The 65,902-nt window shown below is 37.6% G+C and overlaps 6 protein-coding genes and 1 non-coding gene across 8 annotated transcripts in view; all 7 read right to left on the bottom strand.

Annotated features, from left to right (window-relative positions):
- Window positions 1–2,342, bottom strand: part of LOC141380312 (duodenase-1-like) — a 5,350-nt gene extending 3,008 nt beyond the window's left edge. The window contains exons 1-2 of the mRNA XM_087304260.1: window positions 2,279–2,342; window positions 2,044–2,188 (exon numbers count right to left, since the gene is read on the bottom strand). Of these exons, the coding sequence (XP_087160386.1) occupies window positions 2,044–2,188; window positions 2,279–2,342 (209 nt within the window). The remainder of the gene's footprint in view (window positions 1–2,043; window positions 2,189–2,278) is intronic.
- A 3,173-nt stretch (window positions 2,343–5,515) lies between these two features.
- On the bottom strand, window positions 5,516–6,706 carry LOC108181086 (duodenase-1). Its single transcript, XR_015522515.1, has 3 exons — window positions 6,408–6,706; window positions 6,157–6,289; window positions 5,516–5,970 (listed from the first exon to the last, which is right to left on the bottom strand). It is a non-coding gene; the product is annotated as a duodenase-1 (transcript).
- Window positions 6,707–9,604: 2,898 nt separating this feature from the next.
- Window positions 9,605–16,794, bottom strand: si:dkey-78l4.10. The gene is made up of 6 exons (XM_087304252.1): window positions 16,439–16,794; window positions 16,072–16,287; window positions 14,544–14,688; window positions 14,322–14,460; window positions 10,133–10,381; window positions 9,605–10,046 (listed from the first exon to the last, which is right to left on the bottom strand). Exons 1-6 carry the CDS (start codon window positions 16,662–16,664, stop codon window positions 9,855–9,857), a joined length of 1,167 nt encoding a protein of 388 aa, XP_087160378.1. The 5' UTR covers window positions 16,665–16,794; the 3' UTR covers window positions 9,605–9,854.
- Window positions 16,795–17,429: 635 nt separating this feature from the next.
- On the bottom strand, window positions 17,430–21,998 carry si:dkey-78l4.8. 2 transcript variants are annotated; one of them, XR_015521908.1, is made up of 6 exons: window positions 21,895–21,998; window positions 21,652–21,796; window positions 21,403–21,544; window positions 18,578–18,856; window positions 18,083–18,494; window positions 17,430–18,021 (listed from the first exon to the last, which is right to left on the bottom strand). XR_015521908.1 is itself a non-coding variant. In XM_087304253.1 (5 exons), the coding sequence occupies exons 1-5, from the start codon at window positions 21,956–21,958 to the stop codon at window positions 18,336–18,338; spliced, it is 789 nt and encodes a 262-aa protein (XP_087160379.1). In that variant the 5' UTR covers window positions 21,959–21,998; the 3' UTR covers window positions 17,430–18,335. The 2 variants fall into 2 exon arrangements, 1 of the variants encoding a protein (XP_087160379.1); XM_087304253.1 differs by having other exon boundaries at window positions 17,430–18,494.
- Window positions 21,999–23,816: 1,818 nt separating this feature from the next.
- Window positions 23,817–27,224, bottom strand: si:dkey-78l4.7. Its single transcript, XM_087304254.1, has 5 exons — window positions 26,261–27,224; window positions 24,988–25,132; window positions 24,726–24,867; window positions 24,134–24,385; window positions 23,817–24,053 (listed from the first exon to the last, which is right to left on the bottom strand). The coding sequence occupies exons 1-5, from the start codon at window positions 26,319–26,321 to the stop codon at window positions 23,883–23,885; spliced, it is 771 nt and encodes a 256-aa protein (XP_087160380.1). The 5' UTR covers window positions 26,322–27,224; the 3' UTR covers window positions 23,817–23,882.
- A 13,151-nt stretch (window positions 27,225–40,375) lies between these two features.
- LOC110439063 (cathepsin G-like) lies at window positions 40,376–43,921 on the bottom strand. The gene is made up of 5 exons (XM_087304258.1): window positions 41,605–43,921; window positions 41,360–41,504; window positions 41,136–41,277; window positions 40,699–40,950; window positions 40,376–40,611 (listed from the first exon to the last, which is right to left on the bottom strand). Exons 1-5 carry the CDS (start codon window positions 41,666–41,668, stop codon window positions 40,456–40,458), a joined length of 759 nt encoding a protein of 252 aa, XP_087160384.1. The 5' UTR covers window positions 41,669–43,921; the 3' UTR covers window positions 40,376–40,455.
- A 1,702-nt stretch (window positions 43,922–45,623) lies between these two features.
- LOC110439065 (duodenase-1-like) lies at window positions 45,624–46,953 on the bottom strand. Its single transcript, XM_087304259.1, has 5 exons — window positions 46,866–46,953; window positions 46,628–46,772; window positions 46,385–46,523; window positions 45,947–46,198; window positions 45,624–45,862 (listed from the first exon to the last, which is right to left on the bottom strand). Exons 1-5 carry the CDS (start codon window positions 46,927–46,929, stop codon window positions 45,707–45,709), a joined length of 756 nt encoding a protein of 251 aa, XP_087160385.1. The 5' UTR covers window positions 46,930–46,953; the 3' UTR covers window positions 45,624–45,706.
- Between the last annotated feature and the right edge of the window lie 18,949 nt (window positions 46,954–65,902).

The raw sequence follows: 65,902 nt of genomic DNA, 5'->3' as shown, positions 1-65,902 counted from the left end.
AAAATCTGATTGGCTCTGACATTAGTTTCACCAGTGGGCAGGTACTTCAATCTGATTTGCTGGTCTCTCACGCGCGTATTCAGTCTCTCTGCGTTTGCTTGAGTTTTGTCCACACTGGCGCTTCATAATTTTCCTGCTTTTGCTCTCCAGAGATCCTCCTGATAAATTGATTATTCCAGAATGTTGATATGGTTTGTATATTGCTAAACTATTTAGTATAATACACGAAAAACTATGAGGTTAAGGTAAATTCTATAATAAATGCTAGTGTTTTTGAGAGTTAGGTATACTGCCTATGTTTAAGCCTAGTATTATTTACAAGTTGTTAATGAATGCTTCAGCATACTGTAGTCTTAAGAATAGTGAACTAATAAAATGAAATACAGAGTGTAGTTTTACTACAGTAAAGTGTGGTGAATTGTAGTATAATATACCCCATACTGTAAAAAAACTACAGCACTGGGTCATTTGTTTATATTACACTTGTGTTACCATAGCAACTATAATATTACCCCAACAGATTAATTAAAGTACTTTACTATAGTACTGTTCAAAACCCTGTCCATGCCAATAGATGTGTTCAGGGGCCCTGTGGAACAGCTTTTCCTCAAAATGAAGAGGATGACATGGAAAATGTCCTCCACAATCTCATCCATAATGTGGAAGACAGCAGAGACGTGTTCACTTTATTTTAGTTGCCATGAAAAATGGGATTGATAGTGAGATTTATTGAAAGAGTGAATAGTACAGTAGGCTATAATGCCAAATCAAGTTTTTCCTTATTTTTATCACAGTTACATTTCTGCTTGCGTTAGTTATATTTTTGTTTAAATGTTTTTTATTTGATTAGTATGGTGAACCTTTTGGATGTTTAATAAATGTTTATAAAACAAAATGCATTCTTTACATCCAACCTCTATTCTCTGTGTCTTTAAGTGTTTGAAACTGGAAATATCTCATCATAAAACATACAGCCAAAATGTTGTGGTTTATTAGATAAAAAATTGAATATGTAAGTCTATTTTAGTATTTTGGTTATTGTTAATAAATAGTGCCTCAATATAAATCATATCAAAAAGCACAAAAGGAAGAGGAAACACAAGACACAAATTCTATATATAATTTCTGAGAGCGCGCAGGAAAATGTGTGCGTGAGCAGTGCATATTTGAGAGCGAGAAAATTTGCGCGTGAGCAGCGTATATTTGAGAACTCGCAAGCAGTTTTGTCCACAGAGGAAATCGGTGCACGAGCATCACACAAGGTAGAGAGCAAAGCTCTTCAACGATATGTGAAGAAAACAACGTTATTGTTTGTATGAAGTAGCCTACTTCATTTAGAATATGTGCTACCATTTTACATTGCTGCAAGACAGATTTGCATCTCCATCTCTTTAGCACACACGAGATTCAATTGACAAAATACCAAGTTTACTCAATTTTACTTTGCAGCATACAGGAGTTGTTGGCACTGCTGCCTCATTGAGGTTGTTTATGTAGTTTTAGTTAATCACAAGTTGATCACTGAAGACATAACATAGCACAACTAAACTTAATGAACTAGACAGCAGTAGACCTGCAATTTCTGTGTGATGTGAAGCAAAATGGACCCTTTTTTTTTGGTGGAACTCATTCTTGTGCAATAGGCTGTGTAGACGAGACGCAGCACTGTTTAGCAATTTTTCAGAAAATTACATTTGTATCTTTATATATCTAAGCAATGTTCTTTCATTAAAAAAAAGGTTTGTTTAATAAATACAGATCTTACAGCCGTACATAATCTGTTTAAATTTTATTTTTCTGTTAAAAAGACTCGAAAAGACTCGAAAATCAAACTATAGGACTTTGGACTTGACTTGAGACTTGTTGCCTTTGACTTGGGACTTGACTCGGGACTTGCCTGTCTTGACTCGGGACTTGACTCGGGACTTGAGGGCAATGAATTGAGACTTACTTGTGACTTGCCAAACAATGACTTGGTCCCACCTCTGGCTCTGTCATTGAAAAGCTTTATGAATTTCAGTTCACATTAAACAAAACTCTTACTTTTTCCTGCAATGTGCAGCAGTCAAGACAAATTCTTCAGTAATGAGGAATCCACCACAGATATGTTTTTCATTCAATTGAATAGAAACCATGTAAGGTCTAGAGTGAGGTTTTGCCTCCTTGCCATTCACTATACCCACACGAGCTGAGAAAAAGTTAAATTACTACTTAATTAGCACATGCCAATCAAATATTTTCAGCATATCTGCATAATCTGTTGTATAGACAGTCTCACCAGTGAAGGTCAGGTGCGGCACCAGAGAAACAAGCAGGAGCAGAGAGATTATGATGATAGTCATGATAAAGGCAATCAGTGGGCTCCCAATTATAAAATTCTGTATAAATATACTCTAAAGATGGGAGGAGCCAGAGACATTGAGCTGCCGGTAAGTCTTGACTTGAGAAGTACAATGATGTTAAAGTTTTGATCTTGCAAATCTTAGTGGTTTCACAGTGAAGCCACAGATGGCTTTAATGATAAAAACGAAGCACGCAGGAAGGCATTGTTACACATCATAAAGTTATGTATCATAAACTGGTATATAATGAATAATACAAAAGTATCTGATCTACAAAAAGTGCTTTACAACCTAAAACTGACTAATAGCCACTATAATAACATGGGTGGTAAAACAGAATACAAAGAAAATTGTGGAATTGGATTTCTTGAACTGCAGCAAATACATAATATGTAAGGGATGTATTCATAGCGCAACCCTGTTTCATTTTATAGACTCTGACTGGGTTACATCTGCATTTGATCTTAAGTGACTTATCATTGGCCTACGATACAAGATATAAGTACAAAGTGAGCTTCATTTTGAACAATTGTGTCTAGCTGGTTTTGTTCTGTTTTGCCAATAAAGATAGTTCTAAAATAACAGCGGTACATTTATAGCATCTCACAGTATTTATTCAATGCATCAACAAAAACTTTCATTTAATTGTTTTCTAAATGGTATCAAGCATGTGACTGGAGCAATTTTGTGATGTGTGTATTTATACAAGAGTTCTGGAGTCTGGTTGGCTGATAGCTGTGAGATATTCCAGTAGCACTGTTCCAGCCTGTTCACTGGTGTGTACCACCACCTGTAGAGAGTACCAAATAGAGGTCTAAACTCACAGTTTGATAAAAAAAAAAAACTTCAGCTGTTGGACTGCATGATGTATTTTGAGACTTTTTTAGGCAATAATGTAATTATTCTGATTTCAAATGTGCTGTTTATTTGTAAAAATAGTGACACATGCCAAAAAACAAGAATAGGATCTGCTCTAAGTCCCTGTTTACGGGGCCAATCAAATGTCATGTCTAGAAAGCATGAGAGTGCCGCTTCCTCAGTTTTATTTGGGAATCTACATTTGAAATAATTAACTTGAGTGTGTAAAATATGCAGTATGTGAAAAGCTCATACGGCTTTGCTCTTAATTGGCTTGCATGGTTCAGGATCTGAAAAGCTACTTATCGATGAATTTGCTCTTCAGTGTTTGAACTCTCAATAATGACTTCAAACCCCACTGAACTGAGCTAAACTAAACTGAACTTAAACACTAAAAACTGAACTACCCTGATCCAGTTACTATGACCATTTATGTGAAGCTGCTTTGACACAATCTACATTGTAAAAGCGCTATACAAATAAAGCTGAATTTATTAGCTTTATTTAATGTTAGATCATTAATTGCTACTTTCTAACATACACCATGCCTACCAAGTAACAAAAGTCTAATCTAGGTGACCCGTACCATACTGAACCGATGTCAGTAAGGAGTTCAGTGACCAGACAAATTTTACCACCCATTTACTCCCATAGTATTTGTTTTTCCAACTCTGGCAGTAATTATGTACAGTTGAAGTCAAATTTATTAGCCCTCCTGTTTTTTTTTTTTTTTTTTTTTCCTTTTCAAATATTTCCCAAATGATTTTCTTTAATATGTTATCTTCTGGAGAAAGTCTTATTTGTTTTATTTTAGGTAGATTTTTTTTTTTCATTTTGAAAACCATTTTAAAGTCAAAATTATTAGCCCCTAATATGTATTTTTGATGGTCTACAGAACAAACCATCATTATACAATGTCTTACCTAATTACCCTAACTCACCTAACCTAATTACCCTACTTAAGCCTTCAAAAGCACTTTAAGCTAAATACTAGTGTCTTGAAAAAGATCTAGTAAAATATTATATACTGTCTGTCATCAAGGCAAATATAAAATAAATCAGTTATTAAAACTATTGTTTAGAAATTTAAAAAAAAAAATATTTCTATCAAACAGAAATTGTGGGAAATATATAAGGAGGGCTAATAATTCAGGAGGGCTAATAATTTTGACTTCAACTGTGTATCAGTGGTACTCAACCACTGGGCTGTGAACCAGTACCAGTCTATGGATCAATTGGTTTCTGGCTGTTCAAGAAATCATTAATCATTACTGTTTTATTTATAATCTGAGTCTGAACAAACTTTTTAATTTTGAAAAATCTTATATTTTGAAAAATGACCGTATTCTCTTGGTTACATCTCAGTCACTTGAGCACCAAAATTCATCCCACAAGCAGCAAAATGAGTAAGAAATGAATACGAATCCAATAATGAGTAAGAAACAGATGTCTTTGGGAAGGCACGAATAGAGTGTTTTTACGAATACTTGATTCGAGCAAATACTTGAAAAATTATTTGTATTCGGGAGCAAGAAAAACACCTGGCTATTTATCTAACTTAATTAATTGTGTGAAGAGAGCATCAATTGAATAAGATAATAAATATAAGCATAATATATATATATATATATATATATATATATATATATATATATATATATATATATATATATATATATATATATATAAAGGCAAACCAACGCCCTTGTATCAGGGATCTATGATTGTCAGTGGCTAATTTCTCATCTTCAAAAAAATTCAGATGTGTTCAAAAGGATAACATGTCTTTGGTGCTACCAATACATCATTCCTAATTGAGTATCTTGGTGACATATACCTCTAGGTATTGCTCTGCTGTTTTGTTTTTAAAGTAACAAAAGATTTAAGAAAAAATATATTTTAGCCCTATATTTTTCCTCACACATAGAATGAAAGTTTATTATATTACTTATGGGGCCAACGAGTGACCTGCCAATATATTTAAAACAAGCAATTGGCTGGGAGAATAAAAACACTTTGACTGATTGCTGTTTGCCATTTGATAATTTTATTGCAAGAATGTTTGTTAAAGAATTGAAGCAAAGCATTTATCCATTTTATTTTTCACAAAATTTCCTAAAATTTCTAATTACACTAAATCCACTGGCGATCTTCTGAAATCCTAGTATACACATTAGGATACTTGGATGAATTCCAGTGATCATGCATTTGGCTTTTGTTTATTGAACATTTCAAAACTCAAAAAAACAATTGTTAAGCACTTTTCAAAGCAAAATCATTTTATCTTTGCAATTATGGATTGGATCCATACGCGATATGCTGAAATCCTTGTATAAACTTCAGGTTGTTCAGGACTATTGCAAACCCTTGCATTACCAAAGGATGTGACACCAACTGCAGTGTTTCCACAAACCAAAGGACCTCCTGAATCCCCCTGTCAACAAACACAGATAAACACGTCAACAGTGAAACAAACTGGTTAATAAATAAACAATTCTGAATTATCTTGAGTTCATACTTTGCAGGATCCACCTTGCCCATAAACACAGATCATATGTTTGGCCACATATTTAGATCCCCATTTATCTTGGCAGTATTTGTCACTTTTTGTAGTCACGTTTGCTTCCATTAGACGGTCACTCAGTGGGCCTTTCATCCACAAATCTCCCCAGCCGGCAACACTACAGTCAGCACCTGCTTTAATATGTTCACCATCACTTGGCAATGATATCGGTTTAATCTTGTTGTTCAGTTAGACCTTTTTCTCTATCTGCAATTCAAAAACACAACTAATTATAGTAAGACTACTGGTGATTTTGAGGTCATTACAGAAGTACCAAAGGCCAATCAGAAATGATCTCATTTGAAATAGATTTTAACATGAAGTGGTTTGTACAATGGTTCCTGGTTGAATACATTTTGAACAACCAAAATTACAGGTATTACAGTTTGGTACCTTCAAAATCATAATGTTATTCCGATTAGTTCTATAGTCTGGATGCGGGATGTAGGACTTCACTCCGTAGCGTTTTAAAGTTCTGGTTTTACTTAAATCATGGGCACCAACCACAACTGTCTGCACTTCCTTTCTGTTGAAAAATCATATTATAATTGTGTATTTAGACCATTTAACACGCTGTATGGTTGCAGTTGCTCTGTCATTGAAAAGCTTTATGAATTTCAGTTCACATTAAACAAAACTCTTACTTTTTCCAGCAATGTGCAGCAGTCAAGACAAACTCTTCAGTAATGAGGAATCCACCACAGATATGTTTTTCATTCAATTGAATAGAAACCATGTAAGGTCTAGAGTGAGGTTTTGCCTCCTTGCCATTCACTATACCCACACGAGCTGAGAAAGAGTTAAATTACCACTTAATTAGCACATGCCAATCAAATATTTTCAGCATATCTGCATAATCTGTTGTATAGACAGTCTCACCAGTGAAGGTCAGGTGCGGCACCAGAGAAACCAGCAGGAGCAGAGAGATTATGATGATAGTCATGATAAAGACAATCAGTGGGCTCCCAATTATAAAATTCTGTATAAATATACTCTAAAGATGGGAGGAGCCAGAGACATTGAGCTGCCGGTAAGTCTTGACTTGAGAAGTACAATGATGTTAAAGTTTTGATCTTGCAAATCTTAGTGGTTTCACAGTGAAGCCACAGATGGCTTTAATGATAAAAACGAAGCACGCAGGAAGGCATTGTTACACATCATAAAGTTATGTATCATAAACTGGTATATAATGAATAATACAAAAGTATCTGATCTACAAAAAGTGCTTTACAACCTAAGACTGACTAATAGCCACTATAATAACATGGGTGGTAAAACAGAATACAAAGAAAATTGTGGAATTGGATTTCTTGAACTGCAGCAAATACATAATATGTAAGGGATGTATTCATAGCGCAACCCTGTTTCATTTTATAGACTCTGACTGGGTTACCTCTGCATTTGATCTTAAGTGACTTATCATTGGCCTACGATACAAGATATAAGTACAAAGTGAGCTTCATTTTGAACAATTGTGTCTAGCTGGTTTTGTTCTGTTTTGCCAATAAAGATAGTTCTAAAATAACAGCTGTACATTTATAGCATCTCCAGGGGCGGACTGGCCATCTGGCAATTCTGGCAAATGCCAGAAGGGCCGGACCAATTTTTAAATGTGGGCCGGTCAGTTTTTTTTATTTATTTATTTTAATTGTTTTTATGTGCAGGCAGCTTTTATCTCTTGCTAGATGTGATATTATGATGATGATAAATAAAAAACATAAATAATAAAAACAAATAAATAAATAAATAAAATAATAATAATAATAAATGTTAAGCATTTGGCCCAATCAGCGACGACTGCCTAATTTCAAGATGGGCTGACCCAATCTGAGGTTACCCGGATGTAATCAAAATCTGGCAAGAATGTCATATTATTTCACCATCTGTACACCAAAATAAATAGTGAATGTGCGTGTCCGTAGGTGGGGCTGTGTCGGTGTGGTAATGTGGGCTGATGTGGCTGCAGTGCCAGGGCTGAATTTTTGTCCCAGTCCGCCCCTGAGCATCTCACAGTATTTATTCAATGCATCAACAAAGACTTTAATTTAATTGGTTTCTAAATGGAATCAAGCATGTGACTGGAGCAATTTTGTGATGTGTGTATTTATACAAGAGTTCTGGAGTCTGGTTGGCTGATAGCTGTGAGATATTCCAGTAGCACTGTTCCAGCCTGTTCACTGGTGTGTACCACCACCTGTAGAGAGTGCCAAAAAACTTCAGCTGTTGGACTGCATGATGTATTTTGAGACTTTTTTAGGCAATAATGTAATTATTCTGATTTCAAATGTGCTGTTTATTTGTAAAAATAGTGACACATGCCAAAAAACAAGAATAGGATCTGCTCTAAGTCCCTGTTTACGGGGCCAATCAAATGTCATGTCTAGAAAGCATGAGAGTGCCGCTTCCTCAGTTTTATTTGGGAATCTACATTTGAAATAATTAACTTGAGTGTGTAAAATATGCAGTATGTGAAAAGCCCATACGGCTTTGCTCTTAATTGGCTTGCATGGTTCAGGATCTGAAAAGCTACTTATCGATGAATTTGCTCTTCAGTGTTTGAACTCTCAATAATGACTTCAAACCCCACTGAACTGAGCTAAACTAAACTGAACTTAAACACTAAAAACTGAACTACCCTGATCCAGTTACTATGACCATTTATGTGAAGCTGCTTTGACACAATCTACATTGTAAAAGCGCTATACAAATAAAGCTGAATTTAATTGAAATTGAACTAATGTTAGATCATTAATTGCTACTTTCTAACATACACCATGCCTACCAAGTAACAAAAGTCAAAAGTCTGTCAAACAGAAATTGGGGGAAATATATAAGGAGGGCTAATAATTCAGGAGGGCTAATAATTTTGACTTCAACTGTGTATCAGTGGTACTCAACCACTGGGCTGTTAACCAGTACCAGTCTACGGATCAATTGGTTTCTGGCTGTTCAAGAAATCATTAATCATTACTGTTTTATTTATAATCTGAGTCTGAACAAACTTTTTAATTTTGAAAAATCTTATATTTTGAAAAATGACCGTATTCTCTTGGTTACATCTCAGTCACTTGAGCACCAAAATTCAACCCACAAGCAGCAAAATGAGTAAGAAATGAATACGAATCCAATAATGAGTAAGAAACAGATGTCTTTGGAAAGTTTTTTTTTTTATTATTGCAAAGAGGAAAAGGTCCAGTGAAGGTTCTGCAAACTGCTAAGCAATAGATCCGCAACCACTTTGTCAACAAATCAGGTGAATACAGCATGTCTCTGCAAGAAGATCAACTGCTGGAAATCTCAAATGACAGTGGCTTTTAAGGGGCTGTTCGCATATTGCTTTTCTAGAGTTTGCGCAAGTTCGTTATTTCCAAAGGAGGTTCGCGGCTTGTGCTCAACAGGCATGACATGCTCACGCCTTCCAGACACACCCAGTTGAATGAATCCTGTGAGTCCACCACGAGTCAGGTTACAGGAACTAACAGATCAGCTTCGTACTTTGTATGAAATATACACAGTTCGGTAGATTATCTTAGACAAACACAGAACACCCACTGCAACCCCCAACGCCCCCAACATCCCTCCCTCTTAATTGTTGTACCATTGCTGTATATCACAATAAAGAAACTTGGATATGAGTTTAGCATGTGATACTTTAATGACACAATATGTAAGAGATAAAGTACATCCAGGTGGTTGTTATAACAGAATAAAGCCCACTGGCTTATCAGCAAAGAAGCACTGTTGAAGGTTTTACTCTGCGAAAACAACTGCCTCAACCGCCTAATCTATGCCATTTATTGCACAGATACTTGCCACAAAACAAAAAAAAGTTACACAAAACTTTGTTCTGAACCATAATACTTTATTAAATCTCAGATTAAAGGCAAAACTGAGAGAAACAAAAATGGCTGAATGGAGCATACACTTTTATTCAGTCAGCAGCACGACAGGCAAGCATATAAATATTGATATGAATGTATTCACTGATGGTCAAGATGATTGAAAGTACCCAGATGAGCCTATGTTATTCAATGGATGTTATCTCGGAATAACATACCTTGGACTGTCATGGCTGATCAATCAGAAGTATTCTAGAAAGCTCTGTAATAATTAAAGATGTTATCTAATTTCCCATTTTTAATTACGCTGTCAATCCATGGACGGTATGCTGAAATATTCGTATACACATTAGGATGTTTTGGTGAATTACAGAGATGAGGGTCACCAAAAGATGTGATGCCAACAGCAGTATCTCCACAAACCAAAGGACCTCCTGAATCATACTGTAAAGAAGCAAAGATCAAGACGTAACTAAAGTGCTCTATCAGTTCATAAACAAAGAAAACATTCAATTATCTCTTGTACGTACTCTGCAGGATCCACCATGTCCACGTGTGCACATCATCTGCGACACTGAGAAGTGCCGTCCCCATTTACTTTTACATTCCGTGTTACTTATTATATACACATTTGCCTCCATTAGACAATCGCTCAGTGTGCCATTAGTCAGTAATCCCCAACCAGCAACACTACAGAGAGTATTTGCATCGACATGTTCATTTTTCTTTGATATTGAGATCCATCCAACGGAACTGTTTTGTGTGACTCTTTCCTTTAGCTGTAAGTCAAGAACACAATCACTGTACATAAACATGCTTTATTTATTAATATTAGTCCCTCCAGTATTTCACAATTTTGCGATCGCTGAATTTATCTCAAAATCTAGCAAGCGCTGCAAAATTTTTGCAGATCTTGCATTTTTTCTAAAATGTTGCGGATTTCCTGCAAATTCTATATGCTATATATATATATATATATATATATATATATCTATATATATGCTTTCTATGATGTAATCATAACACAAATTCACCCAAAACAAAGCCATGTGGATGCAAACAACCCTTACTAAGTCGTGACTTTACACTTCATGAGGTGGCGGTATATCCCTAAAAAGTGGTCTGTAACTCAGCATAAAACCAGAAGAAGACAGCGCATGATAAATAGGAGTATGTTGACATCACATAATATTTGACATTATTAAGAAACTACTGTAGTATGCAGCTTAAAGTGACATTTATAGGCTTAACTAGGTTAATTGGCCAAGTTAGGATTATTAGACAAGTCATTGTTTAATGATGGTTTGTTCTGTAGATAATCAAACAATAAATATTGCTTAAGGGGATAATAATATTGAATTTACAGTGGTTTCTAGCCAAAATAAAACAAGTAAGTTTAATTTTAAATTTCTCCAGAAGAAAAAATTATCATTTTAACTTCAATGTAAAAACAACAATAATACTTTTATTTATTTATTTATTTATTGTATTTTTTATTTATTTTTTTATTTTTTTATCATGTAAACTTCATGTACGGAGACCCGGAAGGGATGTAATGATGGGGGGAAAAAATAGGCGGGAGAAAAGAAAAAACAGAGTGATAGGAAAACATAAAAAAAAAAAAAAATTTGTGGTCCCAAAGATATTTTGCATTATTTTGCAAAACTGTTTTTCCACAAACATTTCCTGTTCATTTCATTCATGTTAATCTTCCTGTTTTAGCTGAAATTCTCTGTATTTTACCATTTTATCCCACTATCATTCTATGATTAATTATTTTCCATTATTCGGATTTATTTTTAATCGAAAGCATGCTGAAATTAATCTAAAATGTCTGCATTCTCTATCTTTACATTAAAGCTGTGCGTCGATCATCGCCCTTCCTATGCAACCTCTGAATCAGCGAATGCATGTAAAGCGCTGACTGAGAGACACGCTCCGTATGATAAACTGATCCCAGATCAGCTTCTGTACACACCATTTAAACATGAGCGAAATCGCAGGACACTATGGGATTTGGGTGTATGTTTAAACAAACAAATACACTTAATAATATGTAAACATGTCCATCCTGGGAGGGGAAAAATTGGGAGGGTTGACATGTATGAAGTGAACAGAAAGTGTTGGGAGATAATGTAAAAAATCTTTGCGAGATAACGCTAAGCATCTTTATGAGATAACGCAAAACATCTTTACGAAATAATGCAAAACATCTTTACGAGATAACGCAAAACATCTTTACGAGATAACACAAAACATCTTTATGAGATAACGCAAAACATTTTAACAAGATAACGCAAAACATCTTTTCGAGATAACGTAAACCATCTTTGTGAGATAACGCAAAATATCATTACGAGATAACGCAAAACATATTTGCGAGATAATGCAAAATATCTTTACAAGATAACGCAAACATCTTTGCGAGTTAATGCAAATTATCTTTGAGATAACGCAAACATCTTTGCGAGATAACGCAAATTATCTTAACGAGATAACGCAAAACATCTTTGCGAGATAATGCAAAATATCATTACGAGATATCGCAAAACATCTTTGCGAGATAATACAAAATATCTTTTCAAGATAACGCAAACATCTTTGCGAGATAACGCAAAATATCTTTACGAGATAACACAAAACATCTTTACAAGGTAACGCGAAACATCTTTACGAAATAACGCAAAACATCTTTGCAAGATAACACAAAACATCTTTACGAAATAACTAGCGCTGTCAAAATTAACGCGTTAACGCATGTGATTAATTTTAAATAATTAACGTGTTAAAAAAATTAACGCAATTAACACAGTTCAGGTTTTTTTTACTTCCTGTACGTGTCTTAAACATGCAATAAATGTGGATAAGACCAAGGAAGAATTTTATGAAGGCAAGTTCCAGTATAAAACAATTAGTTGCATCACAAGTTATCCAGAGTTTCATGCAATTTCGGGTGTTTCATTTTTAACTTTCGACATCTGTTGTAAGTTGATACCGCATGGCGAACAGAAAGAAAATCCTTCGCATTTCGTGACTCGGTGTTCCTTTAAGGTAAGGTTCCTTTTAAGGCTACACGGTTGAATTTTAATATGAGTATTATCTTAATCATATTAAAATCGGAGTATTGGTGTCTTATGTAAATGTACTCAGAACGTCTGGTGAAGTCGCGAGCTGTCAAAGACAGGGCATTACTCTGCCTTTCAGCATGAGCCCTCTAAGTTTAGCGTGTTTCCTCATTAAACGCAACGAAAGCATATGCTTCGCGTTGTGTCAGAATCCTTGTGAAATACAGTAATACTTTAGGACGCTTAGTTTAGGACGCTTAGCAAATTTGATGAACGTGATCATGCGTGTTGAATCCGAGGGGAGTTGCTCCAGTATGGAAGGCCGTTGGGGCCAAAACATATGCAGCGCGTTGTGTGTCTGTCTGTGTGTGTTTCTGTGTCAGGCTCGTTGAGGGGTGTCAGGGGTGGAGTGAGCGACGTATCTGAGTAGGCGCGAGAGGGGTGTGCAATGTATTTAACGATTGGTTTGCAAGAAATTATCATTCATTTGCGGGCATTTGGGAGTCTGTGCATTTGCGGGATACTCCTAGTCTTAGCAACTGGATGAATGTAAAGGAGGATTAAGCAAAATTGTTTCTACTCTATAATTAATGTTCTCAACTCACAGCAATAAAACTTTACAATGAGTGCAACAGTTTGTATCCTATAGTTTATTATTATAATTTTTCATTTTCCATATCTGCAATTCCTGTATTTTGGCATTTTTTTGCAGTCCACTTAGAATCCAACATGGAAATCAATGTTTTCTTTATTGGCATTGGTTGTTTTGAAATTTAAACGTCATTAACATGCCTGTGTTTTAATTTCTGTAAAAAATATGGCTGTCAAGCCAGGATCTTGATGGTTTATTGTGGGTATGTTGTTTACATGAAGAAATCTGTGTTACAAGTTAAACAAAAATTCTATTAAACAATAATATTTTGAATTTAAATATTTTTTTCTTGCGTTTACATAAATTTTATTTAAATAACAGGCAAAATTACAAGTTTCAGTATTTTAAATGCGATTAATCGCGATTAATAGCGATTAATTTTTAAAAAAAGATCCGATTAATTAGTTATTAGATTAATAATTTTTTTTAATCAATTGACTAATATGTAACACAAATATCATAAACATATTTGCGATGGAACACAAAAACGTAAAAAAAAGTTTTCCTTTCACTCCATTTTTTTTCTTCACTTATTTTTTTCCCCACCATCATGTCCCTTCCAGGCCTCACATATTTATGAGAGACTACCTGTGCAATGATTCAGTGGATTTTGATCTTTGAGCTTTTCTGCACACACAGTTTTTATACTGCTACAAGATCTTTTCTAAACATACAGTATCCTTTAAATTAAAGCTACAAAACTTATATATGTGTTACATATATATGTTACACACATATATATATATATATATATATATATATATATATATATATATATATATGTGTGTGTGTGTGTGTGAAAATATTTTTATATAAAATTATATATAATTTTTACAGCAAATCAACACAAAATAAGGGTGCTAATATTGCCATAAATAAAAAAAGCTGTAGCAAAATCAGTCATGTAAAGATTCAAAATTTAAAAAAATTCCGCAAAATCCTGGAGGGACTTTAATAAAGTCAAAAATATATAATACTACAAGTACAATAACAGGTTGATACCTTAAAAACCATGATGTCATTCCAAATAAATTTTGAGTTATAGCTTGGATGGCGGATGTAAGACTCCACTTCTATGCGATCTGAAGCCATACTTTGTCTTAAGTCGTGAGCACCAACCACAACCGTCAGATTTTCTTCTCTGTTGTGATAGAAAGCCATTATGCTCATTTATATCATACCATACCACTCATGTAGCAAAGTTCCAACTAAACAGACTCTTACCCATTCCAGCAATGTGCAGCAGTCAAGACAAACTCTTCAGTAATGAGGAATCCACCGCAGATATGTTGACCATCCAGCTGAACAGAAACCATGTAAGGTCTGGAGTGAGGTTTTGCTACACTGCCGTTTACTATACCCACATGAGCTGGGAAAGAGAGAATTAACACATTAAATATTAATCGCAAATGTGAAAATCGTGTGTTGTATAGTCAGTCTCACCCATGAAGGTCAGGTGTGGCAGCAGAGAAACCAGCAAGAGCAGAAAGAAGGTGATGAGGGTCATGTTGAAGACAATCAGTGAGCTCGCAATGATAAAACGCTCTATATAATGACACAGGTGGAGGTGGAGACATTCAGCTTTATATCATTTCTTGCAGCTTGAGTAACGCAGTGATGAAAAGATACTGTTCCTGTTAATACTTCCGCTTTTGTATTCTGATAAATGATAAAAATGTAGCACGTTTGCACAGGCTTCAATATTTCCCACACAGCTGCTTATTATTAGCCACTAATTCATAATGTGATTCCAATAAGGCCAAACTTAACTAAAGCTTGTTACTTTGCGGGCTTCTGCAGCAAAACCTCAAAGTCATTGATCAAGCAATGACAAACTAGATTAAATTACTCTTCATTTTTAAAGTCATTTAATTTTTTAACGAACCACAGCCTGCCCTTTGATCTCTCCCTAACACGCACACACATACCCACAAACTTGCGTACGGAAACTTGTAATCAGTGTTGCCCACTTGTTTTCTCAATAAAATGGTTTCACTACTGAAAAATGACGCAACATTTCTTAGAAGCATGGCCAGATCCTATTGAAAGATAGCTGAGGGGTTCAACTGTCTAGTCAGTTGGATCTGGCCCAGAGCCTACCCAAATCTTTGGATTTATAACATATGTTAGCATTAATATTTTGGTATGTATATTGGTATTTTTGGCCTTGCACGAGGGCACCAATTAATGTAGAGATAATTGGATTTTTCAAATATTAACATCAATATTTTGATATTAATAGTAATATTGATATTTTAGCCTCGCACGAGGGCACCAGTTAATGTAGAAATAACAGATAAATAACTTCTTTTAAACGGGGCACCAGACAGCTTCTGCTGTCAAAAAAAAAGAAAAAAAAAAGAAAAAAGAAAAATACTAATGAAATATTGTTACTTAAAATATACAAATGAGGATTTTATTATCTGGCCAAATTTGTAGGATGAGATAATCTGACTTGTAGAGCCTTTTACTGTTTTATCAACACAAGGAAAACACAATTGTAATACATGTGTATTTATTAACAAAAGAGTAAACAAGGGTAACTACAATTACTAAATGTACAACAAATGAAGTGCATAGGCTAAGGTAAGGTAAGCCTTATTCTAAAATAACAATGAACTGAGGAGGTTTTTGTTAATAATGAAAATCAGTTATAAACATCTAATTAATTAGAATATTTGATACTAAAACACACTATGCCAAGGTCTTACTTAGAGGGTTGTGGGTTAGAGGATTAAAGTGGTATATTTACATTTCTGCTGTCGATGCGGTGGTTGAAGGAAGTTGGATCTTTGAGAAGAAGAAATCTGTAGACTCTGAAACATGCAGAACTGGAGATTTCTGGGGTGGTTGTTGTTTCTGCCGTTGATACGGTGGTTGAAAGAAGTTGGATCTTCTTGCAGGTTTGGAAGTATGGAACGAGCAGATTTAGCTCTCTTGAGCTCTGAGAAGAAGAAATCTGTAGACTCTGGAACACGCAGAACTGGAGATTTCTGGGGTGGTTGTTGTTTCTGCCGTTGATACGGTGGTTGAAAGAAGTTGGATCTTCTTGCAGGTTTGGAAGTATGGAACGAGCAGATTTAGCTCTCTTGAGCTCTGAGAAGAAGAAATCTGTAGACTCTGGAACACGCAGAACTGGAGATTTCTGGGGATGGTGGTTGTTTTTGCCGTTAATGCAGTGGTTGGAAGAAGTTGGATCTTGTTGCAGGCCTTGAAGCTTGAAACGAGCAGATTTAGTACTCTTGGGTTGGAGAAGAAGAAATCTGTAGATTCTAGAACAGTCAGAACTGGAGATTTCTGCAGGTGGTGGTTCTGATGCCAGGGACACGCCATCGTCTTTATCATTGAACGTAGAGTTCCTGGAAATCTGAGACAAGCAGATTTCTGGAGGTGGTAGTCTTGAACCTGTGGTTTCAGAAGCCTTGGAAAAAGCACTGTGAATCCACTGTGTCTTTGAGGAATTCGGATAGCCTTGTGTGTCAGGCCTTCCTTCACTTCTCTTCCTGTTACCACCACTCCTCTAGTTGCAACACCACTCTTTGTTACAACACCACTCTCCTCACTACAGCACTACTCTCTTCTCTTTTATATATATATATTTATATATTTGACATAAATTCCATGTAAATACAGTAATTAAATACAATGTTCTAGCTCAACTGTAATTTAGACTCAACATTGCATATCTTTGCGATGTCTCTATTGCAAATATGCACATTGCAATATTGATGATAAAACGATATATTTTGCAGCCCTAATCATTAAAAAAAACAGATATTATTAAAAATCTGAAGGATATTTTTAAAGTAGTCCTCTAAAAGCAAGTTTTGATTTAGTACGTTTTTTTTTTTTATGCATTATCAGGAGCAACAGGAATTAATTTTGCTTAAAAGAGTGCTTTTTAAGATGTAGCAGTTTTGTCCAAAGCGTGACAGATTTAAGAAAACGTGATTTCAATACACAAGCAATTAAATACAAAAAAAAAAAATAATAATGTTTTGAGGCATAACCACGACACAAGCTGAATAACTGATTGGAATATTATGTTAATGCCTGCTATTTGTTTGTTACAAGAGGTGAGACAAGAAAGAGAATATGTATCAATATAAATGCAGAAGCTGTGATTTAATCAAAAGCACAAAACAGACTTTTTACATTTACAAAGAAAATACTAAACATTTGCAAGACATCTGATGAACTTAAGACACAGATAAACATAATCAATGAAACAAATGAAAATAAACGATTGGCTACAACAAAGGAAAGCATAGGAAAAAAGGTGAAAGAAACTAATCAAAAAGCTTAAGTATTGTTTTCAGTACTTTGACATCGTGCACTGATCACTTTGGTCGAATGCAACTGCAGCAAACAATTTTGCTGTTAAGTGTCTAATAGTCATCTAAATGTAAACAGCTTGGCTTAAACATGGCTAAACTTGGGTCGGTGAAAATATAATGGACATCTAAGAATAGCTCAAGACTAGTTGTCAAATAGACTTTATATGTGTAGTCTTTCTTTTCTGTTTATCTGATGACTACACTGCAAAAAAAATGCTTTTCTTACTTAGATTTTTTTACTTGTTTCTAGTCCAAATATCTACAAATTCTTAAATCAAGAAGCAATTTTTTGACAAGCAAAACATATTGTCTTTTTTCATAAGAAATAATATCCCAAAATGAAGTGAGTTTTTCCCTAAATCAATCTAAATTGGCAAAATAATCTGCCAATGGGGTAAGCAGAAAAATATTGTTTACCCCATTGGCAGATTATTTTGCTTGATTTAGGAAAAACTCACTTAATTTTGGTATATTATTTTTTGCAGTGTACAGTCTAGTTTTGGCCTATTCTTAGACATCTATTAGATGTTCACTGACAGTCCAAATTAATCCTTGTTCTTGCCAAGATGACTATGATTAGACATCTATTCAACATCTTTTAAAAACAAAAAATGTGTGCTGGGAATGTATGTTTAGGTGAGAATTAAAGTAAAAACGTGTCTGTCTTTTTAAATTTAATCTACTTAAACTTTCGAATTATTTTCTTAATCCAGTCAAGATATGCTGAAATCTTAGTATACACATTAGGAAGCGAAGGTGAATTACAGGCATCAGGATTTCCAAAAGATGTGACACCAACAGCAGTGTTTCCACATACCAAAGGACCTCCTGAATCCCCCTGTTAAGAAACAGATCAATATGTCAGTAGTGAAATAAATAAATGCATTAACATAAACCCTGAGTCATATTTTTTATACGTACTTTGCAGGATCCACCAAGACCATGTGTACACATCATCTTTGAGACTGAGTATTGTACATCTGAATTTGGACCATGTTTGTTCCATAGTTTTTGGCACTTTTTGTTTTCCATTATTTCCACTTTTGCCTCCAGTAGATAATTACTGGTTGGACCATCAGTCTTCTTTGTTCCCCAGCCAGCAACACTACAGCTAGTGCCTGCATTGATCACTTTTTTGTCTTTTTTCTGTGGTATTGATATCAAACTAATATTTTTGCTTAGTTTGACTTTTTGCTCTAGCTGTAATAAAAAATAAAAAAAAATTATAATTAAAGGGGTCACAAACTGACTAATCTAAATTACTTTTATCATTTCACAAATAGGATTGTATTATCTGCACGTTTCAGAACTCCAAACTTTAGTCAAAAAACTTTAGTGAAGACAATCCGATCAAGATGAAAGGTTGTAGAATATGCTTTTTTAACAAAAATGTGTCTAAACTCTGCAGATCAACATCTGATTCTACATCACTGACAGTTTAGCTCCGTCCACCAATACACGCATGTAGCAGAACAACTAGAGGCAAACTCAGGGCTAAAGAGAAACTGAAAACAAAAAGGTCACAATAAACAGCCAGGGGTGTGTTTCCAAAAAACCATTGTTAGCTAACTAAAGTCGCAAGTTCCTTCGTTACAAACATATGTCGTTTTACTTGGCGTTTCCCAATTCCATCATTCCAATAAACAGTCTCAAACTACGTTTCAAACTTGTACGCTTGCAACTACACCTCTAGAGCTGTAGTTAGAAGCATAGTTCCTGGTTGTGTTCTATTCCCCGATATATCCCCTATTCCCATTTTCATTTAGAACATTCTAACATTTAAACTTGGAATGTTTAAATAAATAAAGTTTTATTCCCTGAAAAAATGACAAAGCACAGTATTGTTAGGGTGTTCTGTGTTTGTCCAAGATATTTATCGCTCGCGGAATTCATTGTTTTTTTTTTTTTAATTATTAACTTCATTGAACAAAGTAATGTCCTTAATCAGACAACAGACAAGCATCATAAACAAATTGTAATAAAAAGATACATAAAACACAAGGTGTTCTATTAAATCACAGAGCATTACATCATTCTTTTTCTTCATTTGCTTAAGCGATAGATAAAGACATACATAGTTCCTTGTAAAATACATACAATTCGGAGAAAATTATTAAGAACCTATTCTTATGTAAAAAGACCTTCTCAAAAATAATAATTGAGTTAATTGCTAAATCGTGTGTTTCATCTTTCAAAAATAAACCAAATAGTACATTTTCTTTTATTAAAGCATGTAAATCTTCAAACTCAGAAAATTTTCAGAGAATTCTGCGCAAGCTGCAAAGCTCCATTGGAAACAACGAATTTGCGTAAACTCTAGAAAAGACGCGATATGCGCAACCCATAAAAGGCCGCCGTCATTTGCGATCTAAGTTGGTCTTCTTGCACAACCATGGTGGATTCACCTGATTGTTGACAAATGAGTTGCGGATCCGTTCCTTGGCAATCCTTCACTGGGCCTTTTGCCCTTAGCAAAAAAACTTTCCAAAGATGTTTGTTATTCATTTTGCTGTTTGTAGGTTAAATTTGGATGCTCAGGTGACCGACATGTAACGGAGAGGATATGGTCATTTTTCTAAATAAAAGACTTAAAAAATTTTTTTTCAGAGGATATGGTCATTTTTCTAAATAAAAGACTTTAAAAAAATTTGTTCAGAATCAGATAATAAATAAAAGAAAAATAATGAATGATTTTTTGTGCGGCTCTGTACTAATTTATCCACGGCCCTGGTGGTTGAGGAACACTGCTGTATATGACATGGGCCCTTTGGTTAGAACATTTCTGACACTTTGAATGTGTCAAATTGTAAAAGTAGGCTTAAAAAATAATAAATAAATGAACAATATCTGAATAATAATAAAAATATTATTATTATTATTAAGTAGTTTTTTTTTCATTTCTTAATAAGTAGCCTACTGTAAATTAGGCCTACAACCATTAACAATTTATATGATTTATTTATGAGATTATAATATGTGTTAGCTAAGTGATTTTATTTGGAATATTCGTAAAGAAAACATATATATAGGGCCTACATGTGTCGTTTACATATATTTCAATTAATATTGAAAACAGGTGCATGTTTTATCAAAGCTAATACTGGACTTTTTTATTGCAAGTGCATGTAAAACAATAATTTCCACAAAACATTGTGGAGTTTTTCTCTAAAGAAGTCCACCCCATTTAGAGCATAGTTATGGGCGTTTTACAATATAACTGACATGATTCAAACTATGGATCTGCGAAAGAGAAGCTATGGGTTTTGGGAAATACTCCTCACCACATCGTTCTATTCTCAGATGATATATCGTACTATGATAGTTCAGCCACGAGTTATGTAGTAGTTTGAGAAACACACCCCAGATCAACTCTATGCTGTGTGAGGCAAATGGTGGTTACACCAGATAAATATTGGTTTTTTGAACTCTCATCTGAGCTCCCCAATACATTAAAGATGTTCATTTTAGAGTGGCCTTTTATTGTGGCCAGCCTAAGTCATATGTGCAATAATCATCCTGTCTAATCTTTATACGCCTGTGACACCTGTTTGGTGGATTAATTATCTCTGCAAAGGAGAAGTGCTCACTCTCACATTTCAGACAAATGTGTGAACAATATTTGAAAGAAATATGCATACAGTGGCAACCCCGGATAAATAAAGCGAAAATGAATGAATGAATATGCATACATTAAAGTAGCTCATAAAAATGAGAGTGTTTCTATATTTTGTGTATAATACATTTACCTTCAAAAGCATGATGTCATTCTTGAGAGTTGTATTTTTATACTGCTTAGGTGTGTGGTAGGACATCACATTGATGCGGACAGAACCCGTTTCATTCTTTTTCAGATCATGTGCACCAACCACAACTGTCAGCTTTTCATTTCTGATGAAACAAAATTTTAGTACTATGATAAAGTAGTTATTTCATTAAAAAAAAAAAAACACCTCCAACCAGACAGTACATAAATATTAATGAACCAAAAGCCTTACTTTTCCCAGCAATGTGCAGCAGTCAACACAAACTGTTCAGTAATGAGAAACCCACCACAGATATGGTTACTGTTTTTCTGAATAGAAACCATGTAAGGTCTGGAGTGAGGTTTTGCTCTATTGCCGTTCACTATTCTCACATGTGCTAAGAAAAAGAGACAGGGAGATAGTGTTAATGCTGTTTTTCAGTGCATGCTAAAGACATATTGTCTAGAAAATAATCTGTTGTATAGGCAAGCTCACCAGTGAAGGTCAGGTGTGGCACCAGAGAAACCAGCAGGAGCAGAGATATGATGATGATGGTCATGATGAAGACTTTCAGTGAGCTGTTGCTTGTAAAACTGTAGAAATATATTGTAAAAGTGGGTGGAGACAATGTGATTTTTTTCTTGTTCTTCTTGTGGTAAAGGTGTTACTTTTATTCTCGATCCTTGCTGTCCCATTTTCATATGGTTAATTTTTTTAGCAAGCGTTGTCGATCTTTTAGACGCTGTAGACCTCCATATATGATTGTCTTTGTATGGAGCATCCTAAATAGTAAAAGGTATCTGCATGTTTGTTGTAAAACAGACATGAAAATATATATATATATTATAAATGGGAACATAAATGTAAATGGGGTGAAAACTTGGAAATTACCTGGTTTGTTGCTAAGTTTCAATATTAATTTAGTTGTTGTTGTTTGTTTGCTTAGCTCTGCTTTGTATTGTGATCGCATCACCACCTTGATTATGCATTATTGTTCTATAATTTAGCAGCTTATCATTCAGTAATTCCTCTCATATTACATGTATAAATTATAAGCTTCTGTCTGACATCTGGCAAAATTAAGTTATTCCTATATTGCTGTTCTGTACAAAAAAAAAAAAAAAAAAAAAAAAAAAAATATATATATATATATATATATATATATATATATATATATATATATATATATATATATATATTTACGTTAATTTGTTTGTTTAGTTGATCCATGTATCATTAAACAATAGTTTTCAAAACCCACTCAGATAGAATTTTATGGAATCAAGCAGCCTGGTTTAGAAAGATGTTGACCTCTGGTGGTGGGTTTAGAAAATTGCAGAGGTGGTAAACTTCCGAATGATGTTTATGTAAATAATATGTAATCACGAAACCAGGAACTATAATGGACTATATGCACAGCTTGCGTTTTTCTGCCAATGATGAACGTCCGGTGAAAGCTTTTTGTAATTATTTTCAATTTCAATCAGGTTCCTACAGCATCAATGTTGTAATGTAATTCAAATATAATCATATATATATATATATATATATATATATATATATATATATATATATATATATATATATATATATATAAGCATTCGTTTGGTTGTTATAACTTAAAAATAGACAAAAGATCGTTTAAACACAGGTGCAGCCATTAGCAGCAGGCTAGCATACAAAATTCCATTGAAAATACTGGGGTAAAATTAATTTCCATATTTTAAAGACATTACTTAGAAAAATATAAATTAATGCAGTGCTTCTTCTTTGGTCTGATGCCCACTTTCTATTATATCTCAGCCAGGCAGTATTTTATTTTTATTTTTTAAGAAATCAGGTTTTATGTGGGGATTTTGTATGGGATTATTGACCAGAAGCCTTGTGGCTGGCTGACTGAAATTAAAAGTCTGTGTGCATATACTGCATTGCACTTCAGATATATAAGACACTTTGTAAACAGATTCAAGATTTGAGAAAAACTAAAACCTATCTTTGTTGATCATAAACGTCACTGACTTAAGTTTTTAATCGATAAGGGGCTGTCACTTTAAACACTTTCCGAATGCACAAGATCAGAATTTTGCACACTTATTTTTTGTCTAGATTTTGACAAACCTTTTCAACTCCTAAGGAAGTCAGTTGTTTGGTTTTCAGCATTTCATAAAATGTTTTGTTTGTGTTTAACAGAAGGAAGAAACATTGAAGCAAGTAAAGTGTCAAATATTTTAGGACCATTTTTTTTTAAGGAAACACAATATAAATTGTAATGTTTACATGCTAATGAACATGTGGTTGTTGTTATTAAGAATTGATTTGGCGTTTGTATTATTGTGGAGGGAGTCATTTTGGTTACTTGATTCTTTTTTTGTATACAAGTATTTTGTAGAGCTGGAAAAAAGTGCAGACCTGGCATATCGATGCTTGATAAAAGATTGCTTTATTCAACATTTAAGAGCTCAAAAACAAAAGCTTATACTTTTTCAAAGCAAATTACGCCCTTTGTTTCCAATTATGGAATCGATCCATGGAAGAAACTCTGAAATCTTCATATAAACCTCAGGTCGTTTACGACTATTGCAGACTCTTGCATCACCAAAGGATGTGACACCAACTGCAGTGTCTTCACAAACCAAAGGACCTCCTGAATCCCCCTGTAAAGAAGCAAATCGACACATAAATTAAGTACTGCTTCTCTCTATGTTGTCTCAAATTAGAAATCAATTTTACGTACACCGCAGCTTCCTCCATGGCCATAGACGCAGATCATCTGTGAAGGTAAGTATATTTTCTTCCATTTATTTTCACATTCTGTGTTGTTCATGATCTTCACACCTGCTTCCATGAGCTGTGTGCTCACTTTCCCTTTAAAGCTCAGTTTTCCCCATCCAGCGACTGCACAAGCTGAATCTGGCTTGATGTCTCTTTCTTGCTTCGACATGGAAATGATCTTGACGTTCTTGTTTAGTTGGACTTTTTTCACTAGCTGTAATACAAAAATAAACCTGTCATTAAAATACAGATTGACTCTTACTGAAAGCGATTGTTCAACCAAAAAACTAATTTACTAGCTCTTTCTTTTGTAGAACACAAAAGATGATATTTAGAAAAATGCTGGAAACTAACCATTGACTTCCATAGTATTTGCTTTTCCTACTCAGGAAGTCAATGGTTATTTTGAAGATAGCTGAAGTTTCAAACTATCTTTATTTGTGTCCAACAGAAGGAACCACTAGAAGGTGAGTAACTTTTCATTTTAGAGAAAACTATACCTTTAATTTGACAAGAAAAAAAGATTAATGAATTGTTTGACAAGAGTGGATTACCTTTAAAAGCATAACATCATTACGCCAAGGTTTAACAGTGAAGTCTGGATGCAAGTGGTAAGACTTGACTTTCATACGGACCAACTTTTCCGACCTATTTCTTAAGTTGTGTGCACCAACCACAGCAGTTAATATCTCATTTCTAAAACACAAATATTTTTATAAGTGTTAAAATCAATACATCATCTATTTTATATATGATTCTTTGACATGATGATTTTTGATGTTATGCATTGCAGTTCAGACTAAATTAAAGTCATACCCCATTCGGCAATGTGCAGCGGTCAAGACAAACTTTTCAGAAATGAGGAATCCACCACAGACATGTTGAAAGCCCTTCTGAAGAGAAACCATGTAAGGTCTGGAATGAGGTTTTGCTTCTGTGCCGTTCACTATGCCCACATGAGCTAGGAACAAAATAGTTTTATCAGTCAACTTAGTAACCACATACAAATAAAATATTGAGCATGTTTACATGGACATCAACATTCCGATTTTAATATGATTAAGACAATACTCTGATTAAGAATCTACCATGTAAACAGCAATTTTTGATTACCGTACTTCAACTTAAATCATAATCAAACTAAACAGAAATCGAATTAAGACGTGGAGTATTCCTGTTTTAGTTGTACTATTGACGTGCAGTACAGACATGTAAACACCTTAATCTCTTGTACTGTTTTGTTGGACTTTTAATCCCATTTGGCGACAGGATATTCCATACGCACCTGGCTGTTTGACACTATTCTCTGCATCTACCGCAAGGACCACAGACACCTGCATTGTGAAATGTGGAAGTTTTTTTTTTCTTTCTATTCAGCGTGTGGTATCAAATTCCATTAAAACAACACTCTTCCACCAGTGCTTACTTCATACTCACATCCAATACCGCAGTTTATCACGGGGCATAAATGAAATGTTACTGAATGAAAGTGAAACTGCAAAGCTGCATTTGAGGTCAAAAATTTAAAATTTAACATCTGAAATGACATGAAACTCAGACACTTCCGATAGCCTGGTGACTGGCTACAGTTTTGTAGTACTTTTCACTTCGTTTTGGGGCAGGATAACACACAGGAGACGTTAATGACAAAAAAATTGAGAATGGCTTCAAGCAAGATAGCACAACTTTGGTGCAAGGGGGAAGCGGTGATTACTCTCATCTAGAACTTCCGGTTTTGTTTTGGGGAGCCTGATTGAAAAGTTAAGGAATTAAATGGTGGATGTTGCTTGAGAATTTGAATCTACCGTTGCCTGTTTGCATGATTAGAGAAATTAACTGCAGTTAGAACTTGTCGCAAAATTAAGAAATGAAATGCCCAAAATCACATATGGTACCATGAGGAACACAAACTGTTTAAAACGGCAACTAGGGTTTAATGTTGATGTAATGATGTTACTTGAACTATGTACTATAACATCAAATAAAATGGGAACATATGTAAATAACTTAATCATATTATTGTCTTATTCAAATTAAGGTTAGTAGTTACTGATGTATATGTAAACACAATCAATGAGTAAAATCTCACCACTGAAGGTCAGGTGTGGCACCAGAGAAACCAGCAGGAGCAGAGAGATGATGATGGCCATGATAAAGACTATCAGTGGGCTCTCAATGACAACACTGTATATATATCAAAAAGGGTGGAGAAGTTGAGCTTCCTTTACGTTGTTTTTTCTCAACTTTTTTGGTGTCAGAAACACTGATTGTATAAATATATTCCATGCGTCATTTATTAAACAGCTCAAATCACACAGTACAAAACACCTATGCATGAGAATTAGACTATTGTGTTAGTGTCAGAATCAGGCTAGAAATAGTCAAGCGGTTGAGCCTTCAATTAAGAGTTGATAGAATGTAGTTTATGAAAAATAAAGCAAGTAACAAATCAACAGATCAATGAAATTTTCAAACAAAATAGATACAATTACAGTATATAGACAGGAAGGAAAATTTCACAGTAGCTGTTCAGGATACGGCCTGGTCCGGGAATGTGGAAACCTTGGTATCATCTCTTCACAGGCCTTGGATCACTTCAGTGGCACTGCATAATCTCTGGGGGCCTCGGGATGAGTATTCCCAAGTGAAAATAGAGAATAAAGAGAAGAATTAGCATTGCTGCTGTTCTTAGTGTATATAAATGAGATGCAAAAACCTGCATGGAGCACATTCATGCATCATAATACTATGTGATGCATTGAGTGTATGCTTTACTAAAAAGATACATCTTTAATCTAGTTTTGAACTAAGAGAGTGTGTCTGAGCCTCGGACATTATCAGGAAGGCTATTCCAGAGTGTAGGAGCCATAAATGAGAAGGTGCAACCTCCTTAACTTGACTTTGCTATTCTAGGTACTACCAGAAGCCCTGAATTTTGAGATCTTTAAGAGCGAGTTGGATTGTAGCGAGACAGAAGGTTGGTTAGATAAACAGGAGCTAGATTATTTAGAGCTTTATAGGTGAGAAGTAATATTTTAAATTCAATACGAAACTTAACAGGCAGCCAGTGTAAGGAGGATACAATTGGGGTGATATGATCATATTTTCTAGACCTGGTAAGAACTCTGGCAGCTGCATTTTGTACTAGCTGAAGTTTGTTAATAGAGAATGTTGGGCAGCCAGCAAACACAGCATTACATTAATCCAGCCTAGAAGTCATAAAAGCATGAATTAGTGTTTCTGCATCTGAGATGGATTGCATACTTCAAAACTTGGCGATATTTCTCAGATGAAAGAAGGCAGATTTTGTGACATGGGAGATATGATTTTCAAAAGTGAAATTGCTGTCTAATATGACACCCCGCAGATCTTTTATAGTAGAGCTAATGCTAACTTTGTATCCCTCTAAGTGCAGGTTGAGTTGTGAAATCTGCTTTGTACAGAATCCCACATAATCTAAAGAGAATTAGTTGGCATGTAGATGCAATACGGCGACGCAGTGGCGCAGTAGGTAGTGCTGTCGCCTCACAGCAAGAAGGTCGCTGGGTCAAGTCTTGGCATTTCTGTTTGTAGTTCGCATGTTCTCCCTGCATTCGTGTGGGTTTCCTCCGGGGGTTCCGGTTTCCCCCACAGTCCAAAGACATGCGGTACAGCTGAATTGGGTGGGCTAAATTGTCCGTAGTGTACAGTATGTGTGTGTGAATGAGTGTGTGTGGATGTTTTTCAGAGATGGGTTGTGACAGGAACGGCATCCGCTGTGTAAAAAAATGTGCTGGATAAGTTGGTGGTTCATTCCGTTGTGGCGACCCCCGATAAAAAAAAGGGACTAAGTCGAAAAGAAAATGAATGAATGAATGTAGATGCAATGTAACTGAAATTAAACGAACAGAACCTCAAAATGAAGCGTGACCAGAACTTTTGCTTACACATATTAGTTAGTTACATATTAGTTATTAGGGGTTCCTCAGGGTTAATGTCTTGGCCTGGTTTTGTTTTCCTTATAAACATGCATGGTTCAGGATTGGTTGAGCTACGCATCGATGAATTTGCTCTTCAGTGTTTGAACTCTCAGTAATGATTTTAAATCACACTGAACTGAGCTGAACTTAAACACTAAAAACTGAACTACACTGTTCCAGTTACTATGACCATTTATGTGAAGCTGCTTTGACACAATCTACATTGTAAAAGCGCTATACAAATAAAGCTGAATTCAATTGAATTGAATAGAATATGTGCTCCTCCTAAAATTATATTGTCAAAATCATAATGTGGCATTTCACCCCACCAAAACTGCAGGGCCCATGCTGGCTTTTTTTGTGGGCTCAGTGAGCTAAGACTAGCCCACACCAAATCTAAAAGATTCAGTGTGGGCTCAGTACGGGTTTTATGTAGTAGCCCACATTAGTGAACAGCCCATATTAATCCCATGAAGTCCACACGGTTTTTCATGTCAGTCTATTTTATTTCTCTTAACGTTTTAGTATAACAGTATGAAGACCTGTCATCTGACAGGAAGCAGGAAACAATACAATGTGTAGCATGACTCATTAACACAAGAGGTCTACTAACAGCTTCCTAACTTCTCTGCATTGTGGACTGCATTCAAGTTTGTGTATTATTATTGTTTTGGATTGTGATCGTGGACTATCGGAAAACTTTTAAAGAACACCTTTTTTATTGTACTCTTAATGCATGGCACTTTGAACTGTATGCTTGCAACAGAGTTTTTTTGTTTTGTTTTGTGAGAATGTATGTGAATAACATTTCCTAATACAGTTATTTTTGTGTCATTCTTTTAACACTTACAAACTCTCTCACAACTAAAATCTGAACTACTTGAACTTTGTAACCTGCTATTGAGGCTGAATGTTACATGGCTTGTGTATTATTGCAGACTGCAGGGCCCTTGGGTCAGATGACTAGCTGTTTCGCTGGAGGAGGTGTTTGATATAAAGTGTGATTCCTCAGTGCTCATCACATATTTCACAGGAAGTGTGTATATGTGTAGGTCTGTGCATGTGCTTCTCTTGTTGGAGCTAGCCTGCACCCAACTGCCTAGCAGAGCTGATTGTGCTTTTATATGAAGTGCTCTGAACATGCTGTGAATTAATAAATGATATTTTGTTAAAGTTTTCTGTAAATTGTATATATTTTATGTCTCCGTGCTCATTATGGTAGCGAACCTGTGTGCCCGTTTCCTTTAATTTCCCATTTTAGGGTGTGACTTGGTCTGTAGATCACATCTGTTTAAGGCAGGGGTGTCCAAACTGGATCCAGTGTCCTAAGTTTAGCTCCAATTTGCTTCAACACACCTGTTTCTAGTATATGAAGCAAGTGCTTGATTATCTAGTGTAGATGTGTTTGATTAGGGTTCTAGCTAAAGACTGTTTATCAATTCCAAGAATGCAGAGAACGGACTTGCGTCCTTGTGAAGACCGGTCTTGCCAGGGTACCTCAGAAAAACGAACTGGCGAGACTGCGAGAACACAGAACGCTATGAGAAATGAAATGTTGTGTTCCTCCCGGTGATCACATGACCTTCCCATATTTTTAATGGAAAATTATTTAAACATTTCAGCATTCATACAACGATTTACTGTTTTCCTTACAAATATACTTACAAATACTTACAAATATACTTTCCACAATACAAATAAAACACATTTTAATATGAATCTCAGCAAATAAACACCCTTAATATGTTTATGCCTTTATTAAGATCTTCATATTTTTGTTTACTTTGACCGTCTCATTTAGGGAAACTCCTGAGAGGAATAACTTATATATCTGAACTTAAATAATAAGCAGGTATAGAAAGCTGCACTTGCAGCGCTTCTCAACACCTTTATTCAGATGCAATGACATCTAAGACTTCTTGGGAAATTTTTGCACTCAAGTCTGCATCCACGCATCCTCCATTCTTGAGTTTTGTAATTGAACTTTGACAGTTATGATGACGTTACACAAGAACACAAGGATGCAAGAATGCTGAAGAACACATATTGAGAAACAGCCAATCTCTCCAGGACACCGGCCCTCCAGGACCGAGTTTGTACAGCCCTGGTTTATTGAAAAGGGTGTATTCTTAGCACTGGGCGTGTAAAGCATTTTAGTAAATGTGTTAAATATGCTATAGAAATTTGTTGTTGTGTTGCAAAAGCAGACAAGTTTCACAACTTCACAACAGATGTTTTCAATCCATGTCAAACCATGTGAACCTGTTAGAACTACAGTTAGGCTGGTGAACAAAAAAATGCTCAAGATTTCAATAAGTACTCAATATTTGAAGGCTTATGAATGTTCCGTAATACAGCTTGGTGTGCTGCATCTGAATATTAAATTCTCCCTTACAATTTACAGTAGTATATAAACAGTATGTGTACTGAGTTGTATGTCCAAATTTACAGTATTCTAAAAAGTTGAAGTAGAAGTACTAGGATGGCCTACTATTTCTGCCCGAATTATTTAGTGTACATCAGACGAACATTTTACTGTGCTCTTTGCTCTTGGTGCTGTTGGCTTCCACACTGCAAAGTTTCTAAACGGACCAAAAGAGCTAAAACAAGTCAGTCCTCACATTGTTTCACGGTTTATTTTGCAGAGTCCCGCTCAGCTGTCAGGGGGGTTGGTGGTTTGACAAAGTGCGCACGATGTGTCTAAAGAGCGAGGAGGGATGCGGTGGGGAGGGGTGAGAATGGTGCGCGACGTATTTGAGAACCGGGAGGGAGACGCGTGATTTCCGGGAGATTATCACTCGTTTGCTGGCATTCTGGAGTCTGCTGCATTCGTGGGAGACTCCTGAAACTTCCGGGAGACTTCCGATGTCTGTTAAATAAGCTCCCTCCCTACTCATAATTCTCTCTTCATATAGCCATATAAAACACTGTGATATAACCGGGCTCAGATCGTATCGCTTTCTCACTACAATCGATCCGCTCCAGAGTTTATTTTAATCGAGCCAAGACCACCTCATTCAAGCGATCTCAGAGCAATTGTTTTGGCGTGGATCCAAGCGCGATTGGTGGTTTCACATATGCCTAACTGGGTAAACCAGACAGGTTCTGAAACAAGAGTCTAGGTGTGAAAGCAGCTTGACTTCAACTGTACGTTTATTAAAGTATGGTGGCTCAGTGGTTAACATTGTTGCCTTACAGCAAGAGTATGCTGATTCGAGATTTGTGTGGAGTTTGCATTTTCTCCTGTTTGTGTGGGTTTCCTCCACAGTCTAAAGACATACGGTAAGTATAGAAGTCCTTTTGCAAATGTTGTATTTTTGATTAAATCTGTATTCCAAGGTTATTATAGTTAACGAAAACAAAAGAAAAAACAAAAACTAAACATTTAAATAATTGTCGTTAACTAAAATAAAAATAAAAACGAGTTTTTAAAAAAACTTGAACTAACTGAAACTGTATTGTGTACATACAAAACTAACTGAAACTAACTAACATTATAGCAAAACCTCCCTCGTTTTCATATTTGTAAATGTATGTAATACATAATCTTACTGTAAGCCATTTAGAAGTAATTATAATTCGTTGTATTATCGTTGTATCCGTGACGTCACCCATAGGTTTCTGAAGAACCCAAAAGAAGCTACCAGCAGTCGTGGCCAACCGTCGATATCCCCCCCAACAGGGGGATACCAAACAAGGGCAAAGAGTCGGAGCCTGAGCAGAGCTACAGACAGCTGCTAGCATTTTCTATGGAAGAAACCCTAATACTTCATTACCTGCGACTAGTTTGTGTTCTGACCACATGTGCTTGGCTGTATACTATATAAATAAAGTGCTTAGACTTTTAAAAACGCTGTTGTAATACATAATGAGCCACTAAACATTAGCCGCATTTCCATTATCGGGCCAGTGCGAGCCAGGGCTTTAATCGGGCCGGGGCGGGCCAATAGCCCGGGAGGTTGAGAAATGAGGCGGAAATCATGTCGCGTTTCCACTGTCAGGCTAAATGCTCACAGCGGGTCACGCAAACACCGCCCACAGAACGTCCCCCAATTAAACGTCACACAACCCGCCCACTCCAGCGGGAATGAGGCAGATAAAGCACACCAGAATCATCACGAAACGAAACCATTAAAATGAAGACAACCGAAACAAACAAATGACACGTTACTGTACAGCAGTACATGGAATGTCTATACGCACAGACCTGTGTATTTCCATTCATTACATTTGTTTACTCGCCGACCGACTGTTGGCATTGTGCATTGCTCTCGCCACTAACGGACCCATCACAGAGAGCGCATCCGTCCATAGTATAAAGCCACAGAAATTCTCCTTTATAACTCGATATAGCACGTCTTATTAAGTGTTTCCGGCACAAGAAGAGCGAGTAGCCTAATAAAATATAGCCATATTTGTTGCGCAAGCAGCTATTTACTGAAGCTCTTCAATTAAAGTTTAATTTATACATTTAACCACATCATATAAAAACAAACAGTTGTTTGAGAATATAGAACACATTTTGTGTGTGGGCTTTCCCCCAACGCGTTTAAAGCAGCGAGTGCTGCGCAGGACTGAGTGACAGAATAAAAGGTATAGGCTAGATTCTGCATTCACTCACCCAAATATTGCTCTGTTTGCGCGATTTGATTAATATCATCGTATCCAAATACTTTATAAATAATATGTCAAACCTTCTCCGGTGTTTATTGTTTTTAGAAAATATCTAAAATCTTTTTTTTCAGATAGGTCTTTGTAAAATGAAAGTTAGGCTATATGTGGCTTTAAAACAGTTTGATTTATGCATTATATAGGCTACCTACATTGTTATAGCTAGATTTAGTTTATTTTATATTGGTTTATATATTTAATGTGATTTTATATATATCCGATATTTGTAATTCTTTAAATTATATTTCAATATAGCTTAGGCTTTTTTATCAAGAAATGACACTATATTGTTTAAAGTCTACGAAAGTGGGCACGTAATTTGATAAGTTTTATGTCTTTCTGTTGTATTTATATTGTGTATTATCTCAATATCTGCCCACTTGCGGCATAACAGAGCTGTGAAGGGAGCGCTCTTGCCCGGTCTCACACACAAATACAGGCATTTAAACGCGGACAAACACACCTTTTAAACTTGACAAAAACTCTCGAAAACCTTATTGTCTGCTGTGTTTTTAATATGGTGTGATGATTATTATGCGCTATTGAAACATAAAGGAGGACGCAGCAAAGAACGTCACTATAAATTAAAACTACTTTATTATTTTATGCAGCAGCCTTACATTTAAAAGGGAAACATAAGGGTAATCATACGCAAAAAGACCACAGACTATAAGGCTAGATGTTTTCTTTGCCTTATTTATTTATTTGTTTGGCGCATGTACTCATGTGCGATCAGAAAACTGCCCGCCTCTCCTTTCACTCCGCCCCGAAGCCCCAGCTGGCCCTCTATGGCCCAAGGTATTTGGCGGGCCGAAAAAGGCCGGCCGCTGGCCCCAAGAAAGCCCCGCTTTGGCCCGATTAAGCCCCGGAAGTGACAGTGGAAACGCCACTGGCCTTGGCTTGCACTGGCTCGCTCGCTTTAGGCGCGATAGTGGAAACGCGGCTATAGTTCTTATGATGTTTTTCTACAGGAGGAAACCCCGAATTACTTCCAAACACTTCAAATATTATCTGTGTTAGTAAATGCAAGGCTATTGATAAAATCCAGGCATAACACTGTATGACAACATTTCAGATGACTGTTCCAGAGCCTACAGCTAATAAATCTGTTTGATTCTGGAGTGCATTACAAGTCTTAAGAAAATTATAAATGATCTTAAATAAAACAAATACTTTTATAGAGATGGTATTTAAGTATCTAATTTCCCTCACCTGGAAAATGGAGGACATAGGAATGGTTCGTGAGCACAATTAAGTGCACACAGCATGCCATATCATCTGATAAATGTAAAAAAATATTCTAAAAGGCAACTGACTGTGTAAAGCCACGCCCTTGATTATGCAAACTGGATATAACCTAATATAAAGGAAACAGATGAGTTATAAAAAAAATCACACCCTTCACAGTTGTCATGAAGGGTAATATTAGCTTTATTAGCCAAAATCGTTCTTTGTACCAGGCTGTAAACACCTTTATTTCTGCTGTAAAGTTGGCCATTTTAAACAGCCCATATTATACATGAAATAGGGTCATATCTTGGTTGCAAGGGTCTCCAACAACAGTGTAATATGCATGCAAGGTCAAAAAACACTTTTATGGTCTTATAATCTGCATTCATTTTTACCTAATTATTTCAGTGACTCCCATATGAATCGTCCAGTGATTCATTTGTTCCCAAACCCCTCCTTAGCGCGAAGCTAATCTGCGCTGATTGGACCGATGACAGTCTGTTGCGATTGGTCGACTGCCTTCAGTCAGAGAGTGAAATGCACACAAACACACATATTGCCCTCGTCCTTGCGCGCGCACACACACACACACAAACACACACACACACCTCCGGACGACAACGCTCCCGCTTCCGCCCGCACCTGCCAGTTTTTAGCCTGAACCCGACCGCTCCCGCTTATATTAAGAATTTGTTGTCCCGGTGCCCGACCCGCCCCGTTTTCTGCCCGCCGCGCCCGATCCCGCTAAAGAGCGGGGGGAGAACATAACCGAAAATCACCCAGCTAAACAGTCCAGACAGCCAAGCTTGCTGTATAAGCACACACACAAGTACCAAGCACACACACAGGCAAAGCTCTCTCTCTCTCTCTCTCTCTCTCTCATTCGCATAGCAATATCCGTGATATTGCTAGACAGCCCGCTCCCATCCCAAATTAAACCCGTTACCGACCGCTCCCGCGATTTATTCGGAAATTTATTCCCGCGCCGCAGAAATCTGGTCGTGTCCCGCGGCGGAAATGCAGACCTCTACCACGGAGCTCCGTAAACAAAGCAGCACGCGTCGCGTTTTTAACGTGGCTTTGCACGCGATAAGAGAATATAGCCAGTTATCCTGATACAGTACACGCGGTTACAAGTAACAAATCACAACTACATACATTTGCAAGCTAGAGTAAACGAGGCAACAACTTTAATCACACGTACTTACACTTGAGAAATGGCGGAAGAAACCCATCCTGACGTCCATCAGTAAGTTACTCTTTACTGATCCTTCCTTTAACAAACGCCAATGAAGTATTCTTTGTAGCATGTAGTTTGCAGAAGTTTCCAACTGCTTGGTTATTATGCTGAGGTTTCATCTTTGGGTAGAGAGTCGATAATATCCATCTGCAGTGTGACCGACAATCAATCGACCGGCATGTTTGTGTGCATGTGTTTGTGGGTGTGTGTGTATGTGTCTGCGTTTCTGCGTCAGAGGGCGGGGCCTCAGGTTTGAAATCTCCCGGGTTTGCGCGTGCACGTGAATAACTTGGTTTCGTTCGTATGTCATGGCGAAACACCTAATGACTCGGTATCAAGGCGACTCGTTTGAAGCACTATGAGTCGACTCTTTTATAGATGAATCAACCGTTTTAAACACTGTACACTAACAGATTTAAGCCTTAGATGGATACTTCACTTTACTTAGAGCTGTGTTACACACTACATGGAGAGGAATTTTCAAAAACCCATAATATGGGCTCTTTAACAGTGGGCTCAAAAGAAAATTTGTTTCTTATAGAGCCAGGACTAGCGGAATTTCGAGGAATTGCAATTTCAGTTACTTCCGTATTTGCTTCACGAGGGAGAGATGGAGGTTGACGCACAACCCATGTAAAAGCAACCTGACACCTCCCACTAGTAGGCGAAATGCGCCGATCCTTGCGTCTTCACGTAAAATCACATACGATTTTCAGAGGCAAAATCATAGCTCCTTTTTACATTGCTTGAAGATTTATGTCAGCCGCAAAAAACACACATTTCGTCTCTTAATATTTATCAAGATATAGAATGTTGAGATCTGGAGGCTGTTTTGAAAGTTTTTTGATACAATAAGCAGCTTCAAAAAGGTAGGACTTGAGTATTATTATTTTTAATGGTTAATTTTGAAAATGAAGAGATTGTGAGTTGCATGTTGTTGTCATCCAAGTAATTCTATATGAAATAACACACAGCGTTGACTAAATGTTTATTATAAGTAAACATAAATGTAACATTGCATTAGACCTTAGATATATATATATATATATATATATATATATATATATATATATATATATATATATATATATATATATATATATATATTTTGGTTGTACGATACATTGCACCAAAATTTATTGCGGTAAACAATATTACTTTAAGACATTCATTTCATGCCACTCATTACATAATGCCAGAATGACAATATAATATCATCGCAATACAAGAACTAACTTACAAACAACACAATTTATTCTTGAGAATATTTTCTTAAAAATCTTAAATAAATATTAATAAATGTTAACAAAAAGGTAAAAAGTAACAGAGGCTGCAAAATCTGCTACCAGATTTATTTTCAGTTGTCAGGCACACACATTAAAAATATACCAAGTAATCCAGAGTAAAGAGTAGACTATGTTTTTTAAACCATTCGGACACTGACACATCCAGTAGAGATAGAGATGTTGCACAATCAGCTAACATTTTAAAGATATTCCTTTTTATGTATTTGTTTTTTATGTACAGGGGATACAATAATCGCCTAAACCAATCTAAACATTTATTTATTTATTTATTTATTTTTACTTATAGAGTTTAGTTCTTGTAACAGTCACTCAAGCCTGGTGATGCAGATAGGCCTACACTGTAAAAACACACAACTCAATTGACTAACCAGTAATATGTGAAGAACAAACAATGCTTCCCTCTAGTGGATAGTTTAGGAAATTGTACCAATTTTAGATTCGCATCAACCAAATTGATTGAGGTCATGTCCACATTTTGTGCGATATGTCGATATATTGATTTTTGTGACAGACCTACTGTACATTGCATTTAAAAATTACACAAATTTTAAGTTTACCGTGTGTAGTTTATTATTATTAACCTAAAATTATGTTTACTATTTTTGCTTATATTAATGTGTTGTATGAAAAACTGAATAAAGTTTAGGTTGAATAATAAAATTATGTTAGTACAAATACATTAAAGTATAAGTCTAGTCTTTAAATACCACATGGATTTCTATTTGTATACATTTCAGGATTGTTTCAATATTTTATTAATAAAACATTATAATACAATCTATGCATCTAGTCTCAATTAGAAACTATTTTTCTTGTTTTAATCTGTTAATGTAAGTTTGATGTGAAAAGTAACCGATCTAAACATTTATTTATTTATTTATTTATTTATTTTTTACTTATAGAGTTTAGTTATTGTTACAGTCAATTATGCCTGGCGATGCAGATAGGCCTAAACTGACAACACACAACTCATTTGACTAACCAGTGATATGTGAAGAACAAACAATACTTCCCTCTGGTGGATAGTTTAGGGAATTGTACCAATTTTAGATTCTTTATACAGTACGAGTAATACCTTGAGACTTGAAGATTAACAAATGAACTGAATTAAGATGACTTTAGAAATGTACGTACAGTAGATGATATACTGTCATGGTTGTCAAAGAGGACAGTTCTTCTACTTCTTCATGGACATATCTCCATGCAATTTAGTACACTTCAAAATAGGCCAATGCAAAATGCCATCTCTCTCTTGCACAATTCTGATTAACCTTGTGTTCCAACATCATATTTTGCTAGCACTGATGACGTTGTGCATTACTCTTACATGCAATAATGCAATATAGGCAAACCCGAAGTTGAAGTATGTAAATCCATTTGAAGTATGTGACCAATAGGTCTGTCACAATAATCAATATATCAACTTATTGCTCATCACACGGACATGACCTTAATCATTTTTGGTGATGCAATGTATATCGCCCATACATAAAAAACAGTACTAGCAACATTTTAGCTGATTGTGCAACATCTCTATCGGAGGTGTCAGTATGTTAAAAAAACACTATAGTATTTACTATAAATTACTATAGTATATTTTCATGATGGTGCCTGACAACTAAAAATAGATCTGGTAGCAGATATTGCAGCCTCTGTTACTTTTTACGTTGCATTTTTGTTATTATTTTTGCATTTGTATTATTATTTATTTATTTAGGATATGCGTTTTCCCATTCTGATGCCAACACTTAATTATTATATTGTTAAAATGACTATAATTGAATTAAATATTCTTAGGAATTAAATATTATGTGTTGTTGTTATGTATGTTATATATATATATATATATATATATATATATATATATATATATATATATATATATATATATATATATATATATATTCTCATTCTGGCATTGTGGAATGAGTGGAATAAAATGGTCTCAAAATGACTATAATATCTTTTCTTGCAATATATTTTGGTGCACTATATCGTACAACAAACAATAGATAACATGACAGGCCTAGTGACCAAGCTACTGGTGTTGTCTTACCTTTAAATTTTTGCATGATTGTTTGTTACTGTCTGATTAAGAGCCTTACAACTATCATCTTGTTCATGATGTAACCTACAAGTATTTTTAGGAGGATACATCAACTCATTAATAACTGGGCACTTGTGCACACCTATGAAACTGAGTAGATCGATATTTATTTATTTGATTACTTTAACCTTCCTCTCTTGTTCGTGTCAAAACTGACCCATTTACAACTTAAAACACTAATACATATTGGGTTTAACATCTGTTTGCCTCAAGGCCTTATGATATCCTCCCCACTATGCACTTGAACATTTAAAAGTAATGATCACCTCTTTTATTGAATTGTGAGTTCACCAGATCTCACTCACTCACATATTTCAGACTAAACAATGTCTTTTACAGGTACACATCTCTTTTCCGCGCTTTTGTGCGAATCCTCCAGCCTGATCTCACAAGGAAATAACTATTTTTACGTTTTGTCAGTTAAGTGGCTAATTTGTACGATTTTCATCTTTACCGTTATCATCTCACTCAAAAATGACCAAAGTATAACCAGTGCTAGTTCTTTGCCCATGCTCACCATCTATACCCTCAATCACTATTCCCTACATCACTATACTAATATAGTCCAATTAAAGGACTGAATAAAAAAATTTGAGCACTCAATGCACAGGAAAGTATACCCTTTTGTTTGTGCTTTGCTGGTTGGTCAATCATTCAAATGGATTAAAATGTCAGGTTCTTTGGTCAGACCCTGTGATAGTTATTTTAGCGAGCTGTCTATTAGTAACAAAACAAAGTATTTTGATTTCTTTCATATATTGTTCATTTTGTAATACATTTTCAATGCCTATTTTTTTTTTAGCTGCAATTATTTTATGTCGGATTCTATAAATTAATTTTAAACACTACTTTAAGGCATTGTTCACTGCTAAAGAATGTTGAATAAAAATTTGGGGATGAAAAAATTGTTTTTGTGTTAATTTAAGAGCAGTTAAAACAGACCAGTCAATTTTGACCGGGAACACTGAAGTAAGGGGCGGGATGTGAACAAGACATGAGGGTTAAACAAAGGTCTAGTAAACATTTTTGCTATACTTTGGTTAATGATATGGATTTACCATAGATGTTTTACCAAATACCATTCTGTAGAGTGTAGACTCAATCTTGCTAATCTGAATTTAGAATGATTTAAAATGCTATATCATGATTGTTATCACTGTAGTTATCATACTTGTTGTGAGCATGCCTATGTTTTGTTTCTTTCAGTCCATTTAAGTGTTAGCTGCATGAAATTAAAGGTGTTATCACAATCTCAGTACAGTATTTTGCTTTCTGGAAATGATAGGTAACAAAGTTTCCTGAACGTTAAAAAATGCAGCTATAACATGTTTACTCTGGTAAAAAGTAGCAACACTGTAGTTAAGCTGGCTTTTTGTGTTGTTTGAGCAGGCTTAAAAACTGGAACATTTCTAGGGATATCTCTAGTAGTTCATCTCTATGGTGAAATGTGCATATCTAAGAGTTTCACAATTTTCATAATTTTTTTCAGTAGTCTGATAAATGTTTAAGCAGTAGTTTTGAAGACCCCCCCCTGTCCCCCCTTATGTAGACTATGCTCAGATAATGCTAATTTAAGCAGTTGTCGATATTACGATCAAGTACTGTGAACTGGTGTGAACTGACTTTAAACATGCACCCCAATCTAAATTGTTATCATAAATGGTTGTGACAAAGAGGACAGTTCAACTGATTGATGCTTGCCATATGATACTTTTATTGAAGAATTCATAGAAGAATTCAAGAAAAACATTTCATTTGTTTTTATTTTCGCTAGACATTTCCAATTATGCTGCGGATCCATGGAACATATGCAGAAATCTTGGTATACACATTAGGAAGCAAACGTGAATTACAGAGATAACGGTCTCTAAAAATTGTGATTCCAACAGCAGTGTTTCCACAAACCAAAGGACCTCCTCCGTCACCCTGTTAAGCAACACAGATCATCATGTCACTAGTGAAACATGTTCATACATTATGATACATTTTCATAAACTTTTTTTGTATACGTACATTGCAGGATCCACCATGACCAAAAGCACAGATCATCATCGAGGGCACATAATGATATCCCCATCTGAGTTTACACTCTGCATCATTCACTATAGCTGTCTTTGCCTCCAATAGAAGGTCACTCACTGGGCCATCAGTCCACAGTCTTCCCCAACCAGCAACACTACAGAGAGTATCTGCTTTAAAACGTTCTCCATTCTTTGGTAATGATATTGGTCTTATCTTGTTGTTCAGTGGGACTTTTCTCTTTAGCTGTAATTTAAAAACACATTTATTAGCAATAAAAAAGATTAGATTAAACTGATTATACTGCTGTTTTAGCCCCAAAGGCCAGGGTGAATAAAAAAAAACTCAGAAGTTAAAACACAAATTTAAAAATTTGTATCACAGTTTCCTCATCAGATATTATTTTGAACAAAGGTTATACAGGTTTGTACCTTTAAAAGCATGATGTCATTCTCAAAAGTTTTAGAATTAAACTCTGGATGCGTAATGTGGCACATCACTTTAAAGTGCTTGGAATGTTGACATTTTCTCAAATCATGGGCACCGACCACAACCGTCAAAGCCTTTCGATTGCTGTTGAAAAAGTGTATTGGAAATGTGTAATATGTCATTCAAGAGTCTTTCGTCAAAAATGTACAAGAAACAAAACTCTTACTGGTGCCAGCACTGTGCAGCCGTCAAGACAAACCGGTCCGAAATGAGGAATCCGGCACAGATATTTTGACCGAACAGTTGAACAGAAACCATGTAAGGTCTGGAGTGAGGTTTTGCCTCCTGGCCATCTACTATACTCACATGAGCTGAAAGAAATGGTGTTGTTGGTCAAAGTACTCAACACTTGTCAATTTTAAAATGCTCTTATTTTTAAATCTGTAAATCGTGTTGTATAGTCAGTCTCACCAGTGAAGGTCAGGTGTGGCACCAGAGAAACCAGCAGGAGCAGAGAAATGATGATAATGGTCATGATGACGACTATCAGTGAACTTACAATGACAAAACACTGTTTAAATATACATTAAAGCTGGGAGGGGACAATAAAATCTGACCGGAGTGACTCCTGTTTGACTTTTTTCACAGCTTGTTGTGTCAGTAACACTGATAGTATTAAGATATTGTTTGTGTTATTCCTTTCACCATCTATTAAACAGGTTATGTACAAAACATACTGTAAGATATGTTTATTTTTTCTTTCCACACAGTCAGCGGATGGACTGGAAAAGTTGTTGGGTCTTCATAAAATGGAGTGGCCAAAATAGTGTCTGAAAAATAAATGGGATTTACACCACAACCTTTTTTTTTTTTTGTTAACTTACAAAATACAATTTACTATTTTTATTTTCTTATAATTATAGATATTAAGTGAAAGAATGGGCTTTGTGACCAAACTCGGGTTCCCCTTCATGAGAACTCTGAAGAGTAAGAAAATGGGTCAATGAATGCTAAATTAATTGGCAGAGCTCGGCTCTGCAGGTGCCAGTGATTAATCATTAATAGAGTATGTCAGCTGGAGCTTGTGAAGCGAGCATTCAGAGCCTCACACTAGAGACTGAATTCCTGCCAGTGCGTTCAACGACGCGTACAGCGGCAGTCGAACTGGGCTCCTTTCTCATCCCCTGGACGTCTCCCTGGTAGCTAAAAGACCAATTTTCACTAAAATAGCAGATCCTAAGAGAGCAACAAGGTTAAGAAATGTGTCTTTTTCAAGATGCTGTTCCGACTGTGTGTATCTGGATGCAGTGGTTGTTATCTCAGGATGATGAGCACGGGTACTGCATCACAGGTCTGGGGGTACAGCATGTTGATGCGGTTCCTGTGGAAAGCTCATGCTTTTACTCTGAGAGCATGGCTATTGTGCAGCTGAGATTGCGGCTTTCAAGCCATCTCCGTTGCTCCCCGTGAAAGATGTTAGCATGTGGGCAGATCTTAGGAACAAAGTGGAGGTTTATTCATCGCCTCCAGGCCCGCAGACCCTCCGCTGTTCCACAGCATGCCCTATCCAAGCTTCGATTGGTTGTGTCGGTTCATCTCCCGGGATACCACACCTTCACTTGATGACACCAGAGATCAGATGCCCATCGCGACATCAGAGAGCAAGCTGTCAGACCTTCACCTCCCTTGATGGTGAGGTGGCCAGTGGGTACGAATCTTTCCTCTGGTGGTTGGTGCCGCCACCTGGAGGGGTAAGCTGAGATCTCCCTTCAAGGCCAGAGCCCACACCGCTGCAGAACATGCCGCTTCTGTTCTACAAAACAACACCACAGGGCTGTGCTGCACAAGGGCAGTTTGTTTTTTTTTACCAGGCTTAATCGTAAGCTCTGTACGGTGGTTGATGATGCTCTCATGACCTTCAAGTCGGCTGCCTATGTCCTGGGGAAGACAATGGCCAGACAGTTTTTCGGAAATGTCACCCTTGGCTTACCCTGATAGATATGTGCCACGCTGACAAAGTGCACTATCTTGGCACGCCCATATACTAGACAGACCTACTCTGAAACAATGTTAGTAATGATCACCTCTTTTATTGAATTGTGAGTTCACCAGAACTCACTCACTCGCATATTTCAGACTAAACAATGTCTTTTACAGGTACACATCTCTTTTCCGCGCTTTTGTGCGAATCCTCCAGCCTGATCTCACAAGGAAATAACTATTTTTACGTTTTGTCAGTTAAGTAGCTAATTTGCACGATTTTCATCTTTACCGTTATCATCTCACTCAAAAATGACCAAAGTATAACCAGTGCTAGTTCTTTGCCCATGCTCACCATCTATACCCTCAGTCACTATTCCCTATACTAATATAGTCCAATTGAAGGACTAAATAAAAAAATTTGAGCACTCAATGCACAGGAAAGTATACCCTTTTGTCTGTGCTTTGCTGGTTGGTCAATCATTCAGGGCTGCGTTTCCCAAAAGCATTGTAAGCCTAAGAAGTTCGTAGAAATGATCGTACGACTGATCTTAATATTACGGTCTGTTTCCCAAAAGCATCGTAACTTAAGTAGCACTTGAAAATCTTAGTGGATCTACGAGTGCTCTGGAGTAATCGTAAAGCCTTAAGTGCATCGTAAGGAGACAGGGTTATGAGGGCACCTGCTGGACAACCGGCAAATTGCACCTACAATTTACTTCTCTTCAAAGTCATTATTCATTTTATTTGTACGTATATCTCTATTCATTTATATTTTCTACACATTACACAATTCAATATACAAATAATAATGAAAAAAAAAATAGCATAATAAATGTTAGAATGAAAAAAAAAATTACACTGTTGTATATGGACATTTCGAGGGTAGTAGGCTATATTTTTGTCCTATTAGCAAATGCACATCAGGTGGGGATAATTAGGCTAAACTTTTCAAAAATAAATGTAAGAGCTTATTTATTTATTTATTTATTTACTTATTTATTTATTTTGATGTGAGATAAGCAATTTTTGATAAAGAAATTGATAAATAATTCTACTTAATTAAGGTTTCATATAAATATCGAAAATGATGCTGATGTCGTTTCCGGCAAGGACTGTTAGAATTAGTTTTATGCGAGATTGGAGCAAGACAGTGTTTTTACAGTACGACATTTCCAGTTAATTTATGTTTTTAAACTGGCTCAAAAATATATTTTTTTTATGTTATTCGAGTTGAATATACATTCACACAAGTAGAAGAAGAATTATATGGATTGCTATAACATGTGCAACAATAACGAGCCATTCTATAGCGTGACATTTCAGCACTTAACAAACGGATAGCGACTCCTAAGTTGCACTTAAAGCTGGGCTACGTGCAATTGTGTTAAGTGCATTTTTGGGAAACGCACGTGAAACAATAACGAACGTTCGCAAAATGACTCGTAGAAAACGCTCTTAAGTGCTAAGATCAATCGTTATCGGGAAACGCAGCCCAGATGGATTAAAATGTCAGGTTCTTTGGTCAGACCCTGTGATAGTTATTTTAGCGAGCTGTCTATTATTAACAAAACAAAGTATTTTGATTTCTTTCATATAATGTTCATTTTGTATTACATTTTCAACGGCTGTTTTTTTTTGCTGCAGTTATTTTATGTCGGATTCTATAAATTAATTTTAAACACTACTTTAAGGCATTGTTCACAGCTAAAGAATGTTGAATAAAAATTTAGGGATGAAAAAATTGTTTTTGTGTTAATTTAAGAGCAGTTAAAACAGACCAGTCAATTTTGACAGGGAACACTGAAGTAAGGGGCGGGGTGTGAACAAGATATGAGGGTTAAACAAAAGTATAACTAAAATTGTGTTTCTGTGTTAACATTTTTGCTATCCTTTGGTAAATGATATGGATTTAACATAGTTGTTTTACCAAATACCATACCGTAGAGCGTAGACTCACTCTTACTAATCTGCATTTAGAATGATGATATTTTGATGGTTATCGCTGTAGTTATTGTACTTGTTGTGAGCATGCCTATGTCTTGTTTCTTTCAGTCCATTTAAATGTTAGCTGTATGAAATTGAAGGTGTTATGAAGATCTCAGTACAGTATTTTGCTTTCTGGAAATGATAGGTAACAAAGTTTCCTGAATGTTAAAAAATGCAGCTATAACATGTTAAGTAGCAACACTGTAGTTAAGCTGGGCTTTTTGTGTTGTTTTGAGCAGGCTTAAAAACTGGAACATTTTTAGGAAAATCTCCAGTTATGGTGAAATGTGCATATCTAAGAGTTTCACAATTTCATTATTTTTTTCAGTAGTCTGATAAATGTTTAAGCAGTAGTTTTGAAGATCCCCCTTTTATGTAGACTATGTTCAGATAATGCTAATTTTAAGAAGTTGTCGATATTATGATCAAGTACTGTAAACTGGTGTGGACTGACTTTAAACATGCACCCCAATCTAAATTGTTATAATAAATGGTTGTGACAAAGAGGACAGTTCAACTGATGGATGCTTGCCATACATTTATTAAAGAATTTACAGAAGAATTCAAGAAAAACATTTCATCCGTTTTTATTTTCATGGAGTCGCTAGACATTTCCAATTATGCTGCGGATCCATGGAAGATATACTGAAATCTTAGTATACACATTAGGAAGCAAACGTGAATTACAGAGATAATGGTCTCTGAAAATTGTGACCCCAACAGCAGTGTTATTACAAACCAAAGGACCTCCTCCATCACCCTGTTAAGCAACACAGATAAACATGTCACTAGTAAAACATGTTCATACATTTTGATACATTTTTATTAACTTTTTTATACGTACATTGCAGGATCCACCATGACCAAAAGCACAGATCATCATTGAGGGCACATAATGAGATCCCCATCTGAGTTTACACTCTGCATCATTCACTATAGCTGTCTTTGCCTCCAATAGAAGGTCACTCACTGGGCCTTTAGTCCACAGTCTTCCCCAACCAGCAACACTACAGAGAGTATCTGCTTTAAAACTTTCTCCATTCTTTGGTAATGATATTGGTCTTATCTTGTTGTTCAGTGGGACTTTTTCCTTTAGCTGTAATTTAAAAACACATTTATTAGCAATGAACAAATTGAGATTAAACTGATTTTAGTGCTGTTTTAGCCCCGAAGGACAGGGTGAATTAAAAGAATTTCAGATGTTAAAACATGAATTTTGAAATTTGTGCCACCGTTTCCTCATCAGTTCATTATTTTGAACAAAGGTTATACAGGAGGGTACCTTTAAAAGCATGATGTCATTCTCAAACGTTTTAGAATTGAAGTTTGGATGCGTAATGTGGTTCTTCACTATAAAGTTCTTGGAATGTTGACGTTTTCTCAAATCATGGGCACCGACCACAACAGTCAAATCCTGATTCCTGATGAAAGAGTGCATTGGAAATATGTATTAAGTCATTCAAAAGTCTTTGGTTAAAATGCTTTGTCAATAAACATTGCTGTTCACAAGAAACAAAACTCTTACTGGTGCCAGCACTGTGCAGCCGTCAAGACAAACCGGTCGGAAATGAGGAATCCGGCACAAATATTTTGATCGAACTGTTGAACAGAAACCATGTAAGGTCTGGAGTGAGGTTTTGCCTCCTGGCCATCTACTATGCCCACATGAGCTGAAAGAAATTGTGTCAAATTACTCAGCACATGTCAATTTTATAATGCTCTTATTTATAAATCTGTAAATCGTGTTGTATAGTCAGTCTCACCAGTGAAGGTCAGGTTTGGCACCAGAGAAACCAGCAGGAGCAGAGAGATGATGATGATGGTCATGATGAAGACTATCAGTGAGCTTACAATGACAAAACGCTTTATAAATATACACTAAAGATGGGAGGAGACACTAGCGAGTCTTTTTGTGACTTTTTTTTTTACAGCTTGTTTTGTCAGTAACATGTAGTATAAAGACATTGTTTGTGTTATTCCTTGTCCATCTAATTAATAGGTTATCTACAAAACATACTGTAAGGTATGCTTTTTTTCTCTTTCCAGTCAACAGATAGGCTGGAAATGTTCAAGTGGTTGGGCCTTCATAAAATGGAGTGGGCAAAATAGTGTATGAAAAATAAATGTGATTCACACCACAACCTTTTTTTTTGTCAAGTTACAAAATACAATGTACTATTTTTATTTATTTATTATAACTATAAATATTAAGAGTAAGAATGGGCTTTCTGACCAAACTCGGGTTCCCCTTCATGGGAACTCTGAAGAGTAAGATAACGGGTCAATGAATGATATAATAATAATAATTATTATTATTATTAATAATTCATCATATTTTTACTTAAATTCTTTTTTCCAATATTATTCTTTACTTTGTGTTTTTATTATGCGTATATTATCATTATTATAGTAATGTTTTTTTTCTTAATATTCTCATTATTTTGTCTGCTGCACTTTATTTTCCCACTTACTTTTTTCCTTTCCTTTTCTTCTTCTACTCTTTATTCCCCTCCCTTTTCTTTTTCTTCTCTTTCCTCTTCTATTTCCTTTTCTACTACTTATTATTATTATTATTATTATTATTATTATTATTATTATTATTTGTCTTCTTCCTGATTTCCCAACCTCCCCTCACCTCCTCACTATTATCACTATTAATATTATTACTTCTACTTCTGTTACCATTATTATTATTGTAACTATTCTGACTTGTCTTTCTGTTATCTCCTCATTATCATTATTACAAGTATGTCTACCATTGTCATTATTCACATTGCTGTAGTAGTAGTAGTAGTAGTAGTAGTCGTCGTCATAGTAGTAGTAGCAGTTGTAGTTGGGGTTGATGTAGTAATTTCTGTAGTAGTAGATGCCGTGGATATAGTGGTATAAGAAGTAATGGATGTGTTGTAGTAGTAGTAGTCCTTGTTACTGTCGTCCTTTCTTTCTTTTTACTGTCATTATTACTATCATTATATCACTTGCATTTTTGCGACTCCTTACCACTGACTGGTTTCTTTCTTTCTCTCTGTATTTTTTTTTCTTCTTAATTTTTAAATCTGTTACTTGCTTCATTTATTGACTGTTATTGTCCCTTTTGTATGTACTCTGACCTTAGGGCTGCTCGATTTTGGGAAAAATCATAATTACGATTGTTTTGGTCATAATTGTAATCAAATAAAGGGTAATCAAAAAAAAGGTAATCAAGGGATTTTAACAGTATTTCCTATAAAAATTTTCTTGCGGAGAAAGTCTTATTTGTTTTATTTTAGCTAGAATAAAAGCAGTTTTAAATATTTTTAAACCTATTTTAAAGTCAATATTATTAGCCCCCTTAAGCAATAGCTATTTTGATTGCAGAAGAAACTACTGTTATACAATGACTTGCCTAATTACCCTAATTAAGCCTTTCAGTTGCACTAATCTGAATGCTTGTATTTTGAAAAAATATCTAGTCAAATATTATGTACTGTCATCGTTGCATGGTTTTTAGAAATTAGTTATTATTATGTTCAGAAATGGGTTGAAAAAAAATCTTTTCTCCATTGAACAGAAAATGTGGGGAAAAAGGCTGCTAATAATTTTGGAGGGCTAATAATTCTGACCTTAAGTGCATATTCAGTTATTTTCCGCCCCGTACAGGAAAGAGAAATAAATACAATAAAATAAAAATATGAAACAAACTGTGCTTGAAGCATCTTAATTGTTAAAAAAAAAAAACACTTACGCTACAAAAGTCCTTCAGTCAAGAGCAGTGAGGGATTTTCTCCTTTTGTTTTTTTATTAATAGTGATGAAAACAGGCCACAGCAGGAATATTACGCACTGTCACTTTAATGGTTTCTCTTTCACATGTCTTTTGATTCTTAACTCGTTTGTTTCCTACACAAATGAGGGTTAATATCAGTAATTACTAAACACTGCATTTTGACACCTATTTGACTATTAAAGCGCTCACATTAAGATGACTTTAGATGTGTGTGTGCTTTGCTCGTCTCAGTGTGTGAATGTGACCGTATGCTGTCCGCATGCTTTCCGCATGCTTTGTGCACACAAGCATGCGGTCTCGTTGGCGATTTTAAAAATATTAATCATTTGAATGTACATTAATGACCGATGTGCATCTCATGCTGCAAACATTACATTACAGTACAAGCTTTTAGTAATTTTCGTGTGAAGCTGAGCTTTGCAGAGCAACAAATGTGTACAACTGGAAAGGGGTCGTTATATGATGCAATAATTGTTTATCTCGATTAATGGTTTTTCATAAACGTAAGAAGCCTAAATCGAAACCGGATTTTTGATGAATTGCACAGCCCTATCTGACCTCTTTACTTAGTTACCTTTAAATGCACATGCGCGCGTGCACACACACACATGCACACAAACACATGCACACAAACACACCCACCTGCCAGTATCTGACTGTAATGTTGTTGTCTTTGTTATTTTTGTTGTTGTTTCATTTTCGTTGTATGATGTCAAATTGTGTATCTTTTGTATACTCTAATAAAAAAAAGAGAAAAAAAGTATATACGTTGATCAAACTGTGAAAAAAGCAAGCCATTGATCCATATTTTAAATTTCTGTACAGAGAGGTCATGTTTTGATCCTCGATTAGTCTCACGCAGTCAAATGATGCGATTTCGCAGGTCAGAGTTCACCAACTTAGACTTTGCAACCCAGCGAACTGCGAAATGTTTTGCATGGGGCTGCGTTTCTGGTCTGATGCATTCGCGTGCATATGAATGAAAGTCTATAGGGAGAAAAGTCCAGTGTGACCGCAGCTCTTCAGAGTGACTGGTCATCTATCAAACTTCCATAGTGTTTATCTCTAGACACATGTCTCCGTTCCTTTTTCGGGAAACAAGGGTTACGGTCACTCATAATTAGCTACAGTATATGTCCACCCACAGATGCACATTAAAATTCTTCAAAAAACTCAAATATTGTTTTAAACATTTGCAAATTATACAGTTTCCAATTATACACAGTTTATATTGCATTAAGCACATTTTCATGATGACAGTAATTTAAAGGCTCAACTAGGTTGACTAGGCAGAATTAGGTAATTTATTGGGCAAGTTATTGTATAATGATGGTTTGTTCTGTAGGCTATCAAATATATATATATGTATATATATATATATATATATATATATATATATATATATATATATATATATATATATATAGCTTAAAGGGGTTAATAATAAAAAAAAAAAAATTAAAACCTGATTTTATTCTAGCCGATATAAAAGGTGACCACCAGGTGACCACCTTCCTAGGATCTGGATTTGTTGCTGCCCTTTGTACTTCTGTGATGGCTGCTCATATTCTGAAACATAGTATACAGGAATAAGAGAAGTAATTCAACACCTTTAATACTTTTCCACACATTTAAAGACCTTATCACCACTTTCAATCAAAAATGCTGGCGAGATTTATCTTACGGAATATTTACTAAATATTAAAAAGTAATCAATGAATCCAACTAAACATTCAATACAGAAAACATGTATATTAAAATCTAGCCGATTCGACAGGTTGTCACCTATATAGCTGCAGACTGATAGTGTTGCAGTAAACAAGCGGCAAGCTGTCAAACCTTAGTAGAATTTTACTGATTACATAACTACCTAGTATCCTGATATTCAAGGCTTAAATACAAGCAAACTTTAGCATACAATGATACCTTGTACAACAATAAATGTATTACCTTGTAAAGGAATCTAAGACTTTCTAATACTTTAAAGGCCCTCAAACTCCTCTATATTGACTTATCAGCCCCCAACACCTTCTGATACACCACAGACACCCTGTGTAAGAGTGACTGGGAGTTGATCTGGGGGAAACCTGTGGAACAAAGAACTGCTATAAGCATCTCTAAATCAGAATCATGTGACAGGGCGGTTTGTGTCATCTATAAATGGGAAGAAGGGGGGGGGGGTGCAGAGGGAGAATGAGGCTCGGCGGAGTGACTCTGCTATAGCAGAAGTACAAATGATAGTCAGCAATGGAGCGTTAATGAGTGATAAATATTGTCAATAGTAATATGAAGAGTAAATTGGGGTTGGGGGGTTGGCTCAAAATGGCTAATGTCCTAGAATGTCCTTGTGTAATTGATCTGTTTGCATAATAAAGAAAGAGAGTTCTTCATCCTGCAAAATTAGATTAGCTATTCAGCTATGCTGTGATGGGATGTGAGATGAACTTTAATGTTAACTTAGAACATCTCTGAACCAAAGTCTAGTGTGAATATGGCATCAAGGGTGTGGGCTGTATGGGCGGAAAGTATCTTTGCGAAGAGTGTAAATGCATTAGGAATGGATGAAGAGTGTTATGGGTTGAATGAGGGCAGTTTCAGGAGCCGGCAGTCTTGAACTCTAAAATGGAAAACAAGAGAGAATTAGAAATGAAATCTTTGCAACATGGCACATGTACAGCAGACATGATTAATTGTATTGGCTGATATTCGTGGTAGGAGTCTTCATAAGTGTATGGATCATTGTGAATAGAAGCGCCTTTGTTAATGCATGTTCTAATACTTAATGTCACAATGTGCAAGGGTTGTAGAAATGGGCATTTGTCCTCCTGCAGGGTGGTAATTAGAAGGAGAACTGAGCGTATGGGGCGTTTCTATGCTGGAAGTCCTGGAAGTACCTCTTGGAGAGCTGGTGAGATGATGATGGAGTGGAGTTTAAACCCCTTACTGATATAGAAGTTTTATAAACTCGAATGTATTTAACACAAAGTATGAAAGGCTACTCAATGGCCAGAATTGTCCTCCTCTTGTTTGTTGCAGTCGTGCAGGAAATTGTTTTCTTACTGCCATTATAAACTGACTGATGTTCAGGTGTATTGATATGAGAGTCACAATTGGCGTGATACAAAAGAGTTACTGCTTGATGAGTAGGTTGTCTATCACTAGCTGGTTAATACTCATTTTATAATTTTATTTATTTATTTATTATTATTATTTTTAATGTATGTATATATAATTATTATTAAAATGTAAATATATCAACTGCCAACATCAAACTTGAAAAACGATGTAGCCACTTAATAGGAACTGTGTAAATGTAATGTTTATCATGGCTTTACTCCATCCATGATAAGTAACATGTCTGTAATCTCAACATGATTGGAAATCTTAAGCTTATTTGGCCGGAATCAAAGTCTCTGCACGCAGTCCATTCATGAATTTGTCGGGAGAGAAGGCGGGACCATCTCCAGTTTTGGAGAACTCATAGGATGGTGATACTTCCCCTTTAAGCTATTGGCTCCTTGGAGTGCAAAGGCTGGTGGCCATTTTGTAGATCAGATCTCTACTATGGCTGTTTCTCAATATGTGTTCTTCAGCGGTCTTGGGTCCTCGTGTTCTCGTGAAACGTCATCATCAGCTGCCTAAGTTCAGTTCCAATACTCAAGACCGCAAGTACGGAGGACGCATGAAACTTCCCGGATGTGTTCTTGATATCGAGGACACACCGATGCAGACTTGAGCACCAAACTCGCTCTGGAAGTCCCAGAAGTCATTGCGACTGGAGGTGGGAAGCGCAGCATTTTATCTATTATTATTAATAAAGTTCATAGATATGAATTATTTACTTCAGGAGTTTCCCTAAATGAAACGGTGAAAGTAAACATTACCATGGACATCTTAATAAAGAAATAAACACATTAAGGGTTGTTTGTTTGCTGGAATTCGTATTAAAATCTGTTTTATTTATATTGTGCAACATATATTTATAATGTTTTATGCAAAGTATATATTTTGAAAAGGGGAAAAACAATAAATCGTTGTATAAATGCTGTAATGTTTAAATAATTTACCATTTAAAACACGTGAAGGTCACATGACCATCAGGAAGAACGCAGCATCCCATTTCTCAAAGGACGCGTTCTCTGCCCTCGCGGTCTCCTGAGTTCGTTCTTCCGAGGACACCTGGCAAGACCGGTCTCCACAAAAACACAAGTCCGTTCTCTGCGTTCTTGGAATTGAGAAACAGCCAATGTTTATGCGTGAAAGTATGGCTCCACTCTCACCAGCAGCTGGTTTGGATATCAGTGCACCTTTCCACAGATGTATATCGACGAATGAAGGTGTTGTGGACTAATGTTTATGGATTAGATTGCCTGGTCATTTGGCTTCAAACTATTTCAGCTGTCAGAATGTTATGGATCTTCTGACCAGCGGGAGGCTGAGAGGTGAGCTCTTCATTTAAAGCATTCTATTCACGCTGTACTCGCCAGACTTCCCTTTAAAGCACAGGTGTCAAACTCAGTTCCAAAAGGGCCGCAGCTCTGCACAGTTTAGTTCCAACCCCAATTAAACACACTTGATCAAACTAATCGAATCCTTCAGGCTTGTTTGAAACCTACAGGTGAGTGTGTTGGAGCAGGGTTGGAACTAAACTGTGCAGGGTTTCGGCCCTTCAGGAATTGAGTTTGACACCCCTGCTTTAAAGCATGCACGTTACCGAAAGTGGACCGCTAACGTTAGGTGATCAGTAAGTTCGGCTTCATTGCGGTGGCTTGAATCGCCGGCGTCATAAGTTTAGACGAAGTTGTGGCTTGTGTAGTGAGGGGCAGATGAAGTAGAAGATGGAAGAGTTGATATGCCGGCTTCTTGCGGGGATTCTGGCTCGATTGCTGGCGAGGCAGCTGCTAGAGTTTTGAGGAGAGCGGGGTTCTTGTTGGAGGAATTGTTGTTGTTGTTGTTGTTGTTGATTGTTTGTTCTTCCATGCCAAAAGGTAGAATGATGCTGAAGCGTAGTTTAAATGCTGGAGCGTTTGTAGCGGGAAGCATTCTTCCAAAACGAAGATGAGGAGAAAGTGATCTATTTATATTAAGCTAGGATCATTCTGATTGGATTATTACTGATTACGGATGAGTGGCCAGCGGTGCACAATCATATCACGTGCTCCTCTCGAAATTAGTTTATGAAACTTGGGGAATGTTTTTTTAAAAGGGGTTTTAATTTTTCAGATTTTAACAGTATATTTTTCTTTTTATTTACTTTTTAGAACTCATAACTGTAACTCACAATTCTTTTTATATTAAATTTTTATTGTAATTTATACTGTCCTGTTTCTCAAATTGTTTGTAATTTTTGTCAGTGAAGCACTTCAACATTTAACTTGTCTTAAGGTGCTAAACAAATAAAACTGACCTTGATAAGATTGTGTCATGTAGTGGCACCTTACACGTGAGTTTTACAAAATAATAATTCAGTTTGTTAATATTAGCAAACAATATTAGTTAACATGAACTTTAAAAAAAGCATTAATTAATATTAGCTAAATGTTAATTGTAACATGAATAATGCAGCTGATCTCCTAATCAGTCATCTGTCAGTTATCATATTAAATGGAGAGTAATATTTTTTTTTCTCAGCTTGGAGTGTCAGTAACACTGATAGTATGAAGATATCATTTGTGTTATTCCTTGCACTATTTATTAAACAGATTATGTACGAAACACAAGATATGCATATTTCCTCTTTTCAGTCAGATGTGAAGCTGCAAATGTTCAAGTGTTGGGCCTTTATAAAATATATTTACAAAGCAATCTCTTGTTTCTGTCAATTATAATTAGAGAATACACATTGTATACATAAGAATTATGTATTATTATGTATCAGAATTATTAGCCCCCCTGAATTATTAGCCCATGCAAACACACACCCAGGTTTTTTTTTTTTTTTTACCAATTTCTGTTTAACGGAGAGAAGATTTTTTTCAACACATTTCTAAACATAATAGTTTTAATAACTCATTTCTAATAACTGATTTATTTTATCTTAGTCATGATGACAGTAAATAATATTTTACTAGATATTTTTCAAGACTGTACAGCTTAAAGTGCCATTTAAAGGCTCAACTAGGTTAATTAGGCAGGTTTGGTTAATTAGGCAAGTTATTGTATAACGGTGGTTCCCCTTCGGTTGGGGAACTTCAGTGCCATAAGTGGATGAAATCCACGATGGGAGGATTCGGATCAGAAGCCGCTTGTCTGGAGAGTATTGAACGGGCCAATGAATGAAATTAATTGGCAGCGTAAGCTTGCGCAGGTGTGCGGCATCTGCAATTATCTCAGCATATAAGCACACCTGAAGCCAGCAAACGCCTTCCTTTTCGCTTCAGATCCTTTCTGAGTGAGTCGATGAGGGTTCCTCTTGCTGTTCAGCACTTCAGAGCGAACGAGTGTGTCTCCCGGTCCAGAGTGGGTCTTCGCGGTGGCAGACGGTCGAGCTGGGTTTCTCCCTTGCCTGCGGTTCTTTGGGTCCGGTCCTCCAGAGAGGTGCGTATTGTTGCAAACTTTCCTAAAAGAGCAACACAGTCGTGCAGCACGTCCTTTTCAGGATGGCGCTCCGACTGTGCGTTTCTGGATGCGGGGGTTTCCTGGCTCCGGATGATGGACACGATCACTGCATTGCATGTTTGGGGGTCCAGCATGTAAATGCGGTGCTCGCGGGCGGTTCATGTCGTCATTGCGATGCCATGACCGTTGCACAGCTAAGATCGCGGCTAACTTTCGCAAGAGAGCGAGCCACCCCAGTTGCCTCCTGTTCTAAAAAAGCAGCGGGCGCTCGGGCAGATCTGAGGGTTTCAGTGGGAAATAATCCGCCGCCCACGGGCTCGCGGACCTCTCGCTCCTCACGGCGCTCCATCCAAGCTTCGAGTAGTGGGAGTGATCTGTCTAACCAGATGGTAGCTCTCACACTCGCTGACACCGGAGATCAGATGTCCTCCGCGGCATCGGAGGGTGGGCTTTCACTGTCCGACGAAGATCCGGACCCGCTCGCCCCCTCCGGGCAGGTGAGCGCTGTCAAATCGGATCCTGAAACGGACATGTTAGCCGTGCTTTCCCGGGCTGCTTCGGCCGTGGGGTTGGAGATGGTTTATCCCCCAGCTCCGCGGCCGGACCGACTAGATGGGTGCTACGTAGAGGACCAGAAGGCGAAGCCTTCGAAGCCTCTCGTCCCCTTCTTCCCGGAAGTGCACAGTAGGCTCACGCAGTCTTGGAGGGCACCTTTCTCTGCCCGTGCTGCGTGTACCTCCGCCCTCACCGCCCTTGACGGCAGAGCTGCCAGGGGGTATGAGGCGATCCCGTCAGTGGAGCGCGCTATCGCGGTCAATCTTTGTCCGCGCGGCGCCTCTACGTGGCGGGGTTTGCCCCGCCTCCCGTCCAAAGCCTGTAGGTTGTCTGCCTCCCTCGGAGCCAGAGCTTATAAGGCTGCGGGCCAGGCTGCTTCTGCTTTGCACGCGATGGCCACCTACCAGCGCTACCAAGCGCAGGCGCTGGCCGAGCTGCACGAGGGCGGGTCCAACCCAAGCTTATTACATGAGCTGCGCACCGCGACCGACTATGCTCTTCGGACTACTAAGTCTGCCGCGTGTGCGCTGGGGAGGACGATGTCCACACTTGTGGTTCAGGAACGCCACCTCTGGCTAAACCTGGCCGATATGCGCGATGTTGACAAAGTTCGCTTTCTTGACTCGCCCATATCCCAGGCTGGCCTGTTCGGCGACACCGTCGGTGAATTCACCCAGGAATTCAAGGCGGTGAAAGAGCAGTCGGATGCGATGGGCAATGTCATCTATCGGCGTGGCCGTAAGCCCGCTCCGCCCGCCGAGCCATCCACCTCCGCTGTTCCTCGCCGAGGGCGCTTGCCAACGAGTGCTGCCCCGCCTGCGCCTCCGGCCAAGCGGGTGCGGCGTACACCTCGAAAGCAGGCAGCCCCTCCTGCCCAGGGCGCCGTTAAGTCCGGTAAACGGTCCGCGAAGCGTCCCTGAGACAGGCCATCCGGAGAAGAGGAAACTTGCTCTTTCCCTGCTGGAGGGCGGGGCCCCGATAACAACGGTACTTTTCAGTGCCACCAAAACATCAGTAAAAGAGCACTTTTTCCCTTCCCCGGATGTGACTGCACGAGTTCTGCCAGTCCGGGACGCGCTGCCTTCCGGCTCGCAGACTCTACGTGCTTCGCCAGTGGCTCACGAGCGCTGGGGGGACGGTCTCCCTTCCCTCAGCCCTCCAGCCCCCTCTCCGGAGTCAGGGTGCGAAGCCAGAGCGAATCGCTCTCCTCCAGCTCTTCCGCGGGATCCTCGTGCTTCCCGGATCAGCACACCCACTCCGCGCTGCCCCACCGCTGGTACGTCAGCGATTGTAGCGATGACTCCATTAGCGATAGCTCTGCCTGCCTGGTTAGCGCGGGCCAGCCCCTCGCGGTGGCTCATACGCACAATCAGACTCGGTTACGCGATTCAGTTCGCGAAACGGCCCCCCAAGTTTACGGGCGTGTATTTCTCCAGGGTCAACCCCCTGTCCGCCCCTGTCTTGCGAGAGGAGATTGCTGCCCTCCTGGCGAAGGGTGCAATCGAGCCGGTTCCTCCAGCCGAGATGGAGAGTGGGTTTTACAGCCCATACTTCATCGTACCCAAAAAGAGCGGTGGGTCACGGCCAATCCTAGATCTGCGCGTTTTGAACCGCTGTCTGCACAGGCTGCCGTTCAGAATGCTCACGCAGAGGTGCATTCTCCAATGCGTTCGTCCTCAGGATTGGTTTGCAGCCATAGACCTGAAGGACGCGTATTTCCATGTCTCCATTCTTCCACGCCACCGCCAATTTCTGCGGTTTGCGTTCGAGGGTCGAGCGTGGCAGTACAAGGTCCTCCCCTTCGGGCTCTCTCTGTCTCCGCGGGTAATTCAACACCTTTAATACTTTTCCACACATTTAAAGACCTTATCACCACTTTCAATCAAAAATGCTGGCGAGATTTATCTTACGGAATATTTACTAAATATTAAAAAGTAATCAATGAATCCAACTAAACATTCAATACAGAAAACATGTATATTAAAATCTAGCCGATTCGACAGGTTGTCACCTATATAGCTGCAGACTGATAGTGTCACGAATCAAGACAAGGAGGATCCAAATGCGAGTGTTTTAATGTACAGAGGACACACGAAAGTTCAAACAAAAGAGAGCCACTGACCACAGCGATGACATCAAACAGACAGCGGATGATACTGGGAGACAACAGTCAGGAACAAGGACAAACAAGGACAACAACAGACTGATAACCAGCACATACCACAGGAGGAATTTTATAGCCAGCCAAATGAGGTTCAGCTGGAGGATGATAAGTCAGCTGATGACATCAGCTGATCCTAGCACGCTGTCAACACAAAAGGTAAACAAACACACACCCTCACACATGACAACACACAAGGCATGATACATAACATACAGGAGGAACACACAGATCCATAAACCGTGACAGTACCCTCTCTCCTAAGAGCGCCTCTTGGCGCTCCCAGAAGAGTTTACCTGGCGATTGTAATCATCGATGAGAGAATGATCCAATATGTCCCTTGCAGGAACCCAACTCCTCTCCTCTGGACCGTAACCCTCCCAGTCCACCAAGTACTGGAATCCTCGTCCCCTCCGTCTCGAGTCCAGAATGCGCTTAACCGAATAAACCGTCTCCCCTTCTACGAGACGCGGCGGGGGGGGGGAACCGGAGTGGGCGGATTAATGGCCGTATGAAAAACGGGCTTCAATTTAGAGACATGAAAAACGGGATGAATTCTCCTGTACGCTGGAGGAAGTTTGAGGCGGACTGCCACCGGACTAATGATCTTGGTGACAGAAAACGGGCCAATGAATTTAGGTGCAAGTTTGTTACATACGGTGCGGAGAGGAATATTTTTAGATGAAAGCCACACTTTTTGACCGACAACGTAAACGGGAGGCTTAGACCGGTGGCGATCGGCTTTAGCCTTGGTGCGCAAACCTACTTGAAGGAGGGTCTGTCTGGCCCTATTCCAAGTACGTCGACACCTCTGGACAAAGGCGTGGGCAGAGGGAACCGCGACTTCGGATTCCAGACTGGGAAAAGCAGGTGGCTGGTACCCTAAACTACACTCAAATGGAGAGAGGCCCGTGGCAGACACTGGTAATGAGTTATGTGCGTACTCAACCCATGAGAGCTGCTGGCTCCAGGAGGATGGATTCTGAGAGACTAAACATCGTAACATGCGTTCAAGATCTTGGTTGGCTCTCTCCGTTTGACCATTACTCTGAGGATGGAAACCAGAAGAAAGACTAACAGTCGCCCCCATTAAATGACAAAACTCTCTCCAAAATTTAGAGATGAACTGAGGCCCCCTGTCAGAAACCACATCCGTCGGGAGGCCATGAATACGAAAGACATGGTCAATGACAGCAGCCGCTGTCTCTCTGGCTGATGGTAATTTGGGCAGAGGAATAAAGTGAGTGGCTTTCGAAAACCGGTCCACTACGGTCAAAATCACCGTATTCCCGTTGGAGGGGGGAAGACCCGTAACGAAATCTAGCGCAATATGGGACCAGGGTCTCGATGGCACTGACAGCGGCTGAAGAAGTCCAGCGGGGGGGCGATTGGAAGTCTTAGAAACAGCACAAACTGAGCAAGCCAACACAAAATTCCTTATGTCACGAGCCATAACTGGCCACCAGAATCGTTGTTTGATTAGATACAAGGTACGACTCACCCCTGGATGACAGGCCAACTTGGAAGAGTGACCCCAACGGATGACGTCAGACCGTAATTCCTCTGGCACAAATAAACGACTCGGTGGGCATCCAGGCGGAGGCGTTACCCCTTCTAAGGCCATGCGGACCCTCAACTCGATCTCCCAGGTGACAGCAGAGATAAAAAGTCTGCGTGGCACGATGGTCTCAGGAGATGATGCGCGCTCAGAGTGATCAAAAATTCGAGAAAGTGCATCAGGTTTAACATTCTTGGAACCTGGTCGGTACGAGATGGAAAAATCGAAACGTCCGAAAAATAAAGCCCACCGCGCCTGCCTAGAGTTCAATCTTTTGGCGGATTGGATGTACTCCAGATTTTTATGATCGGTCCAAACGATAAAGGGAACCCCCGAACCCTCTAGCCAATGACGCCACTCTTCCAATGCAAGCTTGACGGCCAACAGCTCTCGATTACCAATATCATAATTTTGTTCAGCATTGTTGAGACGATGAGAAAAATACGCGCAGGGATGCATCTTGCCGTCCGAGGAAGAGCGCTGGGACAGGATAGCACCGACCCCCACCTCTGATGCGTCAACCTCCACCACGAACTGCCGTGATGGATCAGGGGCAATAAGAATAGGTGCTGAAACAAAGCAGCTTTTCAGACGATCAAACGCAACTTGCGCTGCATTGGACCACCTGAACGGAGTCTTGAGGGAGGTTAAGGCAGTCAGAGGTGCGGCGAGCTGGCTGAAGTTGCGAATGAAACGCCGGTAAAAATTGGCAAAACCAAGAAACCTCTGCAGGGCCTTGCGGGAATCTGGGGTTGGCCAATCTACCACAGCCTGAACTTTCTCTGGATCCATGCGCATCCCCTCGACTGACACGATATGTCCCAGAAAAGGAACAGACTGTGCATGAAAAACGCATTTCTCCGCCTTGACATAAAGCCCATTCTCTAGCAACCTCTGAAGCACTCGCCTGACGTGTTGAACATGTTCCTGGAGAGAATGAGAAAATATCAGTATGTCATCCAGGTAAACATAAATAAACTGATCTAGCATATCTCTCAACACGTCATTCACGAGTGCTTGGAAGACTGCAGGGGCGTTGGACAGACCGAAAGGAAGAACACATGGATCTGTCAAACGTGCCCAAGGAGTACCTCGACCTGAAGAGAGTGTTCAGTAAGTCTCGAGCTGCTTCTCTGCCTCCACATCGTCCCTATGACTGTGCTATAGAGTTATTGCCAGGTACGTCTCCGCCTAAAGGCAAACTTTATTCGCTCTCTGTTCCAGAGAGGGAGGCCATGGAGAAATATATTTCTGATTCTCTAGCAGCCAAGATCATCCGCCCTTCTTCATCACCAGCAGGGGCGGGGTTTTTTTTCGTGAAAAAGAAAGATGGCTCCCTCCGTCCTTGTATAGACTACCGAGGGCTGAACGCTATCACGGTAAAGAATACATATCCTTTGCCGCTGATGTCTTCTGCCTTCGAACGTCTGCAGGGGGCATCCTTTTTCACGAAATTAGACCTCCGCAATGCTTACCATTTGGTCCGCATTCGAGAAGGCGATGAATGGAAGACTGCCTTTAATACCCCCAGGGGGCACTTTGAATATTGTGTTCTTCCTTTCGGTCTGTCCAACGCCCCTGCAGTCTTCCAAGCACTCGTGAATGACGTGTTGAGAGATATGCTAGATCAGTCCGTTCTGTCACGAATCAAGACAAGGAGGATCCAAATGCGAGTGTTTTAATGTACAGAGGACACACGAAAGTTCAAACAAAAGAGAGCCACTGACCACAGCGATGACATCAAACAGACAGCGGATGATACTGGGAGACAACAGTCAGGAACAAGGACAAACAAGGACAACAACGGACTGATAACCAGCACATACCACAGGAGGAATTTTATAGCCAGCCAAATGAGGTTCAGCTGGAGGATGATAAGTTAGCTGATGACATCAGCTGATCCTAGCACGCTGTCAACACAAAAGGTAAACAAACACACACCCTCACACATGACAACACACAAGGCATGATACATAACATACAGGAGGAACACACAGATCCATAAACCGTGACAGATAGTGTTGCAGTAAACAAGCGGCAAGCTGTCAAACCTTAGTAGAATTTTACTGATTACATAACTACCTAGTATCCTGATATTCAAGGCTTAAATACAAGCAAACTTTAGCATACAATGATACCTTGTACAACAATAAATGTATTACCTTGTAAAGGAATCTAAGACTTTCTAATACTTTAAAGGCCCTCAAACTCCTCTATATTGACTTATCAGCCCCCATCACCTTCTGATACACCACAGACACCCTGTGTAAGAGTGACTGGCAGTTGATCTGGGGGAAACCTGTGGAACAAAGAACTGCTATAAGCATCTCTAAATCAGAATCATGTGACAGGGCGGTTTGTGTCATCTATAAATGGGAAGAGGGGGGGGGGTGCAGAGGGAGAATGAGGCTCGGCGGAGTGACTCTGCTATAGCAGAAGTACAAATGATAGTCAGCAATGGAGCATTAATGAGTGATAAATATTGTCAATAGTAATATGAAGAGTAAATTGGGGTTGGGGTGTGGGGGGTTGGCTCAAAATGGCTAATGTCCTAGAATGTCCTTGTGTAATTGATCTGTTTGCATAATAAAGTAAGAGAGTTCTTCATCCTGCAAAATTAGATCAGCTATTCAGCTATGCTGTGATGGGATGTGAGATGAACTTTAATGTTAACTTAGAACATCTCTGAACCAAAGTCTAGTGTGAATATGGCATCAAGGGTGTGGGCTGTATGGGCGGAAAGTATCTTTGCGAAGAGTGTAAATGCATTAGGAATGGATGAAGAGTGTTATGGGTTGAATGAGGGCAGTTTTAGGAGCCGGCAGTCTTGAACTCTAAAATGGAAAACAAGAGAGAATTAGAAATGAAATCTTTGCAACATGGCACATGTACAGCAGACATGATTAATTGTATTGGCTGATATTCGTGGGAGGAGTCTTCATAAGTGTATGGATCATTGTGAATAGAAGCGCCTTTGTTAATGCATGTTCCAATACTTAATGTCACAATGTGCAAGGGTTGTAGAAATGGGCATTTGTCCTCCTGCAGGGTGGTAATTAGAAGGAGAACTGAGCGTATGGGGCGTTTCTATGCTGGAAGTCCTGGAAGTACCTCTTGGAGAGCTGGTGAGATGATGATGGAGTGGAGTTTAAACCCCTTACTGATATAGAAGTTTTATAAACTCGAATGTATTTAACACAAAGTATGAAAGGCTACTCAATGGCCAGAATTGTCCTCCTCTTGTTTGTTGCAGTCGTGCAGGAAATTGTTTTCTTATTGCCATTATAAACTGACTGATGTTCAGGTGTATTGATATGAGAGTCACAATTGGCGTGATACAAAAGAGTTACTGCTTGATGAGTAGGTTGTCTATCACTAGCTGGTTAATACTCATTTTATAATTTTATTTATTTATTTATTTATTTATTTATTATTATTATTTTTTAATGTATGTATATATAATTATTAATAAAATGTAAATATATCAACTGCCAACATCAAACTTGAAAAACGATGTAGCCACTTAATAGGAACTGTGTAAATGTAATGTTTATCATGGCTTTACTCCATCCATGATAAGTAACATGTCTGTAATCTCAACATGATTGGAAATCTTAAGCTTATTTGGCCGGAATCAAAGTCTCTGCACGCAGTCCATTCATGAATTTGTCGGGAGAGAAGGCGGGACCATCTCCAGTTTTGGAGAGCTCATAGGATGGTGATACTTCCCCTTTAAGCTATTGGCTCCTTGGAGTCACGGTCAAGAGTTCAGAGTGCAAAGGCTGGTGGCCATTTTGTAGATCAGATCTCTACTATGGCCGTTTCTCAATATGTGTTCTTCAGCGGTCTTGTGTCCTCGTGTTCTCGTGAAACGTCATCATCAGCTGCCTAAGTTCAGTTCCAATACTCAAGACCGCAAGTACGGAGGACGCATGAAACTTCCCGGATGTGTTCTTGATATCGAGGACGCACCGATGCAGACTTGAGCACCAAACTCGCTCTGGAAGTCCCAGAAGTCATTGCGACTGGAGGTGGGAAGCGCAGCATTTTATCTATTATTATTAATAAAGTTCATAGATATGAATTATTTACTTCAGGAGTTTCCCTAAATGAAACGGTGAAAGTAAACATTACCATGGGTTGTTTGTTTGCTGGAATTCATATTAAAATCTGTTTTATTTATATTGTGCAACATATATTTATAATGTTTTATGCTAAGTATATATTTTGAAAAGGGGAAAAACAATAAATCGTTGTATAAATGCTGTAATGTTTAAATAGTTTACCATTTAAAACACGTGAAGGTCACATGACCATCAGAAAGAACGCAGCATCCCATTTCTCAAAGGACGCGTTCTCTGCCCTCGCGGTCTCCTGAGTTCGTTCTTCCGAGGACACCTGGCAAGACCGGTCTCCACAAAAAAACAAGTCTGTTCTCTGCGTTCTTGGAATTGAGAAACAGCCAATATTTATGCGTAAAAAAGAATGGCTCCACTCTCACCAGCAGCTGGTTTGGATATCAGTGCACCTTTCCACGGATGTATATCGACGAATGAAGGTGTTGTGGACTAATGTTTATGGATTAGATTGCCTGGTCATTTGGCTTCAAACTATTTCAGCTGTCAGAATGTTATGGATCTTCTGACCAGCGGGAGGCTGAGAGGTGAGTTCTTCATTTAAAGCATTCTATTCACGCTGTACTCGCCAGACTTCCCTTTAAAGCACAGGTGTCAAACTCAGTTCCAAAAGGGCCGCAGCTCTGCACAGTTTAGTTCCAACCCTAATTAAACACACTTGATCAAACTAATCGAATCCTTCAGGCTTGTTTGAAACCTACAGGTGAGTGTGTTGGAGCAGGGTTGGAACTAAACTGTGCAGGGTTTCGGCCCTTCAGGAATTGAGTTTGACACCCCTGCTTTAAAGCATGCACGTTACCGAAAGTGGACCGCTAACGTTAGGTGATCAGTAAGTTCGGCTTCATTGCGGTGGCTTGAATCGCCGGCGTCATAAGTTTAGACGAAGTTGTGGCTTGTGTAGTGAGTGCAATAAGGAGAAAGTGATCTATTTATATTAAGCTAGGATCATTCTGATTGGATTATTACTGATTACGGATGAGTGGCCAGCGGTGCACAATCATATCACGTGCTCCTCTCGAAATTAGTTTATGAAACTTGGGGAATGTTTTTTTTAAAAAGGGGTTTTAATTTTTCAGATTTTAACAGTATATTTTTCTTTTTATTTACTTTTTAGAACTCATAACTGTAACTCACAATTCTTTTTATATTAAATTTTTATTGTAATTTATACTGTCCTGTTTCTCAAATTGTTTGTAATTTTTGTCAGTGAAGCACTTCAACATTTAACTTGTCTTAAGGTGCTAAACAAATAAAACTGACCTTGATAAGATTGTGTCATGTAGTGGCACCTTACACGTGAGTTTTACAAAATAATAATTCAGTTTGTTAATATTAGCAAACAATATTAGTTAACATGAACTTTAAACACGTCTAAAGCATTAATTAATATTAGCTAAATGTTAATTGTAACATGAATAATGCAGCTGATCTCCTAATCAGTCATCTGTCAGTTATCATATTAAATGGAGAGTAATATTTTTTTTTCTCAGCTTGGAGTGTCAGTAACACTGATAGTATGAAGATATCATTTGTGTTATTCCTTGCACTATTTATTAAACAGATTATGTACGAAACACAAGATATGCATATTTCCTCTTTTCAGTCAAATGTGAAGCTGCAAATGTTCAAGTGTTGGGCCTTTATAAAATATATTTACAAAGCAATCTCTTGTTTCTGTCAATTATAATTAGAGAATACACATTGTATACATAAGAATTATGTATTATTATGTATCAGAATTATTAGCCCCCCTGAATTATTAGCCCATGCAAACACACACCCAGGTTTCTTTTTTTTTTTTTTTTTTTTTTACCAATTTCTGTTTAACGGAGAGAAGATTTTTTTCAACACATTTCTAAACATAATAGTTTTAATAACTCATTTCTAATAACTGATTTATTTTATCTTAGTCATGATGACAGTAAATAATATTTTACTAGATATTTTTCAAGACTGTACAGCTTAAAGTGCCATTTAAAGGCTCAACTAGGTTAATTAGGCAGGTTTGGTTAATTAGGCAAGTTATTGTATAACGGTGGTTCCCCTTCGGTTGGGGAACTTCAGTGC

Source organism: Danio rerio, chromosome 22, assembly GCF_052040795.2.
Source record: "Danio rerio strain M-AB ecotype USA chromosome 22, GRCz13ab, whole genome shotgun sequence".
Taxonomy (NCBI): Eukaryota; Metazoa; Chordata; class Actinopteri; order Cypriniformes; family Danionidae; genus Danio; species Danio rerio.
This window is presented reverse-complemented; position numbering and strand designations above follow the sequence as displayed.

Coding starts and splice junctions, on each gene's coding strand:
- LOC110439063 (XM_087304258.1), bottom strand. CDS start 41,668: ATGACCATTATCATCATTTCTCTGCTCCTGCTGGTTTCTCTGGTGCCA. Junction 40,951..41,135: donor ATGACATCATGCTTTTAAAG/GTACAAACCTGT, acceptor TTTAAATTACAG/CTAAAGAGAAAAGTCCCACT. Junction 40,612..40,698: donor GTCATGGTGGATCCTGCAAT/GTACGTATACAA, acceptor GTTGCTTAACAG/GGTGACGGAGGAGGTCCTTT.
- si:dkey-78l4.7 (XM_087304254.1), bottom strand. CDS start 26,321: ATGGCCATCATCATCTCTCTGCTCCTGCTGGTTTCTCTGGTGCCACAC. Junction 24,868..24,987: donor GCTGCACATTGCCGAATGGG/GTATGACTTTAA, acceptor TTTGTGTTTTAG/AAATGAGATATTAACTGCTG. Junction 24,386..24,725: donor ATGATGTTATGCTTTTAAAG/GTAATCCACTCT, acceptor TTTGTATTACAG/CTAGTGAAAAAAGTCCAACT.
- si:dkey-78l4.8 (XM_087304253.1), bottom strand. CDS start 21,958: ATGACCATCATCATCATATCTCTGCTCCTGCTGGTTTCTCTGGTGCCA. Junction 21,797..21,894: donor GCCACACCTGACCTTCACTG/GTGAGCTTGCCT, acceptor TCTTTTTCTTAG/CACATGTGAGAATAGTGAAC. Junction 18,495..18,577: donor GTCTTGGTGGATCCTGCAAA/GTACGTATAAAA, acceptor GTTTCTTAACAG/GGGGATTCAGGAGGTCCTTT.
- LOC110439065 (XM_087304259.1), bottom strand. CDS start 46,929: ATGACCATCATCATCATCTCTCTGCTCCTGCTGGTTTCTCTGGTGCCA. Junction 46,524..46,627: donor GCTGCACAGTGCTGGCACCA/GTAAGAGTTTTG, acceptor CTCTTTCATCAG/GAATCAGGATTTGACTGTTG. Junction 45,863..45,946: donor GTCATGGTGGATCCTGCAAT/GTACGTATAAAA, acceptor GTTGCTTAACAG/GGTGATGGAGGAGGTCCTTT.
- si:dkey-78l4.10 (XM_087304252.1), bottom strand. CDS start 16,664: ATGATAAAGACGATGGCGTGTCCCTGGCATCAGAACCACCACCTGCAG. Junction 16,288..16,438: donor CCAGTTCTGCGTGTTCCAGA/GTCTACAGATTT, acceptor TGCGTGTTCCAG/AGTCTACAGATTTCTTCTTC. Junction 10,047..10,132: donor GACATGGTGGATCCTGCAGA/GTACGTACAAGA, acceptor GCTTCTTTACAG/TATGATTCAGGAGGTCCTTT.